Here is a 72,089-nt window from a genome sequence, read left to right on the forward strand (position 1 = left end):
AGTCAAGTACACAGCACCTTTTCAATATAAAGGATCATATGGTATGTCTGCAGCTTCAGGGCATAGGTCAAACACTTGGATGGTCAACATGTTTTCGATTAGACCGTTTTCTCTCTGTTACATAACTATAGGCTACTGAGCTGTTGTGAAAGAGGAGCAACGTCTCTCTACTTTGGGTCTTCAGAGGACGGCAAGAGGTCACACACTCTTTGTATGGCTACTTTCACCGTGCAAAGCAAGGCAGTTTTGCCCAGCAGACTGCAGGACATAAGAGAGTCTATACGCTGGCATAATATTGGTACAACACATACGAAATGAAACGACAAAGCCAGCGACGTGTCTGACAATTTAGGCGTAATGTTTTTCGACAGCTCAAAATGTTTAACACTGTTTTACCTCTTTGATATTTAATGACTTTTACTAATTCATGAGAATTACTTGTATACATCGTTTTGCGTCAATGACATATTTCATAAGTCTGCTAAAGGAAGTGACTAATCATTTCTGATGTGAGTCTCTGAGACCCCACATCATGTTTAAATACAATGCATTTTCATAATTCTCTATATCTGTGATTGGAGAGGATGCACACATTATATATACAGTATATATAAACACATATATACATACAACTGTTGAAGCCCATAATAACATTTGATGTAATTATAATGGTCATGGCCCATATTTTATCACCTTCATAATAATGTGCAAGCCCAGTTTGTGACAAAGGGGAGGGTTATCACTTCATCCTTTTCTCTATTATGTTGTGTAATTGGGTCTGAACAAAAGAAAAAAAAATGCTCAGACTTCTTATATTTGCAGAGAGCAGACTAGCCTATAATTCGTGCATCAGACCTGTCGTACCTGTCAGCACCATTGTGCATCCAGGCTAACACAAAGGACCTGTGAAGAGAGAGAGGAAATGAAAGTGAAAAAGGACCTGAGACTGTAGCTCTGACACCCCTGTTGGAAACTCCCGCTACTGCCTGTTTCATGATATTTTATTCTAAATACTGCAACCTATAGGGATCTCAGGTGTCACTTTATATTGCCGGATATGATAAGATGTGTGAAAATGTCCCAGTAGAGGATGTAAAATGAGTCAACCACAGAGGTCTCTGTAAGTCTCTCAGCAATAACCAGTGAGGTTGAACATGCTAATAAAGCCGCACCCTTTACTGTTATACAGAGAGGTAATACAATATGTTTGATAGTGAAATGGCATCTGGTGGAGCTGTGGTCCAACACTTATTTACTGGCAGACATTAAATTCCATTGAAGACTGGCATCTTGTTAAGACTTCCTGACGAATGTTCTGAATGATAATTTGCAAATTTCTTACACTGGGAGGAATTAGGAGGAAACTTAATCAAACTTTTACAGTCATCAAAGTTGTTGTTTTTACCTGAATATGTTTGAATATATTTATCAGGATAAACCCCTTGAAATGTCTTGTTTTTGAGGGGTCCCAACATATGTCACAATCACCACATAAGATAAAACGCACACATGAAATAAGAAAAACTCCATCTGAATATGTGTCAGCATCTGGTTTGTTTTAACTCTCCACTGATTTTGTTGCAAATATCTCCTTCTGTCTGCATTCATAAGCTCCTTCTCCTGAGACTCTTCTTCTACTGTTCTACCTCCTCTCCACAAGCTGTCCTCCTTCCCCATCGCTGCATGTGACCTTTTGCCTGCCCTCCCCTCCCCTGTGTCTCCCATCACGACCATCTTCCATCTCATCTCCATGAGGTGGGTGTGATAAATACGGCGAACACCCCCATCAAATGCTGATCGCCACTGGACGTGTCACATCCTCACCAGCCACCCAACAAAAACCACACACGTGCACGCACGCACACAAACACACACATCTTCTGGTAGACTCAGACGGATGTGAGCTGCTGTGGCGCAGGGAGCTGGGGCATCTTTATGAAGATCCATGGGGCCATTTCACCAAGGACGGAGGTGGCTGTACTTACTGTGCGCGCCTTCAGAGCCTTGGGTCTTCTTCAACAAACGCTTTTGTTTCCAGTGATTCTTAATGTGCTTGTTGTGCAATTAGGTCTATGTGGATGAGCCTCAGGAGCCGGCACTGGCACTGAGCAAAGATTTACTGCGTTAAAATGTGACAAAAACTTGGCTTGCAGCAGCAATTAGGGTCAGAGACAAAAACGGCTTAGAAAGTTCCTGGTGACACAAACACTTTATAAAGGCATTGTTTAAATTGAGTGTTTTAGTGATACCTATATTTGTGTAACACATCAAATACTTGAAAAACGGTCTTCCAGGGCAAGAGATCAATTTGGAAATGTTGTAAGATGAAAATACTACTACTGAAGGGTGGGGCTGAAATATGAATTATGGTGAATAGGTAGTGGGACTAATTTGTGAAATTTGATGACAAATTGAAAAACACAGTGAAGAAAAAAATGAATGAAAAGAAAAGGATAACTTGCTTATATAGAAATTAATGACTTGATAAAGACATTTCATTGAATAATCATCTTAATTGGTTCTGTCTGTGTGTCATTTATCACATTAGCATTAGGGAAAACATTTATTGTGTAACTTGTGAACCACATGTCAAGCATAAACAAAGCTTACAAGCCCTAAATGAACAGTGAGCTGATTAACTGCTGTGTGCTGCGCTCAAACCACAGGCCCTTCAATGGCATCACACAGCTGATTGACAGGCCAGGCCGTGGTCATACTGGATTTAACAAGCATGCAAGATGTGTTTGGAGATTTCGCTTCCACTTCCACACAGAGAGATGTTACATAAACTAGTCTGGCAAAGGACCAGAAGTTGAATGTGTCACCTTTATTTTTACCACTTTATCACCCATACAGCCCTCTTATGGCTTCTCTGCTTCACAATGGAAAGCAAAAGCACGGACAGCAGAATTAACACAGAAAAATGTATGGAACCGTTTGTGTCCCCAAAACACAGGTCAAAATGGTAAAGTTGCAGCTAATCAGCAAAGAGGAAATGAGAATAAACCCTCTCTCTCTTCATTTTGTAATGTCATTTTTTGGCTAATTATCATAGAAAACCACTGCATCACACAACAGACTGAAAAGGTACATCATGTGCAGCTGTCTAACAGTGTTCAGTGGTGCCAGATGTCCACATTCAGACTAATGCCTTCTCTCTTCTTCAATAAATGAATGAGCATTTTAGTCCAGACTTTTCAACAGGGACCCTTACATCAGTGTTGCATCAACACAATGGAAGACATCTTTTTAGCAAGAGCTCTACATGGTGACGATCCTCCTATCTGCTGCTTTAAAATGCCACACTACTCACTGACAGGTGAGCAACAATAGAGGTAATTTAGCGGCCGTTCCGTGGCCTCGCTTGATGGGCATAGCCACACCTCCACTTCTTAGAGAAGAAACCACCATTAATCTCCACTTCTGACATGCATATTGTTCTGTCACCCCTCCCACCACCACCACCACTTGTACCGCAGCACCCAGGGGAGCAACTCAGACTCATTTATCAAACACAGAAGATGTCCTGCAAGCTTCCCTCCTCCCTTCCTGCTTTACAACAATGCAAATAGAACTATTTGGATGTGCAACAGCTGTCGCCGTCTCACCCAGAGTGGAACAGATAAATGTTAAGCCGCTGTGTGGATCTTTCTCTGTGTTTCACGTGTGTGTGTGTGTGTGTGTTCTCATACGCTGCCTGCATACAGACACTCAATAAATTTGGACGTACACAAAACCAGAACCACGCACAAGTCAGGCCTCACACACTGGAACAAAAACATAATGTGTCCTTGGTTCAGCACACAGCTCGGCCTCTTTTCTTTAGCAAGCAGCCTATCAGATCTCAGTGAGGGCTGAATGGAAGCACCACAGCTGGCAGATTTCAGCATATCTCCGTCAAGTCTGGGGAGATGAAAGGAGAGAAATGGACAGATTTTTATTACCTGAGAGAGAATTTCTGGACAGCGGTGGTGCTTTTCAGTACTGAAATCTGTGAGGGACGAGTGAAGAGGTTCTTTTCATTGGGATAAAGTGCTCATTTGAATGGAAGAGTGAATGTGTTTGCGTGTGTTTGTGCATGTGTGTGTGTGTGTGTGTGTGTTCAGATGAAAAGACTGAACGGGAATGAATAGTTGCTGAATTTGGGTCAGGGCCATCATTAAACAACGTGAAAAGAGTGGATTAAACAGACGCACAGCAACAGAGGGAATGTGAAACACAGGGTTAAAAGCACATTATGTGTAAACATGAATGTTCATACATCAACAGCACATCACTTTGCTGCATTTCCATGTCTACTCTATCATCCTCTCCATCCTGCTGAGTCAGACCCAACTTTAATCAAAAATCATAAGTGGTGGGAAAGAGGAAACTAAGGGTGCAAAGGAGGAAGGCAGATGGGCCTCAGTTTGTTAATGACAGCTTGTGGGAAGCAGTGAATAAAAGATGAGTTTGCTAGCAGGTGGATAAAGCGAGGCATAAACAGCCAGGATGGGATTGTCTGAACACCATTAAATATGGATGGGTCTTCAAGACCCCAGGCTAAATAACAGCATTCCCACAGATGTGCTGGAGGCGCTGTTAAATACACATATAATCATGCTCTGAGCAAACACACCCCACCCACCTGCAAGTCCCTTCTCAGTAAAACACACAAGAAATTGTCTACGCGGCGAATATTTTGATGACATACATGTCTTCATTTTCACATCAGTGCACCCTCAAAATCATTTACACACACACACACACACACACACACACACACACACACACACACACACACACACACACACACACACACACACACACACACACACACACACACACACACACACATTAATAAACACACATCCCGCCACGCACACACACACCTTGACACAGTTGTACAGTACCTCCATGATAAACCCATAAAGTATATCTCACGTGCATGCATGTAGTCCATCCTCTCCACTTCCTCACACAGACAAACACACACACAGTGGAGCAGCACTTCACCAGGTGAGAGCAGCTGGACCTATGACAGATGTGTCAATGTGATCCACGGCACACATTGCTCAGTTTTCACCCCCTGCCCGTGTCACCCGTGGGACATGACAATGGCCATGCTTTCACCACAGATGAAGCGTAGCAGCAGCTTATGAAAGGCCAACACACACGCATGCACAAAACAAACACACACTATTATAAACATAATGAGGATAAGCAACACTCGTGCATGACAGAGATCTGGTGCTATTAAATTTGTGTGTTTGTGTGTGGTTTTGTTGTTGTTTCAGCAACATGTCAGCTGCAAATCAATGACACAAATGTAAGTTTGTTAGACTAAATGATGTGGAACAAGCTCATATGATTCACAAATTCTGCACAACTTTTCCTCCATCAGTATTCATCTCTGAGTGTATGAACCATGCAACAAGCTATATTGTGGGCAGTAGACAGGCATCTTCAAGATGTCTGTGTTTTTTGTCACATCAAAAAATCCATAATGTTGATGATGATCTGTGTGTGTTTCCATGCTAGCAGCATGCTGCTTTTGCTATAATCCAAGGACATTGTGCACTCACCCACTGATTTAACACTGTTAAGACGTCACTTTGACTTCCAAAACAAAAAAAAAAACTGAGCTAAATCATGACCTTCAACTTCCATCAATCAATGTATTGCACACATGGATTAGAATAATATAATATATAAAATATGCATAATATACTTTAAATGTGGTTTGGAAAAGAGAAAAGGTTGGTCCTGGTTTCCTGGTTGTGATGACCTCTAATAACCTCTTTCCAGCTTTTCCAACATTGCACAAAAACAAAAGGCCAGGACATAACAGTCATATTTGTTGTTTATTAGCATAACAGTTGTTTTTTTTTTGTATCTAATAAATATCAAAATGTTACGGGAAAAAGGATGTTTGATTACAGTACATTCCATTTGCAGAGAAGCAGAGTCAAATCTACATGAATTCCAAAGAGAACAGTAGATCTGTCGGGACGAGAGTTAGGACCTTTTTCCTGGTTTAAGATTGCATTGGCTGGTACCAGCAAATAGCACTGCCATAACCTCATATACAGTAGCATTGTTACTGTTATCCCACACTCTTGCATTCTTTGAAGTAAAAAAATACATCTTTAGTAATGATACATTCATAGTAATATAAAAGCGTCTTTATTTCCTTGTTGTGCTTTTATGTAGGGATATTGCCTTCGCTCTGAACAGCTGAGAAAATGGACATCAGAGCTGATAACGCTGGGTAACGATTGGGGAAATGGCCTACATTGTGGATCGTGAACCAATTTAGTATTGGCGCTTTGCTCCGGGCCACTTCTCAACAGGGGTGACTACCTTGTGCCTTAAATTACCCAGTTGTTTAAACTGAGCCAATGTCCAATAAATATGCATTAGTAAATGCCAGGATCATCTGTTAAAAGACTGAACCGTGTTTCCTTTAAATAGATAGATAAATGGCAAGCTGGATTTCAACAGGGTGACATGCAGCATGTTAATGTGTGTCTACAGGCACTACTCAAAAGGCTCGGAAAGGCATGCAGAGAGCAAGAGAAAGAAGGAGGGAGAGAGACAGTGGTAGGTGTGTGGAGAGAAACACTGGAAAAGAGAAACAGAGAGGGAGATAGAGTCCCTGCGCTCAGTGTGACAGACGACAGCAGGGACTGTGCTGCCGGAGGCATAACATACCCCCCCCACCACCTCCACGACCAGCTTCCTCCACCCTCCACCTCCCCTTCCCTGAGGGCCAGCTGTAAAGAGCACAATACATCCCATCTCACACTATTCTGTGCTCCCAGTCCAACCAGCCACGCACTGGTTCACGCAATCCAGAGCATCAGGGATGGGTTGAGTGAGCAAGGAAAGAAGGGTTTAAAAGGAGAAGAAATGGCCGAGATATGGAGTTGGGGGAAGGACATTAACGGCCCCCTCTCTTCCTCTTCTTGTCTCCAAAGCCCACCTCCACCACTCCACATGATGCTTTCTCTTTCTCCAACCAGTCCAGCCGACCTAAAACTAGCCAGGAGCAAAATAAATAAATAAATAAATAAATAAAAGAGAAGACAGAAAAAACTCTCTCTCCTTTGCATCCGTCTTGTCCTCCATTATGGCACAATCCCGCCTCAAGGTGGGGAGGGTAGCGGGTTGGGGGTGAGCCGTGCCCAGGGAGCCGCAGAGATCATTCAGTTCCGCAACTGACCCAAGCCTCTACATCTTGTCTAACATCACTACATTTCTATAAGGTAAAGCTAACACACCTAAACCTTCTGTACTGGTTTTCATGCAACATGATTTTTAAGCACGTGCCTTTAAAACAAAAAGAATTAGAGTTGCATCCCTGCAAATGTCCTCCAATAATATGGGGGGCCCCTGCTGATTAGTTTAATCTTCAGGAACATATCCCAAAATATATCCTGGAAAAAGTCCAGGAAAGTTCAGATGGAGGACTGCTACAAACCCTTGGGTGGGTTGTGATAAGTCCCCCCAAGTCCAGTTGGTGGAGAACGCCCAGAGGTCTGATGAGGGCCTTCATCCCCCCCATCTTGCATGGGGGAACTGTGTAACCTTGACCTGATCAAGTCGTCTTTGTAGTGGGAAATCTCTGGTGAGCTGAGGGATGAGGACGGCAGGTGAGGCTCTGCGATGATGGACTGCTGCAATTGAAGGGATGATGAGTTTGGAGTTGGAGGTAAAGATGAACTGGGTATCGCAGGGTGCCCCAGCTGGATGTCCTGGGGTCTATGCGTTTGGGAGTCCTTGTGGCACATCGCACCATGTTGCTGATGGATAATGATCGGAGAAGAGGGCAATGACATGGGTGTGTCCATCCAGATGGAGACAGTCTGAGAAGAGGATGGTGGAGGGTAAGACTGAGGGGGGTTAGGATGGGGTGTGTGGAATGTGTGGTGTGCCGGGGAGTAATGTGTGGGGCAGACCACTGTTGGTTGTGGCACTGATGACATGAGGGTCTCCATCAGTTGCGCCATTCTCTTCATGACCCTTCCAAGGTCGGCCACTTCCCTTCCAAGGGTGCTCACCTTCAAACACAAACACAAACACAAACACAAACACAAACACAAACACAAACACAAACCATCTTTAGCTGAAATCAAAGCTAAGGCTAAAGAAGAAGAGCAGCTCTTATTTACAGAGTCTGCCATTCTTGTGGTGGGTGAAGTTTGCCTACCAAGATGCAAGAGATTGAGAGGAAATGCATTTCATTGAGGGAACTGTTGTTCACAGCTCCTTCGTAACCGTGATCATTCATCATAAATGCATCTATAAAACAAGATTCGAGTGGGAATTTTTCAGAGAGTGGATTACATTTAATTTTGGCAAGGGCTGGCAGTTCAATCCCTTGCCAAAATTAAATGCACATGTTGAAGTGTCCTTGGGCAAAACACTTAACCCCAAATTGCTCCCAATGTTCTGACCAGCACCTTGTATTGTAGTTCGCTGCTATCAGTGTGTGAGTGTGTGTGAATGGGTGACTGAGAGGGAAAAGTGCTTCAGATGAAAGAGCTGTATAAATGCAGCCATTAACCACAGGAGTAATGGAACAAGGAGGAGCAATCACAGTGAACTGTTAGATGAAGAGTTTCAGATGAAAGGCTTCGCATCTACAGCTACTTAACAAGATAACCAACTTTATTGTGCCCTGCTGCTGTGTGGAAAACTACTCACACCAAAAACTACCTCGCAAGTGTCAACAAATCAACCCAGACAAATATCAGATATCATACAGCTTCAAGAAATATAGGATGGTACTTGAGGCATTTGATTCTGTTACTACCTCTGGTGTCCAAATCTATGGTCTCCATGCCTCTAACTCTCAAAGTGGAGTCGCTGCCATTTGGTTATGTAATAAAGACAACTTTCCATGAAACTGGTTCCCAGGAACAAAAAGGCCCAGGTTATATGGTGTATCATTATGAGTTCAGCATTTTCAGGTCACTCATTTTGGGTCAAAATATTTCCATCTCCTGCCAGCATGGAGTTTTGCATGCAACATGGTGCTGCTGTAATTGGTCATTACACTGATGAGGGGTGAGGTGGGGGCTAGTGATTAGTTGCTCTCTGCACGTAGCGTGTCCACAGAGGGCACGACCATGAAGACCTGCCAACATGCCATCTGCTTCTGCCAGTCAAAGCACTCCTGACCATTCATCAGGCCAATCACGCGCATCAGTGCTACTGGATGCACATCAGCCCTCAGCAGGACACACAGCTCCAGGTGGGAGCTGCTCCAGTGGCTGTGTGAATACGTCAAGTGGTGATTGGGCGGAGTGCATAAGTATACTGTGATCACGACAGACTAAATAAGGCTAGGAGCTTCTACTCCCTCTCTCAGTTACATGTACATATGTGAATTTGAATAGTTGTCTTACTCATCAGTTAATAGTCCACATGTACAATTAATTGTATTTCTTAGAACATTTTTGCTATCCTTTCACAATGCAGTTGTTTAACTTTGATCTACCACACTTCGTCCCTGACAACAGCATCAACAGAGCAAAATATTTTGTCTCCCTCTCTCACAATTCTATCATCTCTCTTCCTCTCTGCAGTGGCTGATAAAAGCCTGAGTCTAAACTCTGGCTCTGATAAAAATAGAAAAAGCTGAGAGCTACAGGACAGTCCAATCTGACATGGTGTCAACATGATTCCAGTACTCCCACCTCAGAGCCAATCGTCTGTCAACATGGTCAGATAAAACCAGCAGCCATGGATGACCAGAAACCACTGCAGCTACAGGTGTACGTGTTCGGCACAGATAAATCAGTAAAAGCATCATTAGATCATCCAGTGCTTATGCTAAATTAGTAGCTCCACAGTGTATAAATATAGGAATTCACTATATGAAGCAACAACTGAGTCATCAGATCACTGTAAAAGCTTGGTTGCCCACTGGACTGCCTGGTTAACCATGCAGTAAATAAATGCACTTTGCCTTTCTCTGCATGGTGTTTGACTTGATGCAACACATATATAGTATGGTGGATAAATACTTAACTTTAATTCAGTTTGAAGGATTATTTATATTTGGTTATTTACATAAAAAAATGTAAAATGTAAAATGAGCTCTCAATGTGACAACAGTCAAGACACCATCTAAGTAGCGGTGCTAAGACTTACTTAGTTACCGTAACTCACATACACATGCAAGTAGTTTTCTTGTCCAAATTTCCATTGTGGGAACCAAGATGATCTCACAAGCCTTGAACTTTCAAAAAATAAAATAAAATAAAAAATACTGCAAACTACTCCATCAGCACTAGACAGAAAAAGTTAGCTACTAGCTGGTTGCTTAACAGTAGTGGAGCATTTAGCAGGCTAAAGACCCAGAATATTTTGGCTTTGAGAGCAAAAGGGAAAGTGAATATTGGAGTTACATTCATCAGAAACAAATCAACATTAATGTTGTTCTGTGTCTTTACATGTGAGAATAGATTATACAAAAATGTTGTGTTGACAGCTTGTTCCACTACCTTCACATGGACAAAAGAAATCAATTACTGCTACTTTTAAGTCTTTGTTCTGCTTAAAAAAAATCTGTTTTATACTTGCTTGGAGCTTTCATTATTTGATTTTGTTTCTTTTTCATTTAATAAAGTAGGTCACTACTGCTGTGCAGTGTGTATTTACTCATGTCTCATTCTCAAGTGTATTTGTGGTGAACTGTATGTGATTGTATCCTGCTGTCATGTTTTTTGCCTCGTTCTTATAAGAGCAATTACTCAGACTGTGTGATTCTTCTGTATAGATGCACTTTATAACTTCCACAACGCGGGACAAAGGTCACCATGTCAGGCCTCTCTTTAACTATTAATACCTTATTCAGCTCCCACTAGAATAAACCCTTCACTGGCATAGATATAGCATTAAGGCTAAAGGTTAAAGGGTAAAGCCAAGAGGTCACAGGGCGAGGCAAAGGTGGTTTATTATTGTGTTCACGCAATTTATTGTTCATTAAGCCATTTGTGTTACTTTGTGCGGTTCATGTCAGAATCAGCAAAGAAATTTGACTTGTTTATTGTGTCAAGTTTCCAGTTCTAGAAAGCGTCCTTTTTATTCACCAGTACAGGCACAGGTCTCAGAGGGCCCTTGCTCATTGATTTTGACTGCAAGAATCGGAAAGGTTGTAGCAGTTTAAGAAAAATGATGCTGCCATGCAACATATTTGAACATTTGCATGTGCATGCATTTTTTTTTTTTTTTCACAAACGTAAGAGTAGTGATTTTTTTCTAGCTACCAACATACTTTGGACTGAATCATTAGCTTGTTTTCTGTGGATGAGGAAATGGATTGGATTGACCGCAGTCATGCATACGGAGGACTGGCAGCAAGTCTGCATGTTAGAGACTGAGCACTGAACAGGTGCCTTTTCTGCGACACTAAACTTTTTTTTCCTCAAATAAATATGTTTTCAAACTATGCTGCATGCATATGTAACACATAACGCCCTCACTTGTCATTTGTATTTGTGTTTGTGCAGAGAGCAGACAGGGTTTAAACCAACACCCCCTTTTCATCTCCTGTGGTGATCTGTGTGGTTAGATCCAAGTGAGGATTAACAACCTACAAGACCATGCTGAGAGACTTCCTGTCAGACATCGGTAACCCACAGAGACACAGAAAGGACAGCAGCGCCAGTGTGTATAACTGTGACGGCACTGTGCCATTGCCTTTCACACTCCCTTTTTTCATCCGTTTCATTTGATATCCTTTTTGTTTCTACTCATAAAGGTATCTGCCTTTTCCCCTTTTCCTCTCCATTTACCATCTATTTATCTTCATGTCTCTTTTTCTCAGTGCCTCTGTCTGCTCATCCCCGGATAAAGACTGAGGCTTAGCAGGAGGAAGCAAACACTCCTCCTCCTCACCTGCCAAAAGTCTAATGTCAATTTAGCCACCCGCCAATCAAAACCATAGGATGCAGCACGAGAGGCTGTGTGTGTGTACGTCTGTGTGTGAACTGATTCTTTCAAAGTTAAACAATGACCACTGAAGGCTACGAAACAGCCAAACATAACACTGTATTAGTGTTAATTTCCATAACGCAAAGTAAGACAAAATATATTCGTCAGCAACCTTTTTTCCACAACTAAAATGCGACAATGACGAAACGACACCGACATCATTAAACACTGTGATTATATTAACATGCACAGAAAAGATGAGGCTAAAACGTAGATTGAAAAATAAAAACTGTAGTTTGATTTAGCAATGAATTTTTATACGTTATAATAAGTAATTGGCAACAATGTGCAGTATTTTGCCTGCACAACCTGCATGAAGTACGACACTTACTTTGTGAGTATATCATCGTACACAAACAAACTTGACTAAAATGACTTAAGATTATTGGTCCATTGTGCTTCAACACTTCTCTCAATCTTTTCACCTATCTTATGCTTGACATGCTGATAATATAGTCATATGGTTTGTGCTTACCTGAGCCCATCTCTCTCTCTCTCTCTCTCTCTCTCTCTCACACACACACACACACACACACACACACACACACACACACACACACACACGCACACACACACAGAGACACGGAGTCCTACCTGCTGGTCAAGGTGTTGCAGTTGTCCTCTGGTCTCCTCTGCTTTAGCTGCTAGCTCCGCTGTGCTGATCTGCAGCATATCTGTGACACAAATTACATGTAACTTCAGGTGCTGAATAAGAACTACAGATTTACATCCAGCAGTTTCTGCAACAAGGCAGCGGATAAATAAGGCGTTGACAGAAAATGCAAATTCACATTAATCACCACCGTTACACTCAACAGTGCTGCAGGGATTTGGATTTTTCACCTCACCAGGATGTGGGAAGTTTCAGGGACTGTAAATGGTATTCAGTTATATCTGAGAGGTAAATGGATGGGATGGGAGGACCTGTGGCAGATGCTGAGGCACTGGTTGGTTCGTTGACAGGACAGTTTTGGCTGGTGGAGAATGAGAAGGCCAGGGAACTCTCTGTCCCCTCACTGTCTTCAGTACCGTCCACTATCCTGCAGAGAGAACAGAGTGTGTGTGTAGATTGTTACTGATGATGTATTGATTATTAATTGTTATTTATAAACAATATTATCAATTAAAAACATGAGTATTTTATATTGTCATATTGTTTGAATGCTGTGCTTTCATTTTAACATTTTGGGAAATGTGTGTATTTACCTTCATGATACCACACTCATATCTGTGCTGCTGTAAATATAAACCTGTAGCCAGAGGCCTCTTATCTTAGCTTAGCATAAAGACTGGAAACAGAGGGAAACAGCTAGCCTCCTTATTAGCACCTCTAAAGCTCACTAATTTTCACTTTCTATCTTGTTTGTTTGATGTATAAAAAAACTGACAACTTGTAGTTTTTACTCCTTTACTGTACACTGGCCAAGCTAGCTGTTACTCCCTTTGCTAAAGTACAACAAAAATAGATATAACACATGCAGGCAAATCACTGGCAGTCACATTCACCTGGGGCTGAGGTTGGAAGGGTCTAGCGTGGTGAGAGTAATTTCCTGGATCTTCCTCCGAGACCTCCTGGAGCTCTGTCCCGCGGTCTTCTGGCTGGGTCGGCTCAGTGGAGACTTCCCAGCCGTGTCCCTGAGTTGCACCGGCTGGTTCCGCTCTGAAGACAGAAGTACAGACGCTGCCTCGTCTTCCTCCTCATCCTCATCTTCCTCATGTTCCTCCTGGGCCTCGATGATGGGCGGATATCCCTGAACCACCCGTCCGTTCCTTCCCACCCCTGACTGGAAATAAAAGGAAAAAATAAAACACATGAAGAGGGCCAAATATCCGTCGCCAGTGATTTGAGTTCATTCTGAAATCCAACCTCTGAGTGTGGATATTAGGAGAACTTTTGGAGATGACATAGCTATGGAAAAAGCAGCTGATATGAAATTAAAATCTATTCATATTGATTTGAGTCATCTGGAGCATCAGGCTTGATGATGTCAAAGTTAAATGCCTCCTTTTTTTTTTTTTTTTTTTAAAGAAAACAGCATTTCTGCCTCATTTTTCTTCTTCTGAGGATGCTGAGCTGTGTTTGTACAGTTGATACCATGACCCTGAAGCACACAGAGGCGTTTTCCACACATAGATGCACTAATGACTTCTAATTGCAAGGAGCAAGCCCACTCAGCAGGAATTATGAGCGACAAGGATGAGAAAAAATCCCCAGATCAACATTTTAAACTGAAACGGTGACCTGCAGAATAATGAAGGCAACACCAATGAACTCTGACATCAGTCTTAATAAACCTGTGTCCCCTTTTGTCAAGGATCTGCACTCCTGGACGCTGATCAACCATAAGACGAGGACACAATCAGGCAGTAACAGAAATAAGGTCCACAGTAACCTATTGATCAGCGGCCTATGACCCAACTCTCTCAGAGGGGACCCAGGGTGGGGTTAATGGCTCTGACAGCTGCATTGATTGGTCTGCAAATATCTGACTACAGATGATTATATTTGTGTTATTTGTGCAGATTCTCAACATTCAAAGGACAGGCTGAGAACACGCAGAGTACATCATCTCCCTCTGCTCTGGAGCAGCTGTGATTTAATGACTGCTAACTCATTCTTTGCAGAATTGATCTTCCTCCCCCCTTAACCAAAAAAAAAGAATCATTAAGACTAAAAGAGTTACTGAGTCCATTATCAGTGTTGGAGGTCCACTGCCAGGTGGCCCGGCAGACTTTTCATAGGGACAGAAAAATTGATCTGAGGTTGAACGTTAATTAGAATTTCATTATTATTTTCAATCGCGGGCTGATTAAAATGTGGTCTGGTACCAACAAATGAGGTGAGGGTGATCAACACGGTCGATGGTACCTGTCTCAAAGCGCTAAACCATCAATCAGTGTTTGTGGGTGTGTGTGGTCTGTTACCTGAGTATCTAGAGCTGTTGTAGACAGTCTGGCCTTAACCTGGAAGAGAGCCAGAGCGACAATATAAAGCAAATGAACTGCAGGACAGAGCAATCAAGATGTGACCTTTCTTCTCTCTGTTTTAAATTACAGGAGCTGTTTCACAATGTTCAGCAGTTTATTTCTTTACCAAGTGGACACAAGGATATATTAAATGACTCTACAGCTCACGGACACTACTGTGTTGTATTCACAGACAGCCCGGTAATATCCATGTCAACCTCCCAGCCACAAACACAGCCTCCTCACTCCTTCCTCCTGTCTTCATCTTAACTCCTCTCAGTCCTGAGATTTGGGCTGCCGCTCTTCATATTAGCTTCACCTAAAAGCCCCACGGCAGGTTGTGTGTGTGTGAGTGTGTGTGTGTGTAAGTGGGCCAGTGGTGTTTAGGCCGGAGAGACAGAAACACCTGACTGTAATTACAGCAGCAGAGCTCCTCCAAGTGCCTTGGATATTCCTCTCTCTTATCTTAAAGCACAAGGTCCATTTCTTATGTTCCTTTCCTGCCTCACTCATTCTCACACATCATTACAGTACTTTGATTCATAATCCTGAGAAATTGGCAAGTGTGTACAAAGTGCTCAGCACGCGCTGCACTGCTGTGTGTTATTCTTAGGCCTCATTAATTTCTGTTTTTCTCCCCAATACGAAAAAAAAATCGGGAACTCTGAGGGTTTATGTAGATTATTAAAAGATTGGACAAAAAGTTAATGATTTGACTGAAAATCTGATTAGAAAACCTGACTTTTATTTCTTCAAGAGACCTCATTTATGTTTCAATTTTCTCTTTTTATTAGCAGAAGCTTTTTTTGGTCAACATTACATGAGGACCTCATTAATATAAACTTCAGTGAGTGCTGTCCTCTTGCAGCATGAAACATAAAAACTTTTAGGAACAATGAGACGTGAAATCAAGGTGAAAATCAGTTTAACCAGTCCTTTTAAAAAAATCGGTGTATTTGTGGGTGAAAATGTGCTAAAATCAATGAGCCTCAGTCATACTGTAATGACACCCAGCAGAGACGGTACACTTGGACTCACATGTGTCTCATGTCCCTCCCTCAAGTTGTATGTGAGGTCCTGTTGGATGTCCTGGACGAAGTGGTGCGAATATTCAGGGTAGAGGTCCAACACCTCATACAGCCCCTTCAGGTTAATACACTGCAGGTCACAGTAGGTCAGGGCTTTCACATCCGCATTGGTTTTTATCACTCGGTCATCTAAGGACAGGTTCGCCCCAATCAGGTCACCTTTGCCTGCTCAGAAAAAGACATGGACAAGGTAGGTCAGAATAAGGGTCAGAACATAGTGTTTATTATCTGCTAAAAGGGGTCGAGGATGCATGAATCTGTGGAGTCTCTGCAACATGTTTCAGATCTTCCATTTGTTAAAGACTTTCTGAGAGAGTACTCAGGTTGGAGAGAGTTTTGGAGCAGCATGATGCTGAGGCATTAGGGAGACCACCTGTTTAGTCAAGACCCCGTCCAAGTCCTCACGTGAACAAGCATCTGCTGCAGATGTGTCTCAGATCATCTCCAGAGGCGTTGTTCTGTACCTGGCCTTCTGACAAAGCCTCATTAATCCTTTGCCATTATAAATGACTGTAATAAGGATTCTCACTACAATCCACCAAATCTGCAGCTGTAAATATCAATATGTTTTATGAAAATGGATGTTGGTCATGCAAAAGGAGGATAAACACCAGCAAATGGTACCAGTGTAAATTAGTAATAATAAAAATAAATTAATAAAATTAGCACCAAAACTGTCGTAGCAGCATCATTTAAGGTCACTGTAGTTAAGGCTTTTGGTAAAATGACGCTGCTGGCAACCAAAACTTCTTCCTCATCGACTTCTTGCAGCTCTTTTCAGCATATAATACAATAAAGAACAGCGAGGAAATAAACAGCTGACAGCGAGCTTTTCAATTCTGCTTTTACATTAACATCTGCTGCTTATTACACTGTTGCCACTGACCTGTCAGATCATGTTAATAATTAAAGCACCGCACCTAAATGCACTGACAAGTGAGACAATGATCATGCAAAATAGGTGAAACTCAAGTAAAAAGGCATGTTGTTGGAGAGCGAATCACTAGATACGACCTTAAAAACAAAACAAGACCAGGACTAAGAAGACTGTGACTGAACAGAGAAATCACTGTTTACGGTCTATGATTATTATTTATAAAATATAACGAGTCTCATTGCTTTTAGTAAATTTCACTGTTTGAATGTTCACAGCAAGTTTCCTGTTCTCTTGATACATACAGGACAAAACTAAGTACCTCGTTAGTGTTAATGCCCCTTAAACAGTGATAAAATATTCATTATGGTCGTTGTGAACTGTGAATGCTGCTCAATTACAGCGAGGCTGATGGAGCGGCAGTCGTGACTGTTCTTATCCCCCCTCCTTCCTCTCCTGCTGTCTCTCAGTCCACTCCTCACTTCAGTCATTGCCTCTCTCTCTTTCTAGATTTCTCACTCCTCGTGCTACTGCATCAAACCCTTTGTCTTTGTCCTGTTTCCTCCTGTCTGCCTCCCCCTCCTCCTTGTCCTCTCTGTTCTCTTCTCCTTTCCTGCCTCATTTTTTCTATCCATTTTCTTTCCTTCCTTCCTCTCTGTATTCCTTCTTTCCCTCCTTTCTTCTTTTTCTTCAATTGTTAACTCTATTTTCACTCTTTCTTCCCCCTTTCTTTTCTTCTTTCCATTTTTCTCCACATGCCCATTTCCTACCTTCTTTCCTCTCTTCCTTCCATCTTGCCACTTTCCTCCTTTCTCTTTCCTTGCTCTCTTTTCCTCTTTACTCTTCTTTGTGTATCCCTCCCTTTTCCATCCCTTTGTGTTTTCCTTTCCTATCTTCCTTTTCTTTCTTCCCCCATTTCCTTACGATCTTTCTTTCTTAAATTATTTTCTTCTTTTCTTATTTGCTCACTGATGTTTCCGTTTCCCCTCCTCTCTATTTTCCTTCTCTTCATTTCTTGTTCCATTTTACTCCTTCCCTTGCTTTCACCATATTCCTTTGCTTCTTTGTTTTATTTCAGACTTTTCATCGTTACTGTTTTCCTTCTTTCTGTTCTTCCTTTCTCCATCACTGTTTTCCTTCCACACTTGTCTTTCTTCTCTTTATTTCATTTCTTCCATTCTTCCTCTTTCTTTCATCCCTTCCTGCTCTGCTCCCTCTCACTCTGTATTGACTCTACTTGCCAGCTCTGCTCCCCTCCTCTTATTTTCACACTCTCTCTGCCTCCTCTTTGCTTTCCCTCAGTCCAGACTCCTGACTTTTGTTTCATTTGTGTCAGATATTTCTCCTCATCCTCTCACTGCCTCTGTCTCATGTCTCTCAACATGGCCTCCCTCGCACTCACCCACTCTCTATTATGTGGTACTGTGCTGTGGCTATGGACTTGTACTGTGACAAGAAAGAGGGTGGGGGTGGGGGGGTTGGGGGACACCACCACATAGAGTCAGAAACAGGAAGAGAAGAAGAGAAGCCTTTTTCTCCTTCATCAGACACTCAATGTCGGCCTGACCTTCTGCACAGTCAGCAGGCGAGCACAGAGACAATGCTCTCCGCCTGTCAATCCTACACACGCACACACACACACACACACACACACATGCACCCACCCACACACACCGCTCTGTACACCAGTAAACAATTCCTCCTACTTCATACACACACACATACACATACACGCCCAAACACAAACAACATTTTTTTTCAACAGGAGCGTCTGCATGCAGGTGCTGAGACAAACAGGTAGGTACAGTTTGTACACACACACACACACACACACACACACACACACACACACACACACACACACACACACACACACACAGTAACAGAGATCACAATAAAGATTGTAAGGACCGCAACAAAAGAGACAAAGTGATGGATGAGTTTCAGACGCAGATCTTTCTCTCAGCTTTTGCTGACTCACTTACACACACACACACACACACACACACACACACACACACACACACACACACACACACACACGCGCACACTTGTGCCAGATTGGTCTATAACTCTGTGCCATGAAGGTCAGATAGCAAAAGCCATGAAGGTCGCTCAGGACAAGAGGTTCTGTTACACAGCAGATGTGCAGAGCTGAGAATACAGTTAGACTGATCATATTTCATCATATTTCAGATTCATTCGGCACCAAGACCCATGTGTGATATCTGTGGTGCTTTTCACTACAGCTCCAAACCTTCACACAAATTGTGTACAAGTTTTTGGGTGAGAAATTCCCCACCATTCAAAAGCAGGTGGAGGTTTGTTCAGATGTAATGAAATAAGGTTGTAATGGTGAGCTTCAATAGTGTTTAATCAGCCGCAAAAATATTTTTCCGAGTAACTGCTTAATGAAGATGAGAACAGTAATAACTAGAAAAGAACTGGAAACATACTTCTGCCAATATATATTTGTCATTTCAAGGAGTATACATAATAAATAAAGTGTAATCCCAACAAGCTGTGGTTTTACAGAACAATTCTTTTCCTTGGCCAGTTGCACAGACATTAAATAGATATCAGCCAAATAAATGAGCTATAATTGTTAATTAGTGAGCTTTAGGCAGACTTTGGACAGAGCAAGGCTAGCTGTTTCCACCTGCTTGCTAGCTGCTGCTAAGCCAACCAGCTGCTGGCTTCATGTTTACCACACGTGCATGAAAGTGGCGTTGATCTTCTCATCTAACTCTCGGCAAGAAAGTGAACAGATTTCCCAAAATGTCAAATTATTCCTTTATGAGAGGAATTTTAGTAATCTACAAACTGTTTAGATCCAATCTGCATGAAAATAAGGGGGACATATAAAATTTCTGATATGCATATTTAGATTTGGCATTAGCCTTTTATACTGGATGCCCTTCTTGACGCAATACTCCCCCATGTATCTGGGCTTGGACCTGGCGATTAGGAATGCACTGGAGGAGAAGACTTACACATCATATATATATATATATATATTAGGGCTGTCAGTTTAACGCATTAATTAGATTAATTAATTACGCTGCAAATTAACGTGCTATAAAAATTATAAATATAAAAAAGTCAATGCGCAAGCATTTTAAATTTGGCCCTTTGAGTGACCCGTAGGCTGCAGTGGCAGGTCGCATCCTACCTGCGCCATTAGTCAAAAGCAGGGTGACAACAGACGTGGATGCGACACCAGAGAGCGAGGCAAGCCTACTTGGGCCTTTGAATGGCAAGTTTATTTATAAAAATAACAAAGACGGGACAATTAACAAGAACGCAGTGATTTGTACCTTGTGTAAAAAAGAATTTTCCTCTCACCGTAGCAGCTCCAGCCTGAATTATCATTTAGACGCTAAACATGTAGTTGCTGCTAGTGCCGCTAGTGCTACCGTGAGCTCACTCCGCCAACCCACACTTGCTGAGTTAGGAAAACGAATGAGCAGAGCCACGACAGAAAAACTGACAAACTCAATCACAAAGTGGGTTGCTGCTGATTGCAGGCCGATTTCAATCGTGGAAGACGAAGGCCTAAAAGAGGCGTATATATATATATATATATATACACACACACACACACACACACACACACACACACACACACACACACACACACACATATATATATATGTACACACACACACACACACACACACACACACATATATATGTACACACACACACACACACACACACATATGTACATATATATATATATAATTTTTTTTTTTTTTTCTTTCATTAGGACTTCATGTAATGACTCCTCCTGCATTAACAGCAAAAGACTCTATAAAAATGATGACTATTAGAATTGCATGAATAAATAAATATCTTTTCTAAATATCTTTTCTTAGTTTGAGCTGAATTGCAGCTTTAGCAACTGTTTGGGAACCTCATTCCTCCATTAATGAGAAGCCAAATTCTATTTTAACATCACAACATTTTTATTATTTTATTTCTCTTTGGAATGTGTGATTTCAGAGAAATACACCTTTTAGCTTTCCTATTACTCTTGTAGAATGAACAGAAGTCAGTGCTGGCAGCTGATATGACAATTTGGCCCTGGCTGTCATGTAAAGACTGATTTCAACTATACCTACCATGGACTGGACAGGGCAGCACTAAACTGGCCTACACTAGAGGGGACTGAAATTACCTAATTCCAGTGAAATGGACTGATGAAATGGGATGGACTGATTTGAACAACACAGATTAAAGTGGATAGGACTGAATGACAATGCTATAGGACAGACTTCAGCATATTCAGCTGGACATCACTAGACTGTGGACTTGGATGATCCTGTGTTGCTCTGAATGGATTCATGGTATATCATATAACACACACAGCAGTGGCTAAATGTTTGAGTCTGTTTTGATGCCTGTCTGACAGCTCTGCTCACCTTTACTGGGCCAGCCAGTAATTATTAACACCGTTCTATCATACAACAGCAGGCAAAGCTTTGGAAACTAAGAAGTTTGCATGCACAGCTGCAGATAAGTCCTTCTTATTTGGCTCTTGCTGCTAGAACATATTATTGAAAAAATGGCGTGTAACTAGAGTTGACTTTATTGGAGTTTATAAGAATAGGTTCTGAGAATGAGCTGCAGCCTTTAGGACATTGTAATGCTCTTATTTCTGCACAGTGGGCTCATTTACAGTACCGGCTTTAACACAATGAGCCGCACAGAGCTTTATTATGAAGCTTGCTGCTGGGAGATGTGTCTTTGTAAAATTATAATGATGGCAGAGAGGGATTCTTGCTCCTTCCACCACACCCCACCGCTCCTCCTCCCCTCCATTCCCTCCATCCTTTATCGTACCCAGGATGGCCAGAACCATGCCATCTTTCAGCACCTCCATGGACCCCGAGCAGACAAAGAAGATGGCCTGGAGAGCGTCGCCCTGTCGGAGGAGGTACTCTCCGGGAGCGCAGAAGGAGGTCTTGATGTGTAGCGACAGGGAGCGCAGGCAGCCGCGACTGGCAGAGGCAAACAGCGACAGCTCCAGGATCTCCTTGTTAAGGTGCATGGTGATGTCAGATCGCAGCTCGTCCGGGAAGTCCTTCAGCAGCTGTGAAGATGATGGGATGCAGAAGGGCAGAGAATGAGACAGAGAAAGCAGGCAAGAGGGAGGAGAGGCATGACAGCTGTGAAAATACAACCATGCTGCAGCTGATTACATTTCCAGCCTTGGTTGCCTTTGCTTTGATTCCTAAGGTATAACACTATAGGAAGCATCAGTGTCGAGTCAAGCTAAGTTTATTTACACAGCCCAAATCAATAGTGTGCCTCAGAGGGTTTTACAATCTACACAACACAAGACACCCTATATCCTTAGACCCTTAATTCAAAAAGGAAAACCTCTTCCAAAAGCCTCTTGAAACTCGCCTCTCCCAGGACAATTGATATACGTATATATATAAAAACTAAAGAAAAACAGCATGATTAGTTTTCTTTGTGCGATGATGAATATACAGTACATCCAAGGAGAAGGCAAAGGAGAAGCCAGGAACACTGATATTAACTCCATACACCTTCAGAATAAAGATGTTTATGTGAAAAACACTACGAATCACCAACACTTCTAATATGCTCCTGTAAAATCCACACAATATACACAGTTGCTACACACATAACACAAACTACAAAATATGATGCGGAAAAATCCATATCACCAAAAAAAAAAAGTCAAAACATTGCATGTCATCTATCTGTCTTTCTCCTTGTCAAGACGAAGATCTGGGGATCACCGAGTCCATCAATGAGTCGTCAGTGCCAGGCTGACTTTAATCAACAGGCCCATCTATAATTCATCTGTCTGGGATATATCACTCCATCTAAGCGCTGGTCTGGGCTCTGACAGCTGTCTCGCAGGCATTCACAGCCTGGAGGGACGAGCTGCTATTAGACTGCTAACTGGTTGCCTCTGTTTCCCTGGGCTTGCTGCTAGCCCTCCTCTTTCTGTTTGTTGTCTCTAAGCTGTCCTCATGTCACATTTGCAAACATCGCTCAGTCACCACCTGTCTCCATTTTTCAGTTTATGCTCCTTTGTATTGCTAAATGTGTCAATATCTGGCTTTTAGCAGACCTTTCTGTCGGGCACAACCGGTAATAAGTGCCACCATAACATTCAAATCCTTTATGTCCTTACAGAAAAGTATCAGTGTGTTATAATTTTGTAGTAGGTCAGTGTAGAGTTGTACTTGATATACTGCTGGATAGTTTAATGTTCTTGCATTTTGCAATTTGCAAAGTAACGAGTAACTAAAAGCAAACAAATGTGTTGCAGTAAAAAGTACACTATTGCTTTCTGAAATGCAGTGAGATGGAGGTATACAGGAGCTAAAAATGGAAATAAATACTCAAAATCTGACCCACTGGTGAAAGTGTTGAAATATTTATATATTTGAAGTAATAAAAAGTGGGTGCTTCACATTCCTGCCAAAAATGCTGTGTCAAGTTACTGCTAATACAAACCAAACACTTCCTCTTGGTGCAGCTTCACATTAAAAGCATTTAACTGGCAGTTGACTTTTATTATGATGCCGGCACACATTTGTCAGTGAGCTTTGCACTTACCGCTATCCTTCATCAAAAATGCATCCACAAAGCAAATAAACAGTCATTTTCTGCATTTTTTGACAGCAGATCAGTTTGAAATATTGCAGGAAGGAAGGTAACAAGAGGGAGCCACAGTGGGCTGTTAGATGAAAAGCTGCAGGCTACTGTGACCTATAGCATTAAACCGCATTTGCCACTGTCTTAGACTAAGTGGGATGTCCCGTTGTCCCAGCTTCATGTGAATTGACATGCTCCTGCAATCATGTCACAAGTCTGACTTCAACTACTACAAGCAATCGAAAAAAAAAGGTCTGCAAGGGTTTAAAATCTGTGAATCTAAAGGTTAAAAAGTATCCTGTCATCCACAAATGACCATGTGAGACAGAGAAGTGACGTCTTCATTTTTCATTCTTGTCCTCTGTCCTGTCCTTGTCAGTCGGTGCCGAGGAAAACATCACACTCTTAGAATGTGGAGGATCATGTTGTATCGATCACACTTATGATGAGTTTGAGCGATGATATGTGATGAGTGAGAAGTATGTGATCTTTCAAATGTATTATTGATCCCTACATGCTGTGATGTCGGGTGTCAAAAAGATTGGTTAACTGAAAAAGGAGGACAAGGATTTGAACCATCTTGGGTGCATGTGCGTTCGAGGTACCTCGTTACAGTCGATGCCGTTGTTGACTGACCAGGTTGTCTGAAAATACTCCAACATTCGTTGCTTGAGGCTCTGTGGCAGATGATGGACACGTATGAAGTCCTTAAGGTCTTTGGTTCTGGTGTGGTACTGGGACCAGCGTGAATACATCCTCTGGATAATGGCTGTCACATTACCAAAGACCAGGGCATGCATCAGTGCTGCAGGTATAAAGAGGGAGAATAGAGGCAGGGGTGAGCAAAGGCATAATGGAGCAAAACATGAATGAAATAGTGTTAAAGGGATTGTCAGACAGGGAGCCTAAATAGGAAAACTTTTTGGAAGCTATTTTAATAGCAGAAGCTTTATAAACTGTGTGGGGAGAGGAGCAGCAGGGGTTATTTCAGCAACAGTCACAAGTGCAGTGCAACATTACTGGTATGACTGGGATTTGCACTCGGACCACCTGCCTGCTCACTCATGTTCTGTTCGATCACACGTCTTTACATCCAAACAGATCTCGACAAAATCCCACAGACTCCTGTTAGTCTGTTATGCTCGTGGTCTGCAGAACTTCCTTCCACTGTGTTTCCCACCTGTTTGATTGTCTGCTCTGCCCTGATTGGGTTCACCAGTCCCTCGTCATCCTCCCCTCTCATAGAAAACGTAGTGTGTTTTCCCCTCATTCAGCGCAAGTCCATCTTTGCAGCGTGTGACAACCTTTCCAGCCTGTTCCCTGGCGTTTCATTCTCCTGGCGCTTTTAAGTCTTACCTATGTTTTCCCGGCCTTGCCAGATTTTTGGACTTTTGATTCTTGGCTGCTCCTTGATTTGCTATTTGGGTTCTGTCCTTTGTTTTCGTGTTTCCCTGCTTGCACAAGTGTAATAGGCTGCATGACGGCCTCCACGATTTGTTGATGAAAAACAAAATTGACTTGAAATTACACATTGCGCAGTAAAATGGTCCTCGTCAGTGTTTAACTATTATATTTAATGTTTTTGGAGTACATTATTAATGTGTCTGTTGTGCAATATACATTTATGTGTATATTGCATATTACTGCAGCAGGTGTTTATGATTTTGCTCATTTTACTACTTCATATACTGTTGGATAGTTTAATCGACAGCAATGCATCAAATTCTATGAGATCATCATATGTTTGTAGCTTCTTTGTCCTGTGAGAATGTGGCCATACATACTTAACATACAGTGCTTAGTTCACATTCCACCACTGCAAATCCAGACGGATAATAACATTAAATATTTCTGCCCTGTAAATATGATTAAACATGATTCTTTTTGGAAGTTGTCTGTTTCTGTGATTAAGAAACCAGTCATCCGGCTAAATATTTTATAGGACTGAGAAGAGCCCATTTGATTGGCATGACAGGTGCCTGCCATTTATACGCCTACAGAAAATGTGTTCTCTATTATCTGATTCAGTTTCCAGCTGTGCTGCAGGTGTGGCACACACGTCTGGACATGAATGCACTGAGCATAGACCACATGTCGAGTGTGACTGCCGGGCCGCTGGCTCTTTTTTCTGACATGTGGGCTTTTAAGTCACAGCATTTAAAACTGATAACATGAGCTATTGTTTATTCAGATCAAATTATTCTTTTTAGGCATGCAGTCATTCATAGTTTAAAATGTATGGCAGATTAAACATCAGATCATTCTAATGAGTTCACTTCCTTCCACAACATTTGACATATGCTATGCTATAAATATCAACAGGCGCTATGTGTTAGCTTTCATTTTGCGTCAACACACAGGGGACGCATGCACGGGGGTGTACATCTGTGACTGCCCCCAGGCAGCCAGAGACATTTCACATTTAGCTGAACCAGAGTGGGGAGTGTCCTCAGGGGAAACCCTGCCATGGTGACCTCTCTTCATCCCCCCAAAACCAAACCTCATGTAACGATCCAGTTTAAACAGGACCAGACCATCTTGCAAGGGTCTGTTTAATTCACATCACACGTGCCACTGGATTGAAGCTGTGCATGTGTGTGTTTTCTTTGGCCACATTTGTCCTTTCAATAAATAAATAGATATCTGATGCTGTAGAACAAACAGGAAGTGAACAGACATGCAATTTGTAAAACGGATATATGCCTCACTGTGTTGTGCATGTAAAAAATTACTAATGAATCCTTAAACCAAGACGCAATGGTTCAGAAGTAGAGGTAAATATAATCATGTCAAAAATCCAAAGTCATTCCTAAATCACATGTGGACTAAGTTTTAGAAATCCACGTGATCACTGAAGTGTGTGTCCTGTGTACCTCCTATAAGCATGACGCAAATCGAGAAGATCTTCTCGGTGTCGGTGTTGGCCGACACGTTGCCGAAGCCCACGCTGGTCAGACTGCTGAGGGTGAAGTAGAGTGAGGCAACGTAGACACTGCGGATGGAGGGGCCATTGCCGGTCCCATTCACACCCCCTATGGAAAAGTACGGCGACTCCAGACGCTTCCCCAGCTCAGGGAGCCATCCTGTTTTTAAAGATGGATGGACAGACAAATGGATGGTTAGAGCTGGCAACTAATGCACTTAATTCCAAGATGATAATATTGGCCAGCTCTATCAGTCACAACAGCATGGTCATTAAGAGATAAACTTAATAAGAATAATTTTCAAGAAACCTTTTCTGTCCAGAGCAGTATCTACAGTAATTACTTAAAGAATTAAAATGAGCCTTACTACAAACCTTTGACCAGCAGCCCCAAAGGTTATCGTGTCATCAAGTGCACCATGTGATTAGATCGTTTTTCCTTTCAATACAATGAGCAGCAGTGGACATCTCAAATCTCAGTGCAGTGAAGCATGTAGATGCAGACAAAGCTGACGGCAGTGTTTCCTGGTTCTGGAAACTGTGGTAAGCAGAGCTTTTTCATCCACGCTACATCCAGAACTATGGATTTAACGGTACAAGCAGATCAGATGCTTGGGAACCAGAACTGATCCCTGGACAGTGTGGAGACATGCAGCTGTTCCCAGGAGAGCCTCTTGCAGACACTGATGAATGGTAATTGGATGGAAGCCCCTCAGAGTTGCTTGACTTCAACGCTCAGTTCAGCATCAAAAACGCATAATTAGGACACAACACATTAATCCTGCCTCATGCACTGACCAGTTATTTTATGACACTGAAATGCAGTAATTGGTGAAGAGAAATCTACAATGTTGTCATGACCCAGTCGATGCTGACCCGAAACCAGTTAGGAAGACACCCGAGCAAGGTAATTGCAAGTAGTGTAGCTCATCGATACTGACCAGAGATCAGCCCAGGGGGCCTCATTATATGTGGGACCTGGAGGCTGAGGGGGAATTACGAGAAGAATCATGCCATTCGCCCAGTCAGTTTTACAGCGCGCACGAGTGCATGCATGCACACACACACATACACACAGACGCACACACACATACACGCACACATACACACACACCTGATGTAGCTCACACTTTCCATTCAATATATGTTTTACAACAGTTTTAGGAGTCAATAAAATCAATGAGGAAATCATAAAAGTGATTTTTCAGCCATTTACTGAAATATTAAGGGACACAGACGGAAACACCTACTTCATAATATGACAAATAATATGATTTATCTGTAAGACAGCAATTGGCAAGGACCTCCCTACATATTACTGTATGTGTGTCAAAGCCACATTTGTTTGTTGATTTTTCAATTAATATATGAGGTCATACTGTATTACTATGGTGCTTTAACACCAAGCAATGCATCTATACTTGCCTATAAGTCTGTGTTCTTCATGGTTTTTAATCCTGGTTGGAAATAAATATCTGGCTTAATAGCTGGACAAGCTATACATGTATGTGGTCCATGATGAAAAACAGGTCTAAGGATGAAAATCAGGTCATACTTGCTCAAAAAATCCCTGCACGTTTCATGAATCAATAGCTTGTCAGTAGTGCAGCTGATTTGGAAATAATAAGGAATGAAACTGCTGTGCACCAGAGCACTGACATGTTTACCAAGCCCAACACACAATGTGGCAGTCATGATGAAGCACAAGTTAACTCTGAACACAAAAGAGCAAAATATATATAGGATTTATCTGATCAACATGAGAAATTACATTTTTTGGTAATGCCAAATGATAAATAAAAAAACAATATTTCAGCTTTAAAGCCTTTATTCTGAGGCGCAATCCATGAACCATTTATTCTGCCCATGAAAGTGTTTGCTTTCTATTGATTTAGTGAGAGCTTTGACAAAGTTGGACAATGGCTTCCTCAGGTTTAAAAGTGGTGATGAAATGAAAACTCTTCATTCAGCCTCACAACTCAAAAAAAAAACAATTACATGTGCATCAAGAACACAACGGTCTGTACGTCATGCTAAGAATATCCATTTCAGATCCACTGCCACACTTGGTGTGCACTGCTGCTGGACTGACATCAAGTTCCTCCTCTACAAAATCTCTAATTTTTACGGATTTAAAGCATCAGTTGGTTTCGTCTGTCCCAACAACGGTCCATGCTACAGTATCTACCCTCATTGCTTTAGCATCATCTCGGACAGTTGACGCCATCCTTCTGCAGGCACGCTTCTCGTGCCACTCAGCTCTCACCACAGCAGCAGGTATGTGGTGAGAGCCGAGTGGCCGCTGTCGTCACTTTGATTCATACTCCTGATGTATTTCTTTGAGGACTGAGGCTTTATTCTCGTGCTCTCATGCTGAACACAGTTGTTGCTTTTTATACTCTGTGAAGTGTGATTCTTCTAATCGGTGTTTGTGGAAACAGACCTTAGCACCATTCACCTTTGTATTTTTTTTATTCTCAGCGAGTAGATTCCGATTCAAGCCACAACATTAAAACCACTGACAGGTGAAATGAACACCATTGGTCATCTTGAAACAATGCAGTGTTTTGCTGGGAAATCTTGGGTCCTGGCATTCATGTAGTTACCATCCAGACAGAAAATCACCCACCCGATGGCACTCCTGGATGGCAGCAGCCTCCCCCAGCAGGACAATACGCCATTTTGTTCAGGAAGGACCCAAGGAAGGTGACAAAGAGTTCAAGGTGCTGGCCTGTCCCCCAAATTCCCCAGATCTCAATCAGATCCAGTATCTGCAGGACGTGCTGGAACAAGTCTGATCCAGCAGGCCCCACCTCGCAACCCACAAGAGCCAAAGGATCTGCAACATCCCAGTGCCAGATATCACAGGACAGCCCTCAGAGGTCTGGTGTCCTGCCTCGACAGGTCAGAGCTGTTCTGGTGCCACAAGGGGGACCTACACACTATTAGGCTTGTGGTTTTAATCTTGTGGCTGATTGGTGCATATAGGGCTTGCAGTTGCATTGATTGTAAATGTCAAACTTTGGCGTGATAATAAATTTGAGTGTCTCTTGAGAAGCAGCAGTAATCACATAATATTAAAGGCATCTTATTTACTAAATAGTGTCTCCTAGTTAGATACAATGGCCAGTAGCACCTCCTGAGAGGTGGAAGGAATGATGTTAGAGATCTTTCTGCAGTCTTCCATTTAGCTTCAAAACGTTTTTGGATTTGAGGGTATACTGAATGGCGCCATTTTCCTTTACTCACCGATATCCCAGTTGTAGGCATTGGCCTCCATCTCCATCTTGCCAATAATATACCAGATGCAGGCCATCCAGTGAGCCAGCAGGGCGAACATGGACATCAGCAGCGTCAGGACCACGGTGCTGTGCTGAGAGTAGCGGTCCATCTTCTGCAGCAGCCGCAGCAAACGGAGCAGACGTACTGTTTTGAGCAGGTGGACCACGGACACCTGGGGACAAAGATGTGGACGTCTTTTTAGATGGCGAAGTGATCTATGTCATGCAGGTGAGATGAAGGGCATTCCCTTACCAGCACCCTCTCCATGACTACAGCACCTGAAGAAAATGTGTTTAATTCCTTGCTAAGCAGTGATCAAGTGCCACAACTGTATACCCTCCTTTTCATTTCCTGAGATGTGCTGGTGTTCTGCTGAGGGCAAGGTCAGAGAGACAGACATAGATATAAAGAGAGCCAAACAGAAACTATGAAAGTGAGGAGCAGACTGTAGCCGCCTCTCGTGTACAGACAGTAAATCTCATGGGAAGATTGATAAACCAGCTTAATACACACAATTGCAGAAGCAGCTCTGCCTGAAGTGATGGAAAGCTCTTAACCATGCTTCACATCCTCTCCAACATTAGAGGCTGCTCAAACGCTCTCATATTCTATAATTAGAACTTGACAAACGCTTCATCAACAATATGATCTATATGAATATTTCCTGATGAAGGATCCTTGAATATAAAATTGCCAATTACAGCAATCAGGCGTTCGCTCACAGGTGTGTTTGTTTTGTTTTTTAATCCTCACCATCGCCAAACAGTCATTTTCACCTCTAGTTTTTTTCTCTCACTCTGTGCTTTGTTCTGTTAGTCTTTAACTAATGAAACTGCTTTTGTCACAAGATTTCTGCTTTCCTTTGACCGATGTTCACGTGCAGTGTTGAGCTCCCTGTCGCACCTTTCCCACAGCCATGAACATGATGTGAATGTCATCCATTGTGCAGCAGTCTATCATTTAGGGCCTTGTCATTGTGTATCCCCTCGAGATAGACACACATGCATCCACGCACACACACACACACACACACACACACACACACACACACACACACACACACACACACACACACACACACACTGTACATACTAACCAATTATTATTTAGAAAAATGTAGTACATGTAGGATATTTGTAACCTTTCTATGAGGATGTATGTTACAAGTGTATTTGTGTATTGTATGTGTATGCGTAGGGGTGTGCGTGTGGGGGGTGGCGGGTTGACTGAGGACTGAGAAAGTGGGACAGAAATCCTATAGAAAACCTTTAACGTAATAACTGAAATAAATAGAGGGAGGAAGAGGGAGGATGTGGGATAGGCAGCAAAGGAATAATGAAGAGGAGAGAGAAAATGTGTGTGTGTGTGTGTGTGTGTGTGTGTGTGTGTGTGTGTGTGTGTGTGTGTGTGTGTGTGTGTGTGTGTGTGTGTGTGTACGCGCACGTGTGCAGGAGAATTACACAATCAGAGTGTTTGAACCAAGCTAAGAGGAGGAGATGTGTGGTCAGTCCTTATCGGAGCTGCCCCTGCATGTGTCTCCACTGTGTTTTATGGAGGTTTTTCTACACTCTTGCTGTGAGAAATAGAGAACTGGCGCAGCACAAGAGGTAATGAAGCTTCCTACCGAGCCCTGGGGAGAAGCTCCATCTCCTCTCCACCATCTATCACCCCCCCAACATAACCCACCTATGGAAAGAGCGGGCTGTGCCACATCCTATTGTCCTCCAGCAGCATGAGCAGTAAGCAATGTAATGTACCTGACACAATGCATACACACCTCCTGACATTTCCTCCTTCAACTTTTCCTTCTGTCACTACCATCTCTCAGCTGTCGCTCACATTTGCATTTCCTCTGCTCGTCAGGTATGAAATTTACATTTAGCTGCATGATTGCTTTTTTTATCCTCCCTGTCCTTTTCAAGGCAATGTGCACATGAGACTAAAACTTTACAGAAATACTCATTATTTCTCCCCCTGCAGCCGCGCCTTTAGTGCTCCAAGCCAATCACAACAGTTTGACTAGTCAGGTTTATTGTTATTTATTGTACTGATGCAGCAGTATCAGGCTATACTCCAATACCAACGGAGCCTCCAGGCCCAGGATACATATTCATAGGAGCTTTAATAATAACTGGAGCTGTTATGACAGTTAATAACAAAATGCTGTCTTTGGCCTTGGTGTAAAGACATTTCTATATCTTACTGCTTAGCAATTTGTGTAGATGATTTTAGATATTAACCTCCTAAAAATATGAAAGATGGATGGTAAGTCACTTACGTTTAGCACAGTTTGAGTTTTACAAGTAAATACAAATTGCAATGAACACACATCTGTTCACAAATCGTTATTGAATCAATCTTTTTGTTTTTCAGCAATGTTTTTCCTGAAAGAAAAACTAGTCAATATATAGAGATCATGGGAACAGGGAAAATATGGAGGAAATAAAGTTAATGCACTAACAATAAAAGAAAAGAAAGTCGGGGTGAAATGGGATTACTTGACAGGCTGTAAAAAATGTCAAAAAAAAAAAGCTGAAATGACAGAGATTTATGACAAAAACAAAAGAAAGGAGAATGCCAGGGAGGGACACTGCTGAGGCCCCTTGGCTCATTGTGGTGAAAGATGGCGCCTGTCCTCAAAGGGGACATCAGTCTGAATGCTCCGTCCTTAGAGGGGACATCACGCAGAAAGCTGAGCAATTACCGGCCATTCCCACTGTCCCTGGCAGCAGCGGGGGAACTTGTGGCCCAGTAGCCCCACACCCAAATCCCAACCTACTGGGACTGTGTGGTATTTCCATTAATAGAGTCTGGAACCAAATAGGCACCTTCGCCTGAAGCAGCCTGTCACTGCTCATAGCTCATAGTATGGAAGACAGGATCTGCCCTGTTCTTGCTCACACTTTCTTTTTCGACCACCCCTCTTGCTCAATCTCACAAGCTTTTGACCTGTCTCTGTTTCTGTCTCATTCTGCTCTTAGCAAACAACAGTTTCTCCTTTTATTTATCATTTTCTTCTATTTCTTCTCCTTCTGTAAGCTCCGAACTCAAGCTGACTTGTTCCACCTATAGATGAGGATTGTTTAAGAGCTCGGGCCACATTGTTTTATATATGTTTGTTCATACATCACTCATATATTGCAGCCTGGCACTCACATTACAGCATTGTGAGCGCAAACAGCAGCATAAAGCACAGTCAAAGCATCTCTTTCTCTATATTAGAGGCCAAAAAACAAAAACATCCATAAGCAACCAATCAGAGCCTCCCTACAGTGCACTGCTTCAATTGTGTGGTATCATTCATCCAGGGACAAGACAAGGACGTCTACCTAATTGCTCCACGTCTCTGTGTCTTCCTCCATTTAGCTTGTCTTAAGGGGGCCATGTGTTTGACTCAAGCAGAAGAGAAAAAGGTTTTAATGATACAGGTTTGATTATTTTCTCAGTATGTGAAATCAATACGCAGAATCAAAGAGGTGCTGGAGCAGTGCGGGAAACACTCCATGCAATCCATTCTTATGAAATGTCAAATGTGCTGCAGGAGTTTCACTTTGCAATGCACCAATGTGCTGACAGGATTAGAGAATGGGTCACTGCTACGGGGCAATCTATTAATCATGAGATTTTTAGTATTCAAAGTCATGTTCCATTAACTTTTACCTACATTTCTTTGTTTATTATTCCTTTCTTCCCTCCCTGCTTCTTTTCAGTGTATTTCTTTCATCTTTTCAGACAATTCTACTGAATATAAAAAACTGTTTGGATCTACTGTTTTCATGTATTGTTAAAAGTTGTTTTTTAAGTTAAGATTTCTTAGAGGTCGGCAGCACAAGCGACAAGCTGACACCTACTCACCACGCTGACTTTGAAGGCATAGAGCAGGTCAAAGGGCAGTGCAGCCACCAGGTCGATGATGAACCATGTGGTCAGGTAATGGATGCAGATCTGTCGAGCGTCAAAGATCACCTGGCCCGACTTGCTGACATAACTTGTGCGGAAATTAAAAACAATATCTGGCAGGAAAATAGAAATAAAAGCAGATTTGGGGGTTTGGTTACTGTAAAGGCTGGTTATTATAAAGTCTCAAATTCTCATATTTGCATGAATAGGTTATAAAGACTGTAGTCCAGTTCTGCAACTGACCTATGATGAACAGTATCTCCACTGCGATATCACTGACAGTTGTGCTGCGGGTCAGGTCATCATCACCGATGAAGCACACATTGTAGGGCACCGTCACAGCAACGTAGAATGTGGCAAGCAGAATCAGCCAATCCCAACCGGCTTTGAATGTGCTGTAGTGAAGTAAGATGAATTTGGACTTCTTTGCATCTGCTACCTTGTACTCTGGCAGAGCAGGCAGATCCCCAAACACGTTCTGGACAGGACAGGATATGAAAACAGAAGTGAGACAACAACTTATTACACCCACTTAGTCCATCCAATCCATCATGGAGTTTCTATGCACAGTGAAGAAAGTCTATGCACCCAAGGCTAAACCAAGCTGAGGCCAGAATACAAAATATTTAAAGAATCAACCAGCTTTCTTTATATAAAGAATTTACAGGTTGCCTGTCAAATAACATCTTACAAACGTACAGTTCACCACCCTCATAGGCCTGGTTTCTAGCTGCAGTATACGCTGAAAAGTTCTGCAAGCTTATGAAAAAATCTTTGCCAACGAATCTGCCATATTGCCTCCAAAGATGACAATATGCCAGTGTGCTGTGCTGCCCCCAGGTTTCCAAAAATCAACAAATGCATTACACTTAGAACTTGAGACAGAGATGCTACAGTAGCACTAGCTAGCTAGAGCCAGTCTTTAAAGTTTTATCCTGATACAACATCTGTTTTTGTTTCTTGTACATTTCATTGTATGTATTGTTTATTGCCTCATTCAATCTTTGTATTTATGTTAATTGTTTATTTTACATTTTTGCAACTTATTGTTCAGTTTTTTCTCGTCTCTATTGATCTGTATGTCTTAATTCCTACGCAAATACATTGCGTATAATGCTTAAACCGGGGTCAAATTCCTTGCATGTGCACATGTACCTGGCCAATAAAGCCAATTCAGATTCTGGCTGCAAACATTTTTGACAAAGCAGTTTGTGATTCAGTGAGTTTGGATCATTTGGTGCGACAAGTGTCTGATGTTCGTGTTCCATCCATCCATCCATTTTCGATGCCGCTTATCCCTTTCGGGGTCGCGGGGGGGGGGCCGTCAATGGGCGGGAGGTGGGGTACACCCTGGACCGGTTGCCAGCCATTCGCAGGGCACATACACACAACCATTCACACTCACACTCACACCTAGGGGCAATTTAGAGTCACCAATCAACCTAATGAGCATGTTCTTGGTCTGTGGGAGGAAGCCGGAGTGCCCGGGGAGAACCCACGCATGCACGGGAAGAACATGCAAACTTCACATAGAAAGGCCCGACCCGGGAATCGAACCTGCAACCTTCTTGCTGTGAGGCACGCGCACTACCTGCTGCGCCACCGTGCAGCCCATGTTCGTGTTCATTTTAAGTAATTTTTCAATAAAGAGCATCAGCCAACACAAAATGCACACAATATTTCTCCTCAGCTCCTTGCCCTTTGATTTTTTTTCCTGCTATATAATAACAGCAGCAATCTTCCCATACAACAGTCCACCCCCACCCACGTTTGAGTGATCCTTCATCGTGTTACATCCTAACCCACGGTTTTAAGTGTCTGCTGATACCTTGTTGAGTTTAATCTTGCTCTTCTCTCTGCTGTGGAGGTGACCAGAGATGTGGTAGAGCACCGTACTGCTCCGGAGGCGTGCTGAGCTGAATGGAGAGCCTGTTTTCACCCTGCCGCGCCGTCGCTCTGTAAACACACAAACACAAAAGTTAGCGCACATCCCCTCTACAATACTTTACCCCCCAAGGTTAACTCCTGATGACTGAATCACTTATTATGCTTGATGAAATACATAATATTCTGTCCTGAATAGGAAAACATGAATATGTAACAGGAAGAATGTGTCATTTCTGAGCAAATTGCACAATTTCTGAGTGAAGTGGGGGAAAAGGCTATTTACTGTCTATTTACTGCATTTGTAAATGTCAAAGAACATGTGTTACCTGTTTTGATTCACATTATTGAGACATAAATATTGGTTGATGATGTCTTATTGTGTAAACACTATCTCCAGAGCAATTTTCGGCTTTGATAAGTGGAGGCTGGGGCAGAGAGGCAGTTAAGTATGGGCCTAGTGTGCAAGATTTTTTTTGTGGTCGATTGCAGCTGGAGTGGGTTTGTGTGTGCGCTTGCTGGCGTGTGTGTTTCTTCTAAGTGTATAGAAGTAGCAGATAGAGAGTAGATAGTGCAGGAGTGATGAGTTCAGAGCAAGGAGTTGGGTAACAGGAGAAGGCACTTTATTACTGCTGGGTTTCTGAGCTCTGATCTCTCTGCTGCGAACTCAGGGGGAAGGACTAAGGCCAGATTGGCTTGAGGGGGATAATGGCAATAACAAAGCTGGAGAATAGACGTGATAACTGCTTTTGAGTGTCATTTGGAAAGTGTGTGCATTCTGTGGTGTGTGTTGTGAGTGTGTGTGCAGACCCCCAGACGAGGAGAACAGACAGGGCCATCCATAACGTGGTGCAGCCTTGGGGGACGCGACACGGCAGGAGCACAGAGACAGAGACATGCTTATTTTTAGATCTAATGAATTTCCCTCCGCTTCTATAGCCATTCTTGTGTGGGTACAGGGGGAGTATAGGCGGGGAAGGGTATTGTGTATAAAGGGGGAGGGCGAAGGCATGTAGGGCAGATAGGGGAGGTGGGAACAGATAGATGCTGCAAAAGCAGCTGGAATAGATGAGATATAGAGGTGATGGGGAGAGAGAGAAGGGACGAGGGAAAGCAAGAAACAAAGCTGGGAGCGAGAGTTTAGCTATGACGGAAAAAAGGAGAAAATAGAGAAGGTGGGGAGAGAAGACGGGGGTGAGAAGAGAGAGATGACACCAGAGACTGTGTTTCCCTCTGTTGCACACAGACCACATTGCTCTGACAGAGAGCTAACGGGGTCACATACGTGGTGTTCGTCCATCCTTGAAAGGCTTCCCCAGCGTGAATGGAAATGCCCCACTGATGTCATAGAGTCTGTGTATGTACAGTCTGTTCATATTTCTCTTTTTAGTGATTTTTAATGATTTATTAATTGATTTTGTTTCATTCTTTCTATGCTCTATTTAACTTTGCTGTTACACGAACCAAGTTTACTTCAAACTGAACTTCGCTACCAACTCAAGACAAACACCCCTTTGTACAACGGCATCAAAATGCAAATGTTTTTTTGAGACTTCACAGGCATATGCTCATTTAAACTAACTGGCAGACCCACAGCCATTACAGTGAGGTGTTTGTGTCTGTCTAAATGCATGCTGCATCAGCCTCTTTCTTTCTCTATGAAAAGCGTTTCATTAAGTGGGCAAAAATAACTTTGCTTTCGGCTTCCTGTTCTCCCTCATTTACACTAATGAGAGTAATTAGGCAAATCCAGGGAAGGCAGGCCTGAGATCAGAAAAGTCAGTTTGCTGACTTCACAGACACACATTAACACACACACACTGACCACCTCTCTTGTTTTGTGGCCTGCTTTTACCTTTAGCTTAGCAGTTGTCCGGAATATACATATATTAACCTGGATATCACAAAGGTGTGTCTTTCTTATTTCATGTAGCTATTTCGGCTCATCATGCTTCATGATGCTGTAGATTTTGAATAACCCTGTCGTAAAAATCATGTTTATATAACGCTACTTTCCAAGGACAGATTTGAAAGCCATTTAATGCCACCTTACTTACTTAATTAATACATTTTTTTCAGTGTAAAGAGGGAATTATGTTATTGAACATATCTGCCGTGTTACAAAATGTTTATACAGGAAGTTACCTGGAAAATCAGTACTTCAGGTGTTTTCTTTCAATATCTGCTCATTCAATACAACATTGTTGTCAATACAAGTTTTTGTTGATTAAACCCAACCCCACCACCATCCACCCTGACCACCTACCACCTGTGTGTGATGTGAAAATGTAGGACTTTCATTGCTTGGAGAAAAAAAAAAAATGCAGCAATTACATTTCCCTTAATACGTTTTTGGCAAAACAAATCAGTTGTATATAAATGTAATTCCAAGGAGACATGGATGGTTTGAGACGAACCACAAACCTATTATTACTGAGCACAAATGTCAAGTTTCTACAGAACTGAGCTGTCAAATAACTTAATAACAAGAATGACCTCTGTTTTCCCTGGAGGCAGCCTTTCTAGCCCTTGTCACCCTACTAGCCAGACGGTTGGTGCTGCTCGAGTGGAACTCTCCAGCACCTCCTTTGCACAGACTATAGACAAGAGAAGTCCTTAATTCTGGAAAGAATCAGATGCATAATGAGTGCATATGAGAGCGGGACCTTGTGATGACTCGCATGGACTCTAGTTGACTTCATCTCCTGTTTTACTTACTTTCCTGCATTCCAGTTTGTTTTACTTGGAGCCATTGTTCAGTTTTCCACCAGTTTTACTTCTCACCTGTTCTCTTATCCAGTCAGTACCTCTACTCCTAACTGTTCACTACCCCTGTACCAGACTATTTTGGTTCTCTTTGCAGAGCAGCTTTCCAGCCACATAGCTACCTTGTTGTTTCTGAGCATCTGCTGGTGTATGACCCCTGCCTGATTTGTTTTTTGGCCTCAAGCTTTGAAGTAAATGCTGGAACTTTTGGACTTGAATTGAGTGTTTCTTGTGCAGTCCTCGCATCTGGCCTTAACGTTAGCAAAATCCACATGCTAAACAAATAGTAAACATTTGATAGCTTTATATAACCTCCTGAAACCCAGCCTATTCATTTGTGTCCTCTGTAGTGGACATTTGGTTTTGGTCTATATCTTTTGACTCATTTGCGCTACCCATCTAAGTCCTGGTGTGCTCAGTAGAGGACATCCTGGCCTTTCCAGTGATATCTCATGTGTTTGGGTGGGATGATGGGAAAGTGGAGACTGCAGCAAATGGCAGGAAAAGAGAAAAGATAAGTCAAATATTGTTAAGATATTGTTTTTTTTTTAAACTATGGTAATCATATATTTTCTTGTTTATGAACATGTCAGGAATCATAAAGTTGAAGTCAGAGTTCAGTCAGAGTTAAACTTTTTGTTAGGAAAAATAATAGCAATATTATGAATGTTTAATAATGTCAATTTTGTTCAATAGTTCAACAAAAGATACAGGCCAAATGTTCAGTTTCATTTAAAAAATGGACTGACATTCTTGTTTTCTTGTCAGCCTATTATGATTTCGTTGTGTTATGGTAAAATCGTTCTGTTAGTCCACCACAGTGGACATGCTGTAAAATCTAAAATAAAAACATTTTTACAAAATTCTAAATTGTGAGTTGTTGTTTTAGCTCCAAAGAGGCAGGAAATCACACACACACACACACACACACACACACACACAAAATTAAACTGAAACTTTTTTTCGTCTGTTCTCAGGAGGATAATGACTGGATATTTCCTTCTCTTGTTAGAGAACCATTAGAATCCATCCAACAACAGCAACACACCTCCCACATACAGACACACACTGACCTTCCTTCTTGTCCTCTTGGATGGCTTTGGCTTTAGTGTCGGTGATGTCCTTAAATGAAGCCAGAAAGAGAACCACATCTCCTTTCTCGTTCTTAATTGGCACAATGTCCAGCAGGCACCAGAACAGCACCGCTGAAAGGGAAAACACTCTTATTAACACGTTCATAAGGCATCTCTGATTACTGGTTGTGTGTGTGTGTGTGTGTGTGTGTGTGTGTGTGTGTGTGTGAGGGGCTGGGTGTGCAGAGCAACAGTTTCACAGAATCCCAGACTTATTAGTAAGCCTATCTACAGTTGGAAATCCCTCTGGAGAAACAGAGCCTTTAAATAGACCGAGTCGTCGCTCCCCAGGCACAGTGAGAGATGAACCCATCTCTGAGGTCCCGTCCCCTGCTAAATAGATTGCTTTTCAGAGGAACTGCAGGTCAGCATGTGTGCTGCACCAGTGATAGTGTGCTCATGCTGACAACTGTATCACTTTCATAATCTTGATTTATCAAAAAGTTCTTCCAGGACACTGATTATTGATTAGTTTAGAAAATGGCCAAATGTACTGCATCGGTCTATAGATGTAGCATCACTTTTTATGGCTTTAGTGCTTTAAGTTGCTATATTCAAAATGTTTCTATTAACAATGGATTAAATGACCAGGTGTATGTGAAAAGGATCACTTAAAATGATGAACCCACACATAATCATCACCCCCACTCTGCTCTACGGGGCATTTTCGCTCCTTTCAGCTCATTGTTTTGATTCAGTCTCACTGTTCTCTTCGACCTTGTTTCCATTAGCTAGTTGCTTCCTGGCTGGTAAACATAGCTGAACTTTTAACAGATAATCTTTTCAGAAGTTGGTGTAAAACCAAATACAGCTAAAAGGAGATTGAATATCAAATTTACCTTCACCACGTGGCCAGAAATTGCTCTGTATGTGCTAAATAGGCAATTTTCTTCTTCTTCATATCAGTAGGGTGTGTCAGTAGTTTGACTCCCCATCAGTCTCAGTTGTAATTGTTATGTAATACTACTACGACATTCAGACTGCAGGCAAATTGCATTTGTTTCTCAGATCAGACCTTTAAGACAGGCTGTATAAACTGCTTTTTGCAAGTGATCAGATTTGTGTGTTCATCATCAGCGGCTTATCTGCATGGGTGTCTGTGGCAACAACGTAGGCGTCGGTAACTACGGATACTGGTGACACAGCTTTCCAATGCAGAGGCATGAAAAATAGAGATCCATCATCTCGCCCTGTCACGCGCTGTCAAGTTGGGTGTTGTCGTCCATACTGCTCTGCTAGTAGCAGCATGGATTAGGCTCAGCTAGTCTGATGCACTTCCATCATCGAATTTGAAGTCATTGTTGTAGAGTGTCACATAGAAATCAGTTGGACTGGCATTTCAAATCGCTTCCAAATGTGGCTTGGATCCATGGGAAAATCATATTTTGTGCTTTTTGTGCAGTCCACGCTTTCTAAAATCAATCTGAATACAGCCTGGATATGCTAAAAGTCTGAACAAGGCCTTGTGGAGCGTCACAGGGGTTTCAGTCTTATTATTGTTAATTAATCAATCACATCAAATTTAGTCTAATCCACATCATGCTGTGGCCTATGCACGACTGTGTCACTGGTGTATTGTTTTGCTGTCACTTTTATTCGACGCAGGGGTATTTTTCAGATTTTATGTTTTCCTCTTCTTTCCTCCTCTCTGATTATTTAATCAATTCCTTATTTGAAAATCAACTGTTTGCCTGACGCTTTTCAAGAATGCGTGTTTATTGAGCGCTCCCACAGATTTCAACACTTAACCAGAGGCTAAAGGGATTTTGGGGTTTTGTTGCACATTTGGTCAAGATGAACATCTTCAAAGCAGAGGACATGGTCTACCTTTCATTCTTCTCTATTCAGTGACTACAAATGAATTGCTGATTAAGAGGGATTTCCCACGGAGTTCCCTCCCATCACTCCCACTCACCAAATCGTCCTTGCATGGTGATGACTTAATCACGGTGTTTTTGTCTCTGCATGTGTGTGAATATCTGCATGGCTGCGAGACAAGGCAGCACTATCAAGCGCACAGTGAGAGAAGCAGCGCTCCTGATTGCGAACACGCAGCTTTCTTTTTTCTCAGGCTGACAGACGGAGGACAGACCGAGTCAATCAGCTACGTTTAGTTTCAGGACACTGCTGTGACAGACGGAAAGAGAGGGATGAGACAACATAAAAAGGCTGTGGCGGGGAAGGAGGAAAAAGAAAGATAAGCATGGGAGACAGACAAACTGGCACAAACGGTGCTATGTGGAAATGGTAAAAGGGGTGGGAGAAAAGAAACCGAGAGAGGCAGAAGGAGATGAAAGGTAACAAAAGGGAAGTGAAAGAGAACAGAAGGAAAAAGGAGATTGAGGGGTGTGACAGAAAAGACAACAAAGCGAGAGACAGAGTGGCGTAGGCAGTCACATCTGTGATGGTATTAGCAAGGCTGTGCCTATGCAAACTGCACTGAGTCATCTAGCCTACTAAATCTGCTTCAGAAATCAAAGGAAAAATAGAGAAAAGTGGCACAACATCTGACACACGCACGTACTGTACCATGATACATAATAAACAATCCTTATGATTGTTGTCAAAACAGTTGCACCACAAGGTCCATTTAGCGGCTGCATTGGAGCTTTTGATAGCACACACCACAGATGGAGTTCACTAACCTGGTTCAAGACCTGAAACTGACCCATATCTCCAATTTCTTCTCCTGCAATTTAAACAGATGTTGTCTAGTGCTTATTGACCTTCATCAGGTACCACTTCAGAAAAAACAATTCTTAAATCAACATTTTTCTTTGATGGATGTGAGAAAAACATTAAGCAAACTGCTCGTAGGAACTCACTGAAACAGAAAATGTTGTCGGTCGGACAGATGCATCACTCGCCACTGAGTGGTCAGGGCAAAACAAATCAAAATATAGCACCTCCCAACGAAGAATTAGCAAAAATGAACACAGTGTCAAGCAAAGTAAAGTGAAGTAAAATGAATTGGCACAGTCTGATTATAAGATGAGAGGTTTGCCCAGTTGTATGTTAAATATTTCTAGTCTGTGTTGGCTCAAAAGCTCAGATTGAAAGGTCAAAAAGATCAAGAACGAAGTGATCAAAAGCTATAGAACAGCTACTAAATGGAGCTATTAGTGAGGCCGTTTCATCATATTCATCATATTTCCAAGGTCAGGAATGAGTTCTTCAATCCTTATTGAAGAAAGGAGAAAGGAGTTGTGTGGAAAGGAGAAAGTCTGCAGTGCTGATATAACAAAAACCTGATTTCTCTCAATTTGTGACGGAGCTGCAGCAGAGAAGTTCACCACCAAACACAAATGCTGCCAGGCTTAATCAAAAAAAAAAAAAAAAAAAGTGTTTATTCACAGAGCAGAATCTCCTGCAAGAAGATGGAAGTAAAGAAAACTCTGCAATAACCATGCAGGGGTGCATGGCACCATCCCACATCACAGCAAGCATGTATCCACTGATGCCTAGATGTGCTCATTATTTTCAACTCCGTTTTGTTCACTGGCCAGCTGGCTAATCAGTGAGGCATACACCAAACCATACTGCACCGCAGCTAGATGCTGGACTCAGTATAATTGAAGGAGACAGGGTTAAAGAGTCGCTACTGACAGCTATAAAAGTTTAATGCGTCTCTGTGTTAAATATTAACTGTGGGACTTCTGTGACTGATTGCTTTGTTTAATCACCTTTTAATGAGAATGGACCAATAAAAAAACCCCTATACATCCATCAACCCGCCCGTTACTTCATCTATCCATAGGTCCATCTATGCCAATTTAAATGTGGCTTCTTCAGAAATAGACAGAGAATTGCCATCCATTTATGATAATATAGTCCCACATGGTAATCACTCTGTCTGTGCACTCTCTAATGGCTTTCTGTGCTTGTCTACTTGCCTTGGTTCAACACTTAATTGGTAAATGGTAGAAGAGGGCACAGAGTGTGTGTTTTACAGTAAAGTGACGAGGCATGAGCACAAAAGAGCTTCAAAATCAAAGGATAAAATATGACAACAATAGAACAAACAACTCAGACATAAACACAGTTGTGCTTACCTGTCTTTTTGTAGAACATGATCTCGTCCTTAAACTCCTTGCGCTCCTCCAGGGCGTCGTCAATGCTGAGGATGATGCTTTCGCTGGTCTCTGGTCCATACAGGAACTTACAGGCGCAGCTCTTCTGCATGACCTCAGCCCGGGAGAATCCCGTGAGCTCACAGAAGCCATCAGAGCAGTAGACGATGGGGAAGCCCTTCGACACCTGTGCATTGGCCAGGATGAAGTTGCTGTCTGTAGGAAGGGGAGGAAGAGGCGAGGTGAGAGGAGGATGAAGAGCTGAGGTAATGGCGTTATTCTCGAGGGGATTATGGTAGAATTATTTTTCCTGCAGACTTGGAGAATCTGCTGGATGTTTTCTGATGTCCCTGTAGAGAGTTCAAAGGTATAATGAGCAGCAAGTTTAGCCTAGCTTAGCTCAATTTCCAGCTCCTCTTTTAGGAAAGGACACTGTTAAACTTCCACTGTTAAAGTGTTAAACACATACAATCTGTTTTCTGATTCTAGGCAAAAACTCCCCACAGACCAAACTATAGTTTGATTTTTGTTGCTAATTATTTCACTCATTCAAAAATCCCTGGAGGCCCTAGTCCCAACACGCACAGATCCATAATACTGCAAATGTCTGGCAAAGCAAAATCTAAACATCATTTATTAACACTCATAATAGTAACTAACATTACAAAGACCACAAGAATCTACAACTGTCCAAGCATGACACCTGCTATCGTTTTTTCTTTTTTTGGCCTCTTGGGAGCAGCGCATCAAACGGTAAACACAACAGCGACATATACATTGCCTTCACTGACATTTTAGCTAATGGTTGTGTATGTTGTGAAGCTGATGAGAGTGGAGAGAGTGAACCACAGCGTGAAACAAAAACGTTGAACTGAAAGATGCCTCAACTCTGTAAAGCCAGATGAAGGGCAGAGATGGGTGATTGTTCTCTGTGTGTTGGTCAGTATGAGGAACACCTTCCTCATCACACCAGTCATTTGATCCATTGCTGTTGTAAATGTTGATAAGGGGCTTTAATGATTTTTCCAGTGGAAGCAGGACATAATGACTACAGATCCCAAGTGAGATTTAGCCATCTAAGCTTGGACATTGCAACGCCAACACTCCACAGACCAGTGCTTTAACCTCTCAGCTCCCAGCTTTTGAAACTTCAGACAATAAAAATGGAAGCAAATTCAACTGGTCAAGGAGTGGCCCCTCTGCCCGTTTCACTGAATCAGTCTCAGTGGCCACCGGGGCTAAAATGTGACTTTTAACACACGGACACAAACGCTGATGGGATCCTCATTCAGCTCATGTACTGCAGATGAAGGCCTGTGTGGGCTGCAGCATCAAGGTCATTTACCTCAATAAATGACTGATTTATCTAGCAAGCTGAAGAGCCATGGATTCCTACTCTTGAAACTCATTTCCTAGTGTCAAAAAACTGACCCTGAATTCATAATACTTTTAGTGAGAGTTGCAGTAAAAGGGGGGTTATGTGTTAAGGAGCAATGTTGGTAGAGAATCAGTGGGGAATGTGTTGGAGTGATTACAGTGAAAACAGAAGCTGAAACACAGCACATTACTGCTGAAGTCTATCAAAATTAATTATCCTATTTGTGTCAGGCTCTAAATACTCGGTTGAAGAGGACCAGCTGTTTATACCTGAATCCATCCATTATAGCACACAAACACACACCGATCCACAGAGGCAAACACCCACAGTGCCGGCGCAGCGTACAGTGATCCTGAGCTGTGCTGATAGACAGATAATGTTTACAGTACAATGCCCATTATACAGTTTGGCATTCTATAATGTGTGAGTGTGGACGTCGGTGTGTGCACTTCTGCTGTAATTTGATAAGCAGTCAAACCCGAAGTTGCATAATAACGCACTCACATGCACACACATTAAAAGGTACGTTTAGCATTAGCAAATTATTCCCAATACATTTTGAGACATTAGTGTAATTACAGAAAACAAATGAGTCACGCACACATTAAGCCACACACTCAAATACACGAGCACACAAAGCGGCATGGGCTTGTTTATAATCATTGCTTGAGACATCCTTCAAAGCGACTTGTTTCAATCACACTTCATTACAAATATCAATTTTCTGCATCAATAGTTCCTTTTTCCAGCACCCTCAATATTTAATTGTTTTATGTTGTACATCAGGCTTTGTTGAAGGGAACCAGCTCGGATTTGAACTGGGAATACGACAGCAGAGAGCGAAACCCTTGTACACGTCCCTCTAGAGGAATAAGCAGCATGTTCCTTTTCTATGATTCCATTCAGTGATCAACAATTGCTTCTGCATGCTTGCTGGCTCTCGCTAAAAAATTGTGATTCAAGTCCCTGTCAGGAATGGGAGACTTTTCATCAACATATTTGACAAAGCGCTTTGGTTCCTGAAGACGTACATCCATTACTAATACTCAGTCATTTCTTAAAAAGAGCGAGGCACTGTAGTTTGTAGCAAACATTACTCATACAGGAGTAAATAGGGTAGTTGTTGGGGACTATGTGCAGAAGCAGATTTGGTGCTCTAGTGAGTATCCACAGCAGCAGGGCAGTGTATTCGGGTTCCACTCAAAATAATCTACAGTGCTCATGTTTGTCAGAATGAAGGTACGATGTCACCAGACTCGTCCTTCAAAGCAGGGCTTCCAAAACCTCTTCCCTTGGAGGGCCAAAACTGAAACTTAATGGTGCACACAGGCCAAAAAAAAGTTGCTTTAATTGGATGACTTCCTGCACAAAGTGCAACTTCAACCGCCATTCTCAGATTATAAATAATACACATTAAAGGAGCATTTTTCCCTCACAAAAATAAAACAGCATAAACACTGATTTATTATTTTTATCATTATTTTTCAGTTATTTTCATTATTCTTTCCTTGTCATCATTTATTTTCTTTCTTTTTTTTCTTTTTATTTTTTTTTGCTTGAGACATCTGGCCGGCCAATTTTAAAGTTATGGCAGGGCAACTTTGGCCTGCAAGCCCCAGTTTGCGGAGCCCTGCTGCTATAATTTCAATCCGTAACAACTTGGGTTTTACATTCCACGTTGTATGAATCATCAGTTCAGTCATCAATCATTTGATCAGTGAACATGTTGACATCCCTAAATAGAGACCAGAATGGATAAAAAAAACACCAGTGTTTTAACAATCAGACAGGTTGTAAACAAGCCTTATATTCAGATTTCCCGCCACTTTGTTTGGATAGAGAATGAAAACAGTGTACATGAGTGCTAATAATCCTCTCGCTACTTTTTGAATACCATGTTTAAAATGATATGATCTCTGCGTCTAATGCTGAAGTTGTACAATACAAACAAAAGAAAGCAGTGACAGTGATACCCGTCCACGAAAGATAAAAAGACATTGAGTGTGAGTGTCATGTCAGCTGTAATACTCTGACTGCGTGGCCCAGACAGATGGTCAGAGCTGGCCTCAGAGTTGGGACCGGCTGTCAGACGTGAGGCCCCTCAGGCTCGGGGTAAGCAAGAGAGAGACCGACAGGACTGCTGGCCTCTCTGGGAGCTGCAGCAAAGGCCTGCAGCCTGTCTGGTGGCAGCTCCCAGAGCTCGAGAGGATGGTGCTGACAGAAACGACTGTTTACAGTGAAACACACACTATGTTGCGTTTGACTGTGGATTACTTTGGATTGGTAGAACTGACAGATATACTGACAGTATGCATGTGTACATGGAGGAAAAGCAAGGTGATGAGCACATACAGTATATATCCTGTTTTGTGATGCAGATTGCACAACCTATTAAATGTAAGCAGACTGCACTAATGGATACATAATCAAAATACATTGTTCTCACTTTAAGGCTTGTTGTTTTACCATTTTCTTAATCTATATCTTTTACTTCGTCCTTCCCTTTCTTTGCCTGTCTTTTCACCTCCTCTTGTTCCCTTCTTTCATTTCCTCCCAGCTGTTCTTTATGTCCCCCCCACCACCACCACCATTTTGGATCTCCCTACCTAATTACTCTTCATCTCCTCTCTACCCTTGAAACTCCACCAGACTGCCCCTCTCTGTTCCATTTATGTCCTTCAATCCTTGCCCTCATTCACCATCTTCCCTCTCACCTCTGCCAGAGCATCATCTGTCTACCTTTACTATCTCTCCTTTGCACCCTAAATCTCAGCGAGAGGAAAAGTTTGAATCATCTCTCCTCCTGAGCCCTTTCCAGATTACATTTCACCAATTTGCACCACTCTACCACCTCCCCTTTTGTCTCTTTCCTTTGTTCATTTTTTTTGTTTTACTCGTCATCATCTCTCCTCCATCACCTCCCATTTCTCCACTGTATCTCTCTCTCCATTCTGAATTTCTTTTGGCTAATTGCTCTGGTGTAGAAGCCCATAGATCATCTCCCCTCACGCTCTCACTACTGCATGACAGCTGCTGGAGAAACCCCACAGGGACACGGAGAAGAGGAGTAGCAGAGGAGGAAAGACAGAGACATAGAAAGAGAGGGAGGGACGGCAGAGGAGGAAAGAGGGCAGGGAGAGATGAAAGAGAGCAAGAAGAAAGATGTTACTGAGCCTTCTTATGCAATAAACGTCAGCTAAGTGCCTCGTAATTGTTGGTGAACGAATGATTTGTAAAGCATATGTGAGCTATTAATAAAAGATACTTTCAAGTGTAATTACACCATCAACACACCAGCATAAGACAGCTGTTTCCTCCTCTCACAATGCTTTCTTTTCAGTGGTTTGGAGATTTGTGTGTTTCCTCGTCATCTGATCAAGGATTAATGAGGCTGTCTCACCAAAACCTGACAGCAATAGTTGTTTGATCAAACATGCACATAAAATGAGCAATGTTCATCCTTTCCTGACATGTGACTCATTGTGATCATGCAAATAATGATTGCTAGCGTTATATCTTTGAGTCAGGGTTGGTTTCTGTCTTGACCACCATGTTTTCCAAACCTTAACCACATGGTTTTTAGCCAACACAAGGGATGGCAGCACTGGTGGTGGGTTGGGATGAAATCTGGTGCAGATATTCATGCCCCCCAGAGGATGAATCCCTCTGACTCTGGCTTTTCATCTCACAGGTTGACAGTGATTTTCACTGAAATGTCCCCTGATGTTTCACTTGGCACCACCAGCAAGTCAAATTTATCAGTAATATCAAATGAACTATCTAATGAGGATTGGCTGAAGGACACTCATGGTCCCCAGAGGATGAATCCTTCTGATGAATTCAGATGGATAGGGAGAACTATGGTCATCGTCTTGCCAACATCAGGTCAAAATGTGACTTTCCTCAATACTTAATGACCAAATGTAATGTTGTGCTGTTCTCATCAGCCTCAGTTGTACTTTATGCTATGACATGCTAATCTGAGCTGGAGAATATGGTAAACATTACACCGGCTTAACATTGCCACATGAGCATGTTAGCATTTTACTCAAAGCACCACTAAGAACAGCTTCACAGAGCTGATAGCATGGCTGTGGACTCATCCCAACAACAGGGGCACCGGTTTAGAAAACACTCACACGGGCATTTTTAAAAACAGACCTGTTATGTGGATCAGGTTGGAAGACTTGCTGGAATTTACTTGCTTTATGTGCTACAAGGTGGGTCAGAAGAAAAATCTAAGCCACAAATTGCAGCTCTCCTAAACAAATGAAGAGGTGGAGAAGAGGTGTGTGTGTTCGCGGTACCTCGTGCACACACTGCTTTGCCCCAGATTTTTGGTTTTAAACACACTCAAAAATGCTCCGTATGCACATTTGCCAACTCCTCAACAGCCCTGTGACACCAACCGGAGTAACCCCTGAGCTATTTACGGCACAACAATTCATATGATGGCTGAGAAAGTGTGAGGAAGCAATGGAGATGTAGAGAGAGAGAGAGGGAGAGGGAGCAGAGACCAACAGAGAGGCACAGCAGGGAGAGAAAGTGATGGATGGCACACCAGGTGAGAAAGTGAAAGATGAGGGGGGATGTGGAAAGGTAAGGGGAAGTGAAGGGGAGGCTGAGGAATATACCAAGGCAGACAGATGAGGGTGGGCAAAGGGACAGAGGGCGATGGGGTGATGTGAAAAGTTGAAAGTAAGTGAGATGGAGCTGAGAGAGGTGGAATGATGAAAGATGGAGATGGAGAGTGGTAAAAAATTGGCGGGGAAGAGGAGAGATGGATGGAAAGACCTCCTCACCCCTTTGCCGAATTCACGAGAGCCTCTGAGAAACTTCCACAGAGCCGTCGCATAACTACAAAAAAAGTCACTCTGGAGTTCCCATAGCAACCACTGACACACACCATAGCAACCAAGGTTACAACTGTACAGTTTGTCAAAGCCATGGACGCTGAATCTCGTCGACGCATGGGAGCATGAGGCCTATGTCACAAATTGAAGCTCCTGCGTCGAATTGCAGCTTCATCAATTATTCGCATTTTGTGGTCAAGTCAGCGCACGTGCCTACACACAAGCAGGACGCGCGTGCACAGACTCACACAGCCGCTCCAACAGCGGTAATCCTCTCACGCCATATCACTGAAGAGAGAAAATCATTAGACAAATCCACAGGCTTAACTTCTGTGGCTCTTTATCATACAGTCCTCCAGGCGCTCACCAGCTGAAACATTACACCAGTCATTACGTTCCTGTAATTTGCAACCCCGCCTCCCTGCTCTCTTCCCTCTATCTCTCTTGGTCAGTATCTCTCACCCTCCATTGTCTACATTCCTTTCTGCTTCCTCAAAATTTCTGTCATATTCGCTCTATCTGTCTCCCAAAACCCAGTCCCCTCATTTGAAAAATTAATTAAGTCTAAAAATGAGCGCCTTGGCCCAGGCTTCCGCCCGTGAAACCCCCGTTTGTCGATCGTTTTGGACAGGCCATTAGAGACGGTGATTAGGGGAGGAATCTTGCTAATTAGGCGGTTTAACAAGGCAGAACGTCCACGGTGATGGGGAGGCTCGCATACAGAAGTCCCAGAAGTTCGGTGGAATAGCCAAAGTACTCGCCTCCTTTAAGTGCACGGTAATAATCAAGTCTAGTGACCTTACAGCGAGGACAGCGTTTGCCTGCTGAGACTGTAGCCTACTGATGATGCTGGCTGTGTCTTCTCGACTGAACACTTTGTCAACACCTTGTTAAAGCCAGAGGATACTGCTGGAATGCAATTAATGCAAAACACTCATTTACATTTTCCAGGCTTAGCCGATGCCTTGAGCGATGTTGGTTTACAGTGAATGAGGACGGAGACAATGAGAATCTCGTTTCTTTTAAAAAGACACGGAACTGATTTTTTAGGAAACAGCCTATTTCTGATTAATACAAGTTCAAACATGTCGTCTGGAGGCACATAAGTGTATATAATGGAGAAGCAGGCAGCCATTTTCAGCCAAAACCTCTGTTAAACTCACTAAAGGCGAGTTTCATCTTATCACTTGCCACTTGGTGACATCATTGGAGATTATAATCTATGTTTCCATAGTTATGCAGATGACACATCTCTGCTGAATCAAATGATGCTGCAGCTTTCGACTCCATTACTCATTGTCTTTTGGCAATAAAGAAATGGATGAGCAATAATCCAACTACTTGACCCTGAAACAAAAAGAGAAATGCTATATAATAATCTGGGGAAATTAACTTCCTTGGATTTAATCTGAGGTTACAAATATTGGTGTTACCCTAGATTCAGATCTAAGGTTCACACTCCACATCAGCGAGGTGACAAACACTTCGTAGTTCCCCCTTAGAAACACAGCCGAAGTACAGCCATTTAGAAATCAAAAAGATGATGAAAAACTGATTCATGCCTTTGATTCAAGCCGACTCGATGACTTTAACGCATTATTTACTGGCCGACCAAAAAAAACACTGACAGACTTCAGCTCATTCAAAACTCTGCAGCTCAGCTATTATCCAGAACCAAGGAGAGAGCACATCAGTCCAGTTTCAGCTGCTCTGCACTGGCTTCCTGTCACATTCAGGATTGATTTTAACGTCCTCCTCCTTATGTACAAAGCCCTTAATGGGCTAGGACCAAGCTGCATCACTGACTCCTTTGTCTACTATTTGCCTTCAAGAACACTGCGATCATCAGCTGCTGGTTTATTGGAGATTTCCAGCAACAGCTGAAAGAAAATTACACAATACATGTGTTCTGAAACACATTATCTATAGATATCAGGGAAGCCAGCTCGCTTGCCTCTACCCTTTAACCAGATGTGACTTTCCTGATACGGGCTTGAAATGTCGGGATCTGCAGGTGTCCTCCCTGTTTGCCTAGTGTCCCCCTGTGTTTCCCTCTCCTCCTGTCTTGTGCCTGTCTGTCCTGTGTGTGTGTGTTTAACTGCAGGGCGTGGCTGACAGGTCTGGCCTGGCCGCCTCCTCTCCTGAGCACATCTGGCCTCAGTCATTCAATCAAGCCTCATCAACTACACTATATATAAGCAGTATATAAGCAAGGGTCTCCCAACCGTCTGCTCACCTATGTGGTAACACTGATCAGTCAAATTATCCTTTTGCCTTTTTATCTGTCTGTCACCTGCCTCTCTGATTTGTCCTGTCCTCTGTGCTCAGGTGGCTGTCAGCCCTCGACCTGCCAGTCTGCCTTTGAGGCTTGGATTTTCTCTCGGACCCGTCTCCCCTGGCCTGCTCATCAGCACTAAGCCTGGATTCTGTCCTGCTTGTCTGCTCTATGGACTGATTCTCTTACGTTAACTATGAAAAGACTATTAAACTCTTTAAACTTCTCTCCTTCTCCCACCTTTGTCTGAGTCACAGCACATTGGTCCGTACACTTGCCAAAATCATAACATTAAACTTTTTTGTGTTCTCTTTTCATCCTTATTTTTGCTTTTATTATCAAGTGGGTTTTTTATGTTTGTTTTTGAGCCCTGTTTTTATGTTCATTCTGGCTTTTTTATGTGAAGCACTTGATGGATGTGCTATACAAATAAAGTTTTGTATTATTAACTTCTCATCATTATACACACACACACACACACACACACACACACACACACACACACATACCTATATGTATACATACATACGTATGTATACATGTGTGTATATACATATATGTATATACATACACACACATATACACACACATATACATATATGTGTGTGTATATACATACATACATACATACTATATATATATATCTTAGCAGTCAATAATGTAGAATGTTGATTGTCTTTTGTATCAATAATGTGAATCTTCAAAGTACCTAGTTACTGAAGTTTTTTAGTACTGGTACTTGAGTAAAATGAATGAATGAATGAATGAATGAATGAATGAATGAATGAATGAATGAATGAAAATTTTATTTCAGTCAGGTCATTTAAGATATATGCAGTTTACCAGAAAATACAATTATAATGACAAATAACCAAACCGAAAAGGCATAGGCTGAAGCTAACGCTTAAAAGTACTTAGTTACTGTCCACCACTGACAGATTGCTGATTAGCTCACAAGCCATAGTTTAAGCAGCCCCGCAAGCAGTCCCTACATCACCAAACCATACAACTTCGTGAAAAAGAGGCCCTCTTTATTCTACACTGTTGACTAGCATGCAGCATGGCTCCATGCCTTCTGTTTATTTTTACCCTAAAATAAAACAGCCTCGATATTAAGTGGGCTTGGAGAAAATGGGAACAGTAGTGCCAATCCACTGGCAGTAAGTGAGTGCCCCCTCTGCACCCAGCAGCACTACAGTCAATGATGATTGATTACTCCCTCACAGTCTCATAAATGCGCTCATTACTTCTCTGACAGTCATTCCTTCGCCGAGGACAACATAAATCCTGCCTTTTCACGACTTATCATAATCAGATGGTAAAATAACAACGTACTGAGCGTCTATTAAGAAAAATGAAAGAATTGCTGATGTTTGGCATCTGTATGGCATCCTGGCTGATCCCGACAAATACTCCAGGTTATCTGTAGTTTAATAAACCTTATTGATGTGCGTCAGCATGCGGTCTGTGGGCTTTACTACTCGGTAATTAACTCCCTGAATCTTCCTGTGGGTCATAAGGTTGCTTAGGCTGAGCCATATAGAACTGCAACACTATAAGCTCTGTCTTCTCTGAGACAGCAGGAGCTAAAAGCGACAGCCTCTTCTATTGTGTGCTATGCCCGGATGGGTTTTAACACACTCACCTGGCAGCAAGTGGTAATCAAGATGTGGGATCCCACCGCCACTTTTTAACAGCATAATTAGATGTGCTGCTGCATTTAAAGAAAGTTAATCAGTGGAGAGGAAACCTCTGCTTTACTACCCTTATGCTCCAAGACGGAGACAGCTGAGCACACACACACACACACACACACACACACAGAGCTACACACTCACACACACATAAAGTTATGTGACACAAACCAGCAAAGTGCTGCAAATGCTGCACACTTTTTCTTCTTGCTCTACTCGCTTCCTCCACTGTCTTTACACAGATCCTTTGTCTCTCTCCCTCTCTCTCTCCCCTTCTTTCATTCACATATACACTTAAACATACTGACTCAACACACAGCTGTTCCAGCTCTTGGCATCAGTGATCGTGACAGTAATTACCTGCCTAGTGGAGGTGGAACTAGTGTGTGTTGAGAGCGAGAAAATAGCTATCTGGAAGAGTGGGAGCAGGATGGGGAGCATGCAGCACACACTGGGAGACTATACACAGCCCTCTGCTACAGCAGCACCACCAAACCGTCTGCTTAATTTGGCAGAAGGACAGCTCAATACTGTCTTCATCTCCCCAATGAAGGCCAGCATTGGTTGACATAAAGTCAAGTCAGCAAGTATTCTGGTGAATGCAGCCGTGACTTCAGTTCAGAAGTATCAGGCGACAGCCTGCTATCCAGAGAGCATACGGGTACATTTAGCTGCACTTCAGGGATATGACCAGCTCCACAGAACACCAATTACAAAGGAAGTGAAGAGCTTAACTCTGAATTTATGTTTGAATGAAGTGATATACTTTTAATTCACACTGATTTTAGCAAAATGACAACACGTTCATTTTAAATGTATTGTAATATATGCTGTGTTTCTCAAAAAAACTGCAACTGTTAGTTGATTAATTGATAAGTAAGCATATATTTTAATATTTGATCACTTCTTTAAGCAACTTTTTAAACTAAAATGCCGAAAAGTTCTAAGAATCTGCTGTTTTTCTTATTTTCTATGATATCAAATGAAATATCTTTGCGTTTTTGACAAAACAAGGAATCTGAATAAGTCATAGTGAGCTTTGGAAAATTGCAGTGGGAGTTTTTGTTAACTATTGTCTGATATTTTCAGTACTAAATGATGAAATAAATGATAATGAAAAATAATAATTAGTGGCAGCCTCAAATGAAAATATGTTAATGGGATACATGACAAACTGTAATGAGCAGCACTCCAGTGATGGACAGGTGCTTAGATTAATCGTCTGGATGACACTGTGTTGTTGTGATGACAGGAGGTGTTACAGCGCTCTCACACAGTCCTCACAGTGCAGAGTACAGATTCTGTTATTTCATTTACAGTGTGGGGCAAACAGGAACAGGAACACTGATCCCACCGCAGTGATCAGAGGTGTTTATCTGTCAACCTGCAAGTCGACAAAACACACAGTGACACACACAAACACTGCTGGTCTTCTGAAACATCATCAGCTGAGCTGTGAGCTGTGGGATGCTCTATTTTCTTCCTCATCCTGCATTCAGAATTTCACTTAAGTAAACATGCAAAAGTATTTGCATCAAGACATAGTCAAAGTACCAAAAGTAAAAGTGCCCATTATGCAGTGCGGCCCATTTCAGAATGATGTATGAGTTCATGCATTAATGTGTTCACCACTTTAATGCCGCAGCTGTGGTGCTGACTTTAATTACTTTCTATACTGCTGGGGAGCTTGTGAATTTCCCCTCAGGGATCAATAAAGTTTTCTCTTTATCCATAATACTACGTCATAATTGACATAATAATACATTGTATTTATTATATTTTATATTATTAATTTGAATCTGCAAAGTCATTTAAAGGTATAAAACAAATGCAGCAGAGTAAAAAGTACGATATTTCCCTCTGAAATGTACTGGAGTAGAAGAATAAAGGAGTAGGAAATTTAAATGCTCTAATGAAGCACAACTAACTCAAAATTGTACTTGACTGTTACTTCCCGTCACTGCATCAAACTTTTCTCTGAGTACAAATCAGATCAAGGCAGAGACTCGCCTCCTTTCACTTTCATCCATTTATTTATCAAACACTATTTCCGGGTCCGACCCCCTCCCCCCCGGCTTTGGATGACATGAAAGGGAATCACACAGCAGTGAATCTAGCACTTCCTTTATATTTGCTCCCGGCCAGGCCATCAGACCCAATTTGTCCCGTCAAGCTCTGCTGCTTCCAGTCTGCCCCACCTTGTGGTTCAAAACCAATGTTAATTTCCTCTACCTCACAGCTCAAAGACAAGCCACTCATGCCAGGCATCAGTACTCCAATCGCCTTGCATTAGAACAGAGCTCCTGCCCCGGCAGTTGGGGGTTTGTTGCCACTCGACATATAACCTGCTCCTGCTTGTACAGTGGTGCTCGACCAGCGGATGGAGGGACTGAAATAAGGATGCATGTCTGTGGTTATTATAGTGCCTCTCTGAGTGGGATGAACATACTGGATAAAATGTAGAATGTCCCAGTCAGGAGGGTGTGAGTGGGGTCAGGTGGTGAGTTAAGGGCTGCAGTCAGCCTCTGAATGCAGAATGTGTTAATATCAGGATCAAGATCTATGATGAGGACTAAATGTTCCACGGGCAGAAGTGTGTTTACAAAGGTTGTAGTGGCGATCGTTTTGCTCGTTTTCAAACACCAGCAATTACACAAGAGGTCCTGTTTGTGTGTGTCTTTGACTAACTACAATATGCAGTACTCATCTTCTAAAAATCCAGCATACTATATAACAGCTCCCTCTAATTAGGGGCACTATAACACACTGAATAGAGCTGAAATGACTAGTTGATTAACTGATTTGCTGATGCACAGAAATTTGATTACAAATATTTTGATAATCAACACCAAAATGCCAAAAAATGTATCACCTGATTCAGCTTCTCCAACGCGACAATGTGTTGCTTTTCCCCATCTTACCTGTGTAAACTGAATATCCTCTAAACTGTGATGGGCATTTTTCACTGTTCTCTGATGTTTTACAGACGAATCAAGAAAACAATCGACTAAATCGATAAATCCTCATTAGTTGCCGCCCTAATATCTGAAACAAAGAGCAACGGCATGACTCTAAACCAAGCAAATTATTATAAAAATGCATGTCCGAGGATGTGCGTGGCTGCCAGAAAGAGAGAAAGAGAGACAGGCCTGGAGAAAAGGAGTAAACATCAGCTGCTGATTTCAAAGAATCTTCCAAGAGCAGCACAGGCTGTTCATTATGAGAAAGAAGACCTCTAAGATAAGAGGCGAGAGTTCAGACAAAAGTTGTCGTTTAGAAATGCCTGCTTGCGCCTCTGCCCAGGGAAAGACTTGCTGTAATGCCGCCGCCGACCAATTAATTTTGATAAATGCGACTGCTGGTCGCAGACCGGCGGGAGGACTTGTCTGCCAAGGGGCAGAGATAATAAAGGTTAACCTCAGGGAAAGATGACATGCGGACATCTAAGGGGGAAAAAAAAGTTGGATTTATACAGGTGTCTTCGCAAATATATGGATCAAATAGACGACACAGGCTGCAACTTGTGAACAAGTCGGTTAAATGTGCGGCGTGCTGGTGGGAGCCTGAGCGCACGGTTAACCCTTCATCGCTGCCTGTGGCGCTGAGCTTTCAGCACCGCGGACAGCGACAGCCTCAGCCTGCTAATTGCTGCCGTGGGAGCTTCTCCGGCCCCCTTTCCCTGTCTGCTCCGAAGACATCAAACAGTGTGGAGTTACCTTAAAGTTCATCTCAGAAGAAAACAGACGATATGTGGTGCCCCGATGTGATACATTTAATTGAAAGGCCATTTGCACCAAAGGCGATAAACCCAGAAGCTTCTATTCGTTATTGGATTTATTTTACAGATTTTAGGCTGTTTACTCAGTGAATAGGCTGCAGTCTGCATTGCCAAGCTCTTCACAAACCAGTAGAGACAAGCTCACCGAAAACTTAAACAAAAAACTAGCACAGATGCAGAAAAGATTCGAGTGTTTAAAAATCATTAAAAGCAAACTTACGAGTGCCATCAAACCGTGTTGCTATAGTGTCCAGAAACGTGTTCTGCGGCGCTAATAATCCCTTCATCACAGGCATTTTCCCTGCTTAATATCCAAGTCCCCATCAAAGTTACTGAAGGGAAGGTGCAAGTCGTCCAAACGTGTGAGGTGCTCCCATTTAAGCCGCCGAACCTACATGAACAAGGAGCTATCCGGTCAACTCAGCACAATGCGATCCCGAGTCCGTGGAGAGTGCGCGTGACGCGCGCGCACCCGCGTGGGTTGCGTGTGTAAATGACAAGAGAAGATGAAGTCCACAGGTGCTGTTCAGGTAATAGCCAGGGACCAGCGTGAGAGAGCGAGGCTCGCTGTCAGCGATGCCATTATTATCCTCAGCGCGCAATGGTGGGAGGCATCAATCACCCTCAACTACTGTGATAAAGCGCAAATGGGGGGAGTTTTTCAGTGAGGAGACACGGTGACATCACGAGCCAAAAACAGAACTTTCATTTACATTTTGCTTTCTATGTTTTTTATTTATTTATTTTTCTTAGAGCAACCAGCTTTCTTTGTCTTATCAAGGCACCAGTGCATAAAGCCATGGATCCGGATTAATAAGGGGCATCATTAGGCAATAGAACAATAACTGCTAAATAATAACTCATTCAATGGAAATCGCTTTAAAACCACTGCACATGAAAAACAGTCTTCTCTGGCCCTGTTTTATGACACACAGGAATGGACAGAAAGGGGGTCATTTCTTCCTCTCATCACCGCAAACAAAATACAGTAGTTGCACCACAGACTGCGGATGCATTGCTTCCGGACAGGCATGGCTCACTCACATTATTGTTGGTAGTTTGACAATCAACCTGTCCACGCTGTTCACTCCAAGTGCTCACAGCACCTGTCAGCGGGCGCACAGCTGGCCACCATCACGGAGATAACGCGAGTTTTGGGCGCCATCTGATGGTGAGATAGAGGCTTTGCCTGCATGGAAGACGTGCCTTGATGGGCTGGAGTCAAAACACCATGAGCAGCACAGATCCTATCCGTTGCAGCGTAGCGCCCTCGCGTGGACAGTGCAGTGCTAAGCTTCAGATCATAAAAGAAGATCATACTTCAGAGAGGTGAACCAGCTTAATAAAGCTACGTGCAGCCTGTGCAAAGCTGCACATAAATGTCCTTTAAATATGTTGGACAGGAAATTTTGTCACAATGGGATGTAAATAGTAGTCAAATGTACAAACTGAAGTAAGTCTGAGGAGTTGTGTTAGCTTTAAGGTTACACCAGAACAGAGTCTGGCATCTTTGGAAAATACAAATGTACATGAAGACTTTAAGTTCACAAAGAAAAATTCTGTTACAAAACGCATTTTGATTCCAGAATGTGTAAAATGTGCATGTTATGGAGGAGGGAACCCTCCTCTGTTGATCTTCCTGAGGTTATTCCATTTTCATTCATTAAAGAGTTTACTAGGAGCTTTTTCCTTATCCAAATCAAGGGTCTAAGGATAGTGACATTGGGCTTTATAAATAAAACCGACTTTTTGGTGAACTATTCACTTAGCCTCATAGCCTTCCATTCAAGACAATGGGAAACAACCAAACTGTGGTGCACACGGGTTAGATGGATCAGTCTGGCAAGAGGAGGTTGCCACCAAGTTTGACAGCTCATTTTGTTCATAAGGACTATTGATATTGTGAGCGATGGCGAGATAGACCAGTCAGTTCATGAGCAAAGCCTCACTGAAATGGTGGACGGCGTAACTCTGATGTAATGATGGAAATCATTTTGAAAACGAACACTTCAAAATTCTCCCTCCAGTGATCATAAAATCCCATTCTGCAACCCCAAACTCTTCTCTGCAAATCAAGAAATGGGACTGCACCCAAAGATTTTCAATTACAAGCCTCATGTTGCAAGTACAAGACACCTCTAGCAAATAACAAAAAACCTGGGGTACAAACACACACACACACACACACACACACACACACACACACACACACACACACACACACACACACACGTATGCAGGGAAAAACATAATAGACGCAGCCAATCTAGGTCAATCCCATTACCAACAGTTCCACGGGACTGAACAGCAAAAAGTCAAGCACCGTGCCTCCTACTCAGATCCTCCACAAAAGTGAAGCAGCTGTTGCAGCTGTTATGTCATTTAGACAAAGTGAGGTCATCAGGTGCTCTAAGGCGGACTGATGTGAATCACGTATCACCTCAGTGGCTTCAAACAAATGCGCAAACTGCGTGTTGCCTACCTACACTCCTAAAAACGCATATGGGATACACAAACATGTGAATCACATCCCTGAGGTGAGGCAGTGTGACACACGGAGATCTGCTTCCATAAAAGTGTCAGCTAATAAAATTAAAACAGACAGCCCTCACACAGCGATGCTTCACCTGAGTAATTAAGTGCTTAATGCATCATTTAAGCCCAATCACCGCTCCAAACACACATCGAGTGTGTACAGTACATTCTGTGTGTCATAGTTAAGTTTGCAGTGAAGTGACAGTTGAGTCAAAGTGAGTCATTGTTGCTCACAGTGTTAGCTCACCAGAAGCTTTATTAAACCTGCATAAATTAGACTCTTTTTACTCTCCACTTAGTGTTCGCCGGTTATTCAATCACCTGTCACTTATTTAACTCACTGATTTGGATCAGGAGAGTCATGTGAGGTCTTATATGAACAACTCAAACAAATTCCTTTTAAAGGTCTGATGTAAAGGCAGTAAAGTAAACATATTAGGGTTAGAAAGGGTTTGTATAAAGTGAAAACAAATAAAGGTAAGAGGGAGTCTGAAATTCCAAGAACCAGCATAGAAATTCAAGGTTTTAGAGAAGGAATAGAAATTAGCGGAGGTCACTTTAAAGTGCCTTTCAACACAATTTAGTCCAAAATTCAATCAGAAACAACAAGAAACCAAAGAACTGTGATTGAAATGAAAAAAAAAAAGGGCTAATTTATTTTGAAAAAACAATGAATAAAAGCAGAAACCAAGGGTAGAAATGCAAGAATGGAGCTAGACCTCATAAGGTTACAAATTAAAACTCAAGAAAACACAACAACCTTAAAATCTATTATTAGGCCCTCAAAGTGTATTATTACATTCACATGCAACCGTTTAAAGCCCATAAGAGTATGTTGTGCTGCCATCTTAAAAGCTTACATTTTGGATTAACAGGCAGAAGACTGTGCTACGGCTGAGTCCTAAATACAGCCAATTACAAAAGCCCAAATGAGATGAGATAAGAGCACGGATTTTTCAAGAAAAGTGACAGCTGGAGAGCACTTACTGTGGCTATAATCCTAAATTAATAAAACATGTTTGTACTACTCCGTTTAATCAAAAGTTTTTATAATATAATTGCTTTCAAAGGAAAAGTAACAATCAAAGATAAGAGATGATTAGATTTTATCAGTTATATTAGTGCACAAACAGACGAGGATACCATTGAGCTTCATTGTAACAGGTGGTTTTGGAGCATCCACATCTTTCCCAGTCTTTAGTTGCTCGTGTCACAACTACTGAGACTGAAACATGTTGCTGCATCAAATTCAAAATAAGCAACTATTTGCAAAAATCAATGAAGTTGATGAGGCAAAACATGAAATCCATTGTCTTTGTGCTGTTTTCAATTGTGCATGTCAAAAAGCAAACGATCACATTCTGTTTTCAGTATGTTTCACACAGCGTCCCAACTTCTCTGGAATCAGGCACCTCTACGAGTCGCCAGAGAAATCTTTAAATTGTTTTCGTAGTAGCTTTAACGTGCATGGTGTGCATTCAAGTATGAAAGAAAAATACACAAAACACAATTGTAAGCATCATTCATACTTGTTAAATTATATCAAAGAACTGCACTTGTGTTTTCACCTCGTTTTGACCTGCAGGCTGTATGGATTAAGTTTTGGAAGAGTGATGTGCAGCCTCTGCTCTGTGCTCTTTGGTTTTCTTATAAACAGTTCGGGTTGAACTCTAATCTAATCTGGTCTCATGCCTGTGTAACATACAGTCACGCATTCATGCTTTAAGGCTCCCTTGCTGTGCTGCAAAGGCAGCACTGCGCCGACATTTTAACATAATGGTTTTTATGATGCCCTCGAGTGCTATCTGAGAAGTGGGCATGGCTCTTTAAAGATATGGCTCTAAGTTAATTTTACACACATTGTTTGACAAAGCTAATAGCCCATATTGTATGTGCAGTATGTACACTGCCACATCACACACACAACCATCACCCCGCTGCACAAGCCCTCCTACTACAAGCAATGCAGAAATGTCACTTGACATATCAGGCTCATATAACCCAACGCTTTCACCCTCTGCTTGTAATCTTTTATTCTGTCTTCTCATCCTTATCTCAAACAAAAGCTCAAGGCATTATTTTTCCTTCTCTCCACAGAAAAAAGCCAAACATTTTTTCCAATGAGTTTATAAGGAGGGCATATCTCACATCTTATCCAGAGCTCACAATCTCACCTGAGATCTGCACTCAGACTTGAGCCTCTTTTGTTAAAGGCTTTCTGATTTGTATACATACATCAAACCACCTTAACCCGAGGCTAAATTTTTACATAAGCCAATATTTGATACCTGTGCTGGTACATGAGCAGGCCAACAAGCCTGCACACACCCCAGATAAGGAGAAACATGAGGAGAGGCAGCTGCCCTCAAGCATAGCTCTGACATAATGTCAGTGATACGGTTGTTGTACAGATATGTAATATGTAGATGTGACACAGAGAGACGATTGAGGTTTAGGGTGTTTCTCAGTAGAGGTGGACAAAAGTAGGAAAGTACTCAGATCCTTCAATTTAGTAAAAGCACCAGTACAATGATGTAAAAACACTCCATTACAAGTAAAACTACTGCATTCAAAATCATAGATTACTAATAACGATGCATGAAGGCACAAGCAGCTATTACTGTTGTAGCTGGTCGAACTGTAAGTAGTTTTACCATTTAATATACAACTTAGTTATTTAATAATTTGACCTTTTTGACCTCAGTTTAGATGAGAAATCACTCTACTGTTGACAACTCAGACATCTGAAATAAGATCAGGGGCCCCAACTAGGCACTGGCTTCTAAGTAGCTAGTAACTGTAGCTGTCAAATAAATGTACTGGAGTAATAAGTACAATATTTTCTCTGCAGTCCGGTGCAGTAGAAGTTCGATTAAAGTAAGAAGTAGCATAAAAATGCACCTCAAAACTCTATTAAAGTGCAGTACCTGAGTAAATGATTTTAATTACTTGCCGTCACTGCACAAGGAGATATTAGTGTGCATTCACAGGTGAGAAGTTATTTGTGTTAAGGTGGTATGATTCACGTGTGCTAAGGTGAGGTGCGCGTGTTTGTGTCTTCGTTTTAGTCTGCACAAACACTTAAATGCATTTGGGAGTGCCTGTGTGTGCTTTATATTACACTGTGTAACAGATTGTGTGCATCTGCAAACATACTTCAGAACACAACTATGTATGGGCAGGAGAAACAGAGCTGTGCAACACTGAGTGCTGGCAATCCATTTCCCCTTTAACGTGCCAACATGATGCCTCCACCCATCTAATGGCAGCAGGCTCACTAACCATATCACGAGTTTATAATAACCACATCACATCCATGGCGAATGAGGTGGAATGAAAATCTAACCTAATTTGGAGAGATACACGACTGTGTGAGTAGTAGGGTGTCCCCTGAGATGAGGCTGCGATTGAGGGAGCCGTGTGCTGCACTGGTATCATGCTCTGTGAGCGTGTAATGGTCTTAATTATCATTTAGCATGCCAGCCTCATTGACGACGTATCAAGCTGGTGATAAAATAGTGGAGCAGAGGGTGACAGAGAGGGAGAAACGTTAACATATACACTTAAAGGCACAAGCACATGCAAAATAGTACTAAATATCTCTAAAACACACACAAAATAGTCAACTTAAACAGCAGCATACCCAGCGGTGCTATTAGAGTGATACGCATACACACACACACACACATACACATTTCCACCCAGCTGAGTGACATCTCTCTCTCTGAATTAGTCACGATGAATGATGTGTAACCAGCCATGACTCGTTCTGGCTGGGGAGATAGCTAATTCACTTTGTTTAATTAGTCAAAAGTAGTAGAGCATGCTCTCTCTCCCCAAACATACGCTCTCCCTACACAACATCCACCCATCTGCATGCCCATTCTCTCTGTAGGAAAAGACAGACCTGTAACCACACCGCTGTAACATTTCATGGGGCAAGTCTTTAAATCTTATCTGCCAGAATGAAGGATTTCTGACTCTTCGTCTCCCTCTTTCTTTCTGTCTATCACATGCACACATACACTTGTCACCCTTGGCTTTGTGATACCTTCACAGAGATTTCAGGCACCATTTAGGGATTACAGCTGCAGAGGTGAAGTGCATCTCGTCTGTAGTGGATTGCATGGAGGAGGTCCGCTGACGCTTGGCTTCAACTTCAGGATTCTGCAAACAGGACAGAAGACAAGCTGTTCAAACTGCTCAACCTTTGAGGTACAGTGATGAAAATGTTTGCTTTCATGTCTTTTTTGGGCTTTGTTTGTTTGTTTGTTTGTTTGTTTGTTTGTTTGTTTGTTTGTTTGTTTGTTTGTTTGTTTGTTGAGTTAAATGACTAGAGTCTATTGATCATTTTGATAATTGTTCATAGATTTCTCTTGCAGTCTGGAGTACTTGTATGAGAAAATTCTAGCATAGCATAGTAAGGTTACCTATGTTGCTGCATGAAATAAGCTGCTATAGTATTCTGTACCATATCTATACTTGCAGTACAGTATAGGCCCATACTAATATATATAGACTATTATACTATAGTGCATAATAGAGTATAGTATAGGGTAATGTAGCATATCCTATCATGGTAAAGTTGTATATAGTAACATCTGTAGCTTATTGTATAGTAAAATGTAATTCAGTAAAGTATAGCAAAATATATTGCAACATACAGCAAGGGCTGCTGTGCTACTATAAGAGTCAGTACATCATACTATACTATACAAACCGTGTTGCACAATACTACAGGCTGCGAAGTATGCTAAGCCAAGAACAACAGTATGACATTGTAGTATATACAGTATAATATAATAAGTACAACTATATTGTTGACTAATGGGAGATACAAGAATAATCTACCACACACACACATATATATACACTATACTATACTATACTATACTATACTATACTATACTATACTATACTAGTAGTACTTTATAGTCCCATACTAGAATATACAGTCCATTATACTATTGTGTATAAAATAGTATAACATTGTGAAGGGTGGTACTACATAGCTACTACATAGCATGCCCTATTATGGGCTGCTATACCACTACAATATACTTAAATATATAAATACACCACAATAATATACTATACTAAACAGTACTATACTATAGTATAGTTATACAGCTATAGTATTATGCATAGGCTATTGTACAATGATATAGTACAGTATAGTGGGTACTATACTATATGATACTACAATATGTTGTACTATCTTGAAACAAAATTATACTGTGCTATTCTTAGGTCCCATACCATTATGCATAGCCTATAGTATAGTATAGTATAGTATAGTATAGTATAGTATAGTATAGTATAGTATAGTATAGTATAGTATAGTATAGTGAGTATTATACCGTAGGCTCCTATAGACTGAAAAGCGTGATTATCCACATATGAAACACGAGGCAGAGATAATTTTGTCAGATAAAGCATAAACATTCAAAAGTTAATATCAGTCAGCCACTTCCACCTCGTCCTGCTCCACTTTGTTACCATGGAGAGCTCCAATACCCTAAAGACAATAATAAGTGCGTGCACAGCATGCAGCAGAAAATAATAAATAGATTTATGCGCAATTGTCACATTTAATACATTTACGGAGCGCGCTGGTGAATTCATTATTACACCATATGCTAATGCAGCTGGGTCCGCGTATTTATGAGTCTGTGTGTGGGGGTGTGAGTCTCTCTCTCTCTCTCTCTCTCTCTCTCTCTCTCCGCGTGCGCATAGGCCTTTGAAGTGTAACCAACTGCTGTCCCGGAGTCAGTGCTGGAGCATAATATATGATCGGGAGCTCCGAGCCGTGTATTGTTCTCTGTGGAGCTCGATCCACAGTCGCTGCATGTCCCGGTGCTCTGGACGGGATGTCGCTCTGAACTTGCGCTAAGGCCAATTTATTACAGCGGAAAGCGACGCGCGGACGGAAAACCAGGAGGGATAGGGGCAAAAGAGTAAACCCGAGATAATGTCGATGTTAAACAGACGACTGATGTAAGTAGCCGACGGCCAAAAGAAGCGTTTCTGTTCCTCAACTGGAGATCAATGGAAGCGAGGACAACATATGGATACAGCCGATGTCTACAGGAATGGGCTGCTGAGGTATGACGGCAGGTCGGACATGCACGCTATGCCGACTGGAACAGGTTGGTTTCGCCCCGATCAAACTTCAGTAGAATCAGACGTGGGACGATTAGCGCGCATTTAGGAGCTGAAGATGAACTGAATCAGTGTCTTACAGCGGCGCGCCTGGAGATGACAGCAGGCTTACTATGGGAAACTGCGCTGTAGCCTTCACCGGACTTTCACTGGATTCAAAGGGTTATCCCAGTCGCTGCATCTGGGTGAAGGTCATCCCCTAATACCGATCCGGATATCCTTCAGATTTGAGTGTGTGTGCGTGTGTGTATGTGTGTGTATGTGTGTGTCAAAATTGTGCTTTCTAATTTACTTGTTAGACACAGAACTGTAAATGACTTGAGCAGCTTTCTTTCTCTCTCTGTAGACACTCACCAGGTGTCCACACATACTACACACTGCATTTGTCACCATAAGCTCACTGCTGACCACAGCAGACATACTCTAAAGATAATATGAGTGATTTTTATTTGTTTACCTCGTACGGTCTTTGATTTTTAAGCGCCTGCCTCTCCGTATTAGTGTGAGACCACAGATGGACGCCCTGTGTGATGGATCCAAGAAACCTGAGGGCAATGATCTCCTTGTAGACCCCCGGCCCCCTCCTGCCAAGCTGGCTCGACTGGAACAAAACGGAGCAGGACCCTCGGCCCAGGATAAGAGCAGGCAAGGGAGTCCTGTGCCCAAAAACCCCTGTCTGGCCCAGAAACCCACCACAGTGAGGCCACAGAGCAAGAGCATGCACAGCAAAGGTACATGGACTGATATGGCGTTCAGAGAATAGATGGAGCTCAGTGGGTTTTTTCTTCTAAAAGATTTTTCAACACTTGCTTGAAACATGATATCACACATTGGGTCTTTCGTGAGATTTTCTTTTGGTTGAGCATTCCCCTTATGTCATATATGCACTCTCTATACTCCATGCATTGCACTCTTCAGTGTCATGCTGTATGACATAATTTGTGTGCATCACCTCAGGGAGCCTGCTGCCAGTGTTCTGCGTGGTGGAGCACAAGGAAAGCCCCCTGGAAAGAGAGAGGAGAGAAGAACATGCTGAGTTCGTGTTGGTCAAGAGAGATCTGCTGTTTAACCAGCTGATAGAGATGGCCCTGCTGACGCTGGGCTACTCACACAGCTCTGCTGCACAGGCCAAAGGTACAGAGCACACATTTGCACAAAGAGGACAGGGCACCAAAAAGTCCATCACGTTCCCGCAGTTTTGACTCTTTTGTGTGTGTTCAGGTCTGATCCAGGTGGGCAAGTGGAACCCGGTGCCTCTGTCCTGTGTGACAGACGCTCCTGATGCCACAGTGGCTGATATGCTGCAGGATGTTCACCATGTTATCACCCTTAAGATACAGCTGCACAGGTAAGAGCCTGTCAGGTAAGAGCCAGGCTCTATTCCATGTCCTGTCTGTATGGAGTCTACAAAGACTTTTCACAGTGCATGCTGGGAAAGACTCCCACTGCCCACCATCCTTCATTTGCATTAAGAAAATAAAACAACCAAAGGGCAGGGAGCAAATCAGACCCATAAAAAAAGTATTTTGGTGCAGTGTCTCGAGCAGAGAATGATAAAATTCTTATTCTATTGTAATGCCATTACATTACTTTTAATGAGTGATTTTATTTGCTTGTCGCAATGAATATCAATGAGCATCTCAACAGAGAGAGACATTAAAAGTTATTTCCTGTAACATTTTGAAATGATAAATGTTCCTTCCTTTTTTTGAGGCTTGGTTTTGACTCCCGTGCCACATAATGGGTCTTGAGTCAGATCCACCATGAGATTTGAGACAGCGTGTCATATTTATGATTACAAGACAGAAAAGTAAAGTTAATATGTGGCCTTCTCCACAGTAGATGTTTTGACTGATCATAGAAACACAGGTGTTACCTATAACATTAACAATGCTGAACAATAGAAGCAGCTAAAAGGAATTCAGATCATTCATTTTATTATTTACACGTGTGACTGTGCCAATCCTGCTGAGACGTGTCAAAACCTCTTCAGCAAAATAGGCCTATTGTCTCGAAGAAAGAAGCATGTTTTGTCACTTCATTTGTTTAATTCATTTGTTTATTAAATGCTTTAGTTTCCTCCCACAGCTCAGACTTTCATACACAACCCTGAAAGTGTTTGTGTGTTACACTGGAAAATTGCGTTCCCATCCCCCAGTGCATGCTGGGAGCGGCTCCATATAAGCAAGTAAAGAAGTTCAGGGCATATCTTCTTTTTAAAGGGGCACTCCACTGATTTTGCACACAAAGTTCAGTTTACTCCTCACAAGAAGTACCGATCAGCCTGGGAAGACAGTTGTATGTCGTCTGAGGCTCTGAAGGGAGCTTTGTGCAGTCCTTAATGATGTTAACAGGCTCTAATGAAAGGCTACATTATGGGACTTGAAGGATGCAGTGTGGGTACTGAAAGTCAGGTTTGTGGATTCTTGTTGGAAGCGCAGCACAAAATTAACTGTATTTTAATTTGCACTTTGTCCAGCTGCCCCAAACTGGAGGACCTGCCAGCTGAGCAGTGGAGTCATTCGACAGTGAGAAACGCTCTGAAGGAGCTCCTAAAGGACATGAACCAGAGCACCCTGGCCAAGGAGTGCCCACTGTCCCAGGTCCCACACACACGCACACACACGCACACACACACACACACACACACACACACACACACACACACACACACACACACACACACACACACACACACACCATAACCACTAGTCGCCTAGCCCTAACCTTAAACATTACAGGGACTTGCATTTTATCCCGATAAGGCCACCCCCTACAGTGTGACTGTGTAAAAAGATTTATGTCCCCACACAACACATGTAGGCCGAACACACACACACACACACACACACACACACACACACACACACACACACACACACACACACACACACACACAGAACATGCATATAAGAAGAGAGAAGAAGAGAATTTGGGCTCAAAGTTCAAAGTGTGCCTGTAAAGTATTTGTCCTTACATATCCTGCAAATGTGTGTGTGTGTGTGTGTGTGTGTGTGTGTGTGTGTGTGTGTGTGTACCCACTTTGACGCGTGAAGCAGAGTAAGCGTGTGGTCCAATAGTGAGACAGGAAGTCCAGATGCAGAGGTAGATAAGGTGTGGGGGCAGAGCGCGTGAGAGAAACAGATAAAGAGAGATGGCTATCTCTTAAAAAGCGCTACTGCCTGCGTTGCTGCCTATCTTGATTCTCTCCACTGCCAACCTGTCTGCCTGTCACTCGATCTGTCTGTCAGCCTCACCCACCGTCTTGCTCTCAATTAACTCTATCTGTCCATCTCTCTCACTCTTTGGTATGTCACTTTTTCTGCTCTCTTGACTGATTCAGCACTAACACCCAAATCTGGTTTTAAGATCTTCTTCAATTCTGGTGTGTTTAATTAAGCAAATACAGACACAACTGCAGAAATAATTTTACATTAATGCTGCAGTATGAATATTTATGAATATTCATAATTATAAACTTAGTCGATCTGTTATTTTGCCTGAGGGTGCGAAGGACATCTACAGTTTGATAAAGTGAAATTGCACACTATCTCTCTCTTCTTCAGATTCCTTCCTTCCCTCTCTGCAGATCTGGTACAAGTCAATCCTCCCCCAGCCTTTCTCCCCAATCTTTCTCTCTCTCTCTCTCCCTCTCCCTCTCTCTCTCTCCCTCTCCTATCAATCCCTTTACCCCCTCTCTTGTTTGCAAGAAGCAGATTAAAATAAATATGAGAAGATGAAAGGTGTAATCAGATGTAAAGATTGCAGAAGAGGACGGTCTTTGGGGAAAAACTGTGTGTGTGTGTGTGTGTGTGTGTGTGTGTGTGTGTGTATGAGACAGACAGAGAGGCATAGTCTCTGATGACCTCTAGAGTTTTTTTTTGATTACACACACACACACACACACACACACACACACACACACACACATGCACACACACACGCATGCATACACGTGCTGCACATGCACACACCAGGAGCTCACACACTGACACACTCATCTGTCTTTATTATCCTATTTACCTGGGGGTCTTTTTAATAACACAGATCGGAGTTCATTAATATCAGATGTGTGAACAGCTGAGACACCCAGGCCGCCCATAGCAGGAGCTTGGAAAATGTAATGAATTTCTATTGTCTTTCCCCCTCTGTTTCAGAGTATGATATCATCTATTGTAAATAGCACTTACTATGCAAATGTCTCAGCTGCCAAGTGTCACGAGTTTGGTCGTTGGTACAAGCACTTCAAGAAGACCAAATGCTTCAAGGGTGAGAGATTTCAATCAAGCCTGCAAGTCTTACAGCATGCCTCAAATCCAAACTACTTCCATACAGTATGTCCTACAAACGTATCATAATACAGTTTGAGCAGTTAGACAAGCCATTGCACAGTAACAGGAAATTGTACATGTCAGACATCAATCAATCTGAAACTTTGGAAAGTCACTGCTGCACTTTATGAAGAAAAACCAAAATGTTTTTTTTTTTTTTTTTAAATAAGATTTAATACTTTTTTCCCCAAGATGTTTCTGGAGGTGTCTCACCACCACCCACAGTTTATGTAAAAAATTCCACCTGTGAGCTGCTCCTCTGTTTAATTTGTGCATTGCATTGTGGGGGATTAGTGTCCGTCAGCGGCACGCTCAAAAATCAACTGTATTTAGTATGCATGCTGTCTGGTTGGTGCACAAGTCATTTTGTCACTCTTCCAGTCTGAAAACACAACTTAATTAAAACCTGCTTAGAATTAGGATCCAGTGTGGATTTGGGACACACTGTTGTTAGTAGTAGTAGTAGTAGTAGTAGTGGTAGTAGTAGTAGTAGTACTGTAGTAGTAGTAGTAGTAGTAGTAGTGGTAGTAGTAGTAGTGGTAGTAGTAGTAGTAGTAGTGGTAGTAGCAGTGTGTCAATAATTGTACATCTGTCTTTTCCTCCACCAGAGATGGACAGCTTCTCCGATCAGTCCACACATATCACCCTCACCCAGCAGCCAATCACAAGTAGCCCAGCTGATCCGAGCTCCACCCTTCTTTTCTCTCGTGGAGAAGTAGCCAACATATGTGGCCGGCCCACACTCAGCCGGCGCCCCCATGGGTTGGTGACCCAACCTCTCAGCCCCCAAATGGTCAACCAGCAGCTTGTGATGGCTCAGTTTCTCAACCAGCAGTATGCCGTTAGCCGCATGCTAGCTGGCCAGGGTCTCTCACCGTCCCCACAGCAGTATCTTAACCATCCGCCTGTTGGGAGGGGTCCTGCCAAGGTCTTTTCCAAAACTCCTGATTCTCAAGCCCCACAGCAGGTACACTGCGGCCCGGGGGGAGGCCCTGCAGCCGGGCTGCCAAACCAGACATCGGCTGGGTCTTCTGTGGGGCCAACAGACGTGCCAAGTGACATCTACCACTGTGTGAGGGAGGAACTGAAGAGAGCAGGCATCTCCCAGGCCATCTTTGCCCGGGTGGCCTTTAACAGGACCCAGGTATGGAACACATACATCACAGTGGCGGTGATCTGCATGACAGGTGTTGAAAGAGGTTGCAACTGTTTGCTGGTGATTATCTTTTGGAAGTGTTTTCTGGCGTTGCGGTTGCAGATAAGTGTGCTCTGTGAATATGTGTGTTTGATGGTTGGCACAATGGCACGGCCTTTGCCGCAGTGCCCCCTCCCCCCATGCATGTGTGTGTGTTTGTGTGTATGTGTGTTTGTGCCAGCTCTCTGCAGCACAAAGCTGGTGCCAGCACTGAAGCAGCTGCTGGGCCAACTAATCACAACCCCTTGGAGAAATGCTGTCTCCCTCTTCCTCTATCTTACAGTCCCTTCATCTTGTCACCTTTTACTCTGGCTGCCCTTCTATTCGTTTAATCTCTACCCCTGACTGCCAATTCATCTTTCTTTTTTTCAATC

The 72,089-nt window shown here is 42.4% G+C and overlaps 2 protein-coding genes across 4 annotated transcripts in view; one reads left to right on the forward strand and one right to left on the reverse strand.

The window, feature by feature from the left end:
• Positions 1-5,871: 5,871 nt before the first annotated feature.
• Positions 5,872-57,788, reverse strand: kcnh8 (potassium voltage-gated channel, subfamily H (eag-related), member 8). Its single transcript, XM_070984473.1, has 16 exons — positions 57,713-57,788; positions 43,497-43,730; positions 39,385-39,516; positions 35,490-35,617; positions 33,905-34,139; positions 33,617-33,774; positions 29,729-29,933; positions 26,430-26,639; positions 24,162-24,361; positions 21,760-22,009; positions 15,991-16,205; positions 14,911-14,949; positions 13,492-13,769; positions 12,910-13,025; positions 12,580-12,659; positions 5,872-8,042 (listed from the first exon to the last, which is right to left on the reverse strand). Exons 1-16 carry the CDS (start codon positions 57,786-57,788, stop codon positions 7,455-7,457), a joined length of 3,144 nt encoding a protein of 1,047 aa, XP_070840574.1. The 3' UTR covers positions 5,872-7,454.
• Positions 57,789-65,741: 7,953 nt separating this feature from the next.
• Positions 65,742-72,089, forward strand: part of satb1a (SATB homeobox 1a) — a 13,990-nt gene continuing 7,642 nt past the window's right edge. The window contains exons 1-7 of one of the 3 annotated variants that reach the window (XM_070983928.1): positions 65,742-66,422; positions 66,691-66,920; positions 67,147-67,323; positions 67,411-67,537; positions 68,669-68,792; positions 70,347-70,458; positions 71,129-71,664. In XM_070983928.1, the coding sequence (XP_070840029.1) occupies positions 66,704-66,920; positions 67,147-67,323; positions 67,411-67,537; positions 68,669-68,792; positions 70,347-70,458; positions 71,129-71,664 (1,293 nt within the window). In that variant the 5' untranslated portion in view covers positions 65,742-66,422; positions 66,691-66,703. Of the gene's footprint in view, positions 66,433-66,690; positions 66,921-67,146; positions 67,324-67,410; positions 67,538-68,668; positions 68,793-70,346; positions 70,459-71,128; positions 71,665-72,089 lie in introns of all 3 variants that reach the window. The other 2 variants (XM_070983929.1, XM_070983930.1) reach the window with 2 other exon arrangements.

This window comes from Chaetodon trifascialis, chromosome 17 (assembly GCF_039877785.1).
Source record: "Chaetodon trifascialis isolate fChaTrf1 chromosome 17, fChaTrf1.hap1, whole genome shotgun sequence".
Classification (NCBI taxonomy): domain Eukaryota; kingdom Metazoa; phylum Chordata; class Actinopteri; order Chaetodontiformes; family Chaetodontidae; genus Chaetodon; species Chaetodon trifascialis.

Excerpts from the sequence above, each read along its gene's own strand:
- kcnh8 (XM_070984473.1), bottom strand. The coding sequence starts at position 57,788 with ATGCCTGTGATGAAGGGATTATTAGCGCCGCAGAACACGTTTCTGGAC. Across the intron at positions 39,517-43,496 it reads CATGTTCTACAAAAAGACAG|CGGTGCTGTTCTGGTGCCTG; the intron begins GTAAGCACAACT and ends TTTCCCTTTCAG. Across the intron at positions 22,010-24,161 it reads ACGGCATCGACTGTAACGAG|CTGCTGAAGGACTTCCCGGA; the intron begins GTACCTCGAACG and ends TCATCTTCACAG.